At 43.1% G+C, this 70,847-nt stretch overlaps 3 protein-coding genes across 7 annotated transcripts in view; 2 read left to right on the top strand and 1 right to left on the bottom strand.

Annotated features, from left to right (window-relative positions):
- The window catches only part of TCF21 (transcription factor 21), a 3,087-nt gene extending 1,775 nt beyond the window's left edge, over positions 1-1,312 (top strand). Inside the window, exon 3 of the mRNA XM_005432830.3 lies at positions 772-1,312. Within this exon, the coding sequence (XP_005432887.2) occupies positions 772-861 (90 nt within the window). The 3' untranslated portion in view covers positions 862-1,312. The remainder of the gene's footprint in view (positions 1-771) is intronic.
- A 10,721-nt stretch (positions 1,313-12,033) lies between these two features.
- Positions 12,034-27,459, top strand: TBPL1 (TATA-box binding protein like 1). 3 transcript variants are annotated; one of them, XM_055713069.1, is made up of 7 exons: positions 12,034-12,225; positions 18,723-18,908; positions 19,535-19,617; positions 20,500-20,563; positions 23,046-23,149; positions 23,251-23,345; positions 23,830-27,459. In XM_055713069.1, exons 2-7 carry the CDS (start codon positions 18,774-18,776, stop codon positions 23,871-23,873), a joined length of 525 nt encoding a protein of 174 aa, XP_055569044.1. In that variant the 5' UTR covers positions 12,034-12,225; positions 18,723-18,773; the 3' UTR covers positions 23,874-27,459. The 3 variants fall into 3 exon arrangements, with proteins under 3 accessions (XP_055569044.1, XP_055569042.1, XP_055569043.1); XM_055713067.1 differs by having other exon boundaries at positions 12,037-12,225; positions 26,203-27,459; XM_055713068.1 differs by lacking the exon at positions 12,034-12,225 and adding an exon at positions 12,294-12,428 and having other exon boundaries at positions 26,203-27,459.
- A 4,544-nt stretch (positions 27,460-32,003) lies between these two features.
- SLC2A12 (solute carrier family 2 member 12) lies at positions 32,004-65,565 on the bottom strand. 3 transcript variants are annotated; one of them, XM_027810026.2, is made up of 6 exons: positions 65,235-65,361; positions 60,775-61,996; positions 56,219-57,541; positions 37,972-38,094; positions 35,620-35,752; positions 32,004-33,645 (listed from the first exon to the last, which is right to left on the bottom strand). In XM_027810026.2, exons 2-6 carry the CDS (start codon positions 60,878-60,880, stop codon positions 33,549-33,551), a joined length of 1,782 nt encoding a protein of 593 aa, XP_027665827.2. In that variant the 5' UTR covers positions 60,881-61,996; positions 65,235-65,361; the 3' UTR covers positions 32,004-33,548. The 3 variants fall into 3 exon arrangements, with proteins under 3 accessions (XP_027665827.2, XP_005432885.2, XP_027665834.2); XM_005432828.3 differs by lacking the exon at positions 60,775-61,996 and having other exon boundaries at positions 65,235-65,563; XM_027810033.2 differs by lacking the exons at positions 35,620-35,752; positions 60,775-61,996 and having other exon boundaries at positions 65,235-65,565.
- Between the last annotated feature and the right edge of the window lie 5,282 nt (positions 65,566-70,847).

Genomic DNA, 70,847 nt, shown 5'->3' with positions numbered 1-70,847 from the left:
CCAAGGGCTCTCGGAAGGGTGATCTGGGGGGCGTTTCACCAGGGTCCGGCCCTGCCTTTTGAGTGCTGGACGCTGGGGGAAAGAACGTTACCTGCTGTTTCAGCTGATAAGGGCCTGGGAGAGATTTTTAGGGCTAAACCCAAAATCCTCAGTGCACCAACACGGGATAAGAAACTATGAAATAAACCAAACCCAGCACCCAAGGCAGACGCAGCACGCACGGCCACCCCCGCACGGAGGCACACCAAAACGTGCCCCCCGAGCCGCGGGAGGCCAAGGAGGGCAGCCGGGCGGCTCCTGCCCCCGGGAGCCCGGCAGCGGCGGCGGGGCGTGAGGCGGCTCCCGAGGGGCAGAGCCCCCCACGCCGGTCACGACCAAAGGCGGGGTGCGGCGCGGCGGCGGCGGGGTGCCCGCGGCGGCCGTGCCGGGGAACGCGGCTGTGTCGGGGCCGGCGCGGCTCCCTCCTCCCTCTCTCCCTCTCTCCTCCCTCCCTCCCGCCCGCTGCGGACCAGACGGGCTCCACCGCCCCGAGGGCGCCCGGGGGATGCCCGCCGCGGCTGGGAGGCGAAGCGGCACCAGCCTCCGGCGAAGGCAGCGGCGAGTGCCCCGGCCCGAGCCGCGCAGAGCGCTCCAGGAGCAGGCTCAGGCGGTGGATGCCGGGCTCGATCCCCCGGGGCGCTCCCGAGCTGGACCCGCTGGCGCAATCGGCGTTACAGTGTGCATTTTTCCGTATGTAACCCCCTTCCCACCCGTGTCTTTTCCCGGCTACAGACTTGGCCTTTTATGGTAGCCGGCAAACCCGAGAGTGACCTGAAAGAAGTGGTGAACACAAACCGCTTGTGCGGCCCGACGGCATCCTGAGCCCCGGCGGCCGGGCCAGCAGCGTCCCGGCGCGGCCGGGGAGCGGGCGGCGCGGCGGGCAGGGACACGCCGCGGCCTCGCCACTGCCCCGGGCCCCGTGCAGGGCGGCGGGGAGAGCCGCTCTCCCGGCGCAGAGGAGACCAAATGTGCCCTAGCAAAGACTCCACCCCGAGAGATCCCGACTCTATTTAACTTTATTAAATGCGTGTACAGTCGAGTGTCCTGCCACAACAGCCTTGCTGGTTCAAGCGCTACTAGAGAAAAGACAGAGATCAAACAAAACCTACCATGCGTGTATCTTTTGTCTGAGACCTGTGAAATATGTAGATGCCTAGAAAAACTGACTTTGACAGTCATCTCTATGAAGTAATTCACCCGAAAGATATATAGATATATTTTCTTCAAGCAGGTTCTGCTCTGTTTCTGTGAATAAATCTTCCTTTCCACTGAACACAGAGCGGTGTAGTGTTCGTTTCCGACTCTCGGGCTCGGCGGGGAAAGACCGCGCCTCCGCCGGCCCCCGGCGCTGCGCGCAGCGGCCGCGCTCGCCCGGCGCCCCGCGGGGAGCCCGCCCCGCCGGCCCGGCTACGGGAGCGCCGCTGCCCCGGCGCCGCAGACCTGGAGCAAACGCCCGGCGGAGGAGGCGGCCGGGCCCGCAGCCCGGCTTCGCCGCGGGAGCCCGGCCCGGCCCCGCCGCTCGAGCAGTTATCTGTGGATGAAGCACAGTCGGACGGAGGATGCCCCTCTGGCCCCGGTCCTGCGTGCCGGGAACTTCTAATTTAAACAACCGCCTCCATCGATCAGCGCGCCCGTGGGAGATGAGGCTGAGATAAACAGGGGTGCGGGGCGCTCCCCCTGCACCGGTCGCGGCCGCCGGCAGCTGATGCGCCAGATCCCACCGCGCTGTTTAATGTTTCAGGGTTATGACCGCACTGTTTACAAGACGTCTTCGGTTATTTATACTGTTATTATTAGCAGAGGGGCTTTAAATTTCCGCTTCACTTGCTCTTTCAATACCGTCCCTCGGTTCCGTTTGATACCTGGGTACTTTCTGGCCGAAAGCAGGAGTGGGGCAGCGGGGGCTGCGGGGCCGCCCCGGGGCCGGGGGGGCATCGCTGCCGCCCCCCGGACCAAGCACCACCTGTCCCGGCCGGGTTGCGGGGGGCGGCGGTGGGGGCTGGGGGACGGTCACAGGCAGCGCGGGGGCTACGGACCCCCCGGCAGCTGCCTCCCGCCGGGCACCCCGTCGGGCAGACACTGAGCTGCCCCGGGCATCCCTGCGGGCTGGGTGTCGTTCGTTCCTGCTCATAGCCCGCTGCCCCCCGAGATAAATGGGCGAGGAGGCAACGCGGCCTCCGGGCGACCCAAATTCACCAGTCGGGTTCATGCGCGGGCTCTGTTTAATTAAAGCAGCTCGCTGTGCGCCCGGGGCTAAGCAAACATCTCGGCCGTCATTATGGAAAGGGACGGGGCCTGCTGCATCATCCTAACGGTGTCGAAGGGAAAAGCTGTTGTAACTGCACTTTCTCACAGCTTTATCTCCGTCCCGCACAATTAAAATCAGACCTCCTTGCCTGGCTGACCCACACACAACTGCGCTGTTGTGAGTGGGGCTGTGCCGGAGGAGACACGCAATTACACACAGGGGCTCGACTGACTTCACTGCCAAAGGATCACCTTGAAAAGCCACAGGTCTTGCTGAACAGATGAGCAGTTCTGGTAAGCACAGTTGAAAGGGCTGATCTCTTCGCCACAGGCATTGGGAAATTCAGTGGGAATTGCTGTTCTCTTTAAGGGAAACAGAATAGAGCCCTCCGACCTTAGGCTAACTGCAAAGGACTGATATATCAAATGCACAAATACCACTGAACAACTTACCTACCAAATGTAAATTAACCATTGGGTTTAACCGCTTAATCTTAAATTAACTTAAATCTATACTAACTAATGTGTGCTCAGGACTCATAGCAAGGTGCTGTTTTCCTTCTAGAAAGCATAAACTGATAGGCATCTGAGATATGCATAAAATTAAGAATTAAATTCTGAATATTCTCACACCTGCTTCTTTGCCACCTTGCTTTGCAATTCTTATTAACTGCATGTAGCACCCTTCCCTCCTTTTTGAGTTAGCCATGTTCAGTGTTCATCCGCAACCTGAAACACAGCATGGAGAAAGAAGGGAGAAATGCAATAGTCCTCTGTGAAATGTGAGGAACACAGCTGTAACCGTGTGCCAAAAGCTGCAATTTAAGTGGAATGGTAAGACACACTGTTACTTCTTGTGCTGCTATTCACTTTATCTAGTGGTATAGATTGCAAGGCTCTTAGGGACTAAACTATTCCTCAAGCATCCTCCACCCTTCTCAGTCTTTGCCTCTGAACAACAGCTCAGCAACAAACAAAAAGGCAAAAAGCAACAAGCAATAAACGAAAGCAATCAGCAGTACACAGGAAGGTAAATAACAGCTTTACTCTGTAAAACAATTAGCGGCTTTATCTCCATTTTGAAGACAACAAACATATTTTCCAGAGTTATTTATGTGGCTGGGAACCCTTGGTCCATTGACTTCTTGTGTAAGGGCATAGTCCTGACAGTATTGGCAGCTGGCTTCAATGGCCCAAGATTCTTTGATTGATTAACAGTCTAACTGTGTATCTCAGGAGAACAATGAATGAAATCATTCCTCCCTCCTTCTGAGTGCCATTTTACAGAAAAATATTTGCAAACAGAAAATATATGTTTGGTCTGACTGAAGCAATTGATGATTTTGAAAGGAACTTGCAATGTGCTAAGGGAAACTGGGTAACTGGTTTAAATATTGATTTCAATGATTTTAAAGAAAGTATTTTGTTTGCCTTCTTGTTTTTCTGTACAAAGTGATGCATTTTAATATTAGCCGAAATATACTTATACTTCTTCTCTGTGTGGAAAAAAAGCTGACTTGATTTATCTTTCTGTATCTACATGGATGTAGATGCAGCTGTGTGAGTGTCTGTATACATTTCCTCCTAATAATGTCTGAACTCATTGCCTGATTTCAAGTGAATTTGACAGAGGTCTTAAAGATAACTAAATTGCCTTTTTTTTTTTTTTCTGAAAACAGGCAGCTGAGTAGAGAAAAGAAAAAAAAATCTTTAAATTCTTCAACTAAAGGAAAGGTTTTAACATGAACCCAGCCCTTATCAGATACCAGAGCATACAGAGCAGGGTGCTAGCTGTAGATGAAGCCTCAAACACTGCTTCAATCACAGGATACAAGTTAATAGAAAACCTGCTTATAGGCCTATGTGTTGTAAGATAAATATAATTCTATCATAAATTTATATATTATAAATCAGATAAATATAACTATCTATAACTGTAAGATAAAAACCTCTAAAAATAGTTTAGTCCCAACTGATTTTAATTTTATTTTTTTTCTAAATGGAAGGAAACCCAGTTCCACCCAACTACTTCACAACCATTTTTCAGTTCAGCTAGAGATTAGAAAAATCCCTTATTTGCAGAGCTGCACTCAGTGCTCAGACTCCCAAGTTCGCTGCTCACATTGCACTGTTTAGCAGCAGTTTTCACAGTTTTTAAGGTCTTTAGAAGCAAGCATTTTTCCATCCCTTACAGAAAATACATTTTAGGCTTATCTTATCCTCTCTCTGGGATAGAAATTTGCCATCCTAAAACATCAGCGTAGCAAGAATGCCACTTTGCAGACACCTGCACAGTGCCTTGCTGTCCTGGGCGCTGACCAGGATAGCAAGGCCACGGTGATGGTCGTGCCCCCAGGCTGCAAGGTGCCCAAGGAGAACATATGCTAGACCCCTTATTCCTTGAAGTGCCTCCAAGGCTGAAACTCCCAGCTCACCTTGGAAATTAAAAGACTTAGAAAATCTGTGTCGTTTCTTCTGTAGGTAAGCTGGTTTGAACCCCTGATACAATGACGGGGTCACAAGCACAGGTTTGTTTGAAGCATTTGTACTGGTAACTCCACAGCTGTGTCTGCCCGGAAAAACGTGCTTCCCTGTAAATGAACTGCATATATTTTTCAAAAGGTAGTATTTGCTGAAACCCCATTGTCATTGCGATTCATTATTATTTGTAGTAAAAAAAATAAATGCAAAAGACATTAGCTAATTGCAGGTAATAAGCTGTCTAAAAGAGAATAAAACTCAAATGTATCTGGTGTACAAGTGGAGGGTATAATCTGATGAAAGTGCAGAGGATTTCTCATTTCTGTATGGATATCTGAATGTAGATAATCACTCATAGTCTCCCAAAAGGGACAGGTTTTCAAAAGAAATTTCAATGATATTGAAATGAAATTCAGTTTCAATGAAATTGAAATTTGTGGTGGCAAACAACAGAGCATTCTGTAACTTCCATGTATATATACACCTAGAAAACCTCCATACATAATTTCTCCCAACAGCCAGCAATTCAAATGGTCCATGTTCATTGCTGGCCCGTGTAGCACTGACAATTTCTGTATTGAGGCTGAAGGTGCTGCAAATGCAGCCCCACAGGATAAATACAGCTTTGTGCTTGTTATTCAGCTGCGCATTGCTTCATGCTTTTCAGCCCAGCATACTTTATGGATGGGAAGCGGCACAACCAGTATTAACGGCTTTTTTCTTTCTACTGCAAAGCTACAGGTGTGTCATGGCTTGGTGAATTTCTTCAACTCTGAGATGTCATAGGTCTGACCTAAAAGTTATGCTGTGGGAAGGACGGCAAAAAAGCATGTGTTACCTTTGCAAGGACGGCTGCCGGCAGACTCCAAACCCAGCAAAGTTCTGCAAGTAACTGATTTTTCTTCAGTTCACTTCAGGCACTGGTTTATCTGAGCTAGCTGTATAAAAACCACTTAAAGTAGGTTTTTATAAAAAACTACTTAAAAGTAGGCCTAGGCATAGAGTCATCACACTTCCCAAATGTGGCGTGGCCATACCCTAGGGTCACAACAGTCCTGAGATGACACATTTTCTTGCCTTAGAGTTTTGCCCTTAAACTGAAACTTGTAAACAGATGAAATGCGTTTTCAAGCCGTTGCACATGCGTGCAAACAGCTACACCATCCTCGTCCTCGCATGGGGAGTGGAAAGATCCAAACCTCCTTGCAAGGAAAAAAAGATCATAACAAAGGCAGGAGAATAAAAACAATGCAAATCCTTCCTTCACTTTAAATTCTAAAAGGCTGCTTTCCACAAGCAAGGAGAAAAACCCCAACCCTTACTTACATCTCAGGCTGCTGTGTAAACTATAAGACTGTTTCCAACTGTAAATATGGATTATCTACACACTCAAATTTTCTCTCGATTGTTTACATACACGCTGATTAAGAAATGGGGATCAGAAACACTAGGGGAAAAAAAGGAAGGGTACAACTACACAGGAGACAGGAGGAAAGGGGGGAAAAAGGCACAGAATAATTCCTCTTCCTCTGACTACTGCTCCGTCCTGATGAAAGGATGGGCTGGGGAAGGCACGAACTATCAGCAGCTCCATCACAGCCCAGTGGAGCCAGACCACCGGGGAGATGGAAACCGAGAGGTTGAGAGCTGCAGCTGCCTTCTCTGGGAGGAACATCTGCAAAATCCTGCACGGCAGCAGCAGGGGAGGAGGAGCAGGCACAGGCAGTGAGCATTCCCAGGGATGTGCTCACATAGATAACTGGCCCACTGGATGGCTTCCCAGGCTGCTGCAGCAGCACTTCCCTCCCCCATCAGGAATGAGGCAAAGACCATCGTGTGCAACAAGCAATCCAAGTGTCAGCACGGCCTCTTGCTTCAGCATCCTGTTTCTTGTGATGCTTTTTGATGGCTGAACTGACCAGAATGGGGGCAGTTCTTCCTCACTGATAACACAGTTTTGTTCTTATGTAGGAACTTTCATACTGCTGGCACCTCAGAGTCAATGCAGAAATTAAACAGAAGATGGCAGTTACCTCGGAACATTTGCTGTCACTTCATGACCAAATGGTTTTCTATAGGAGGTCGCTATCATTGGGAAGGCAAAGAGGCACAAAGCTGACAGCTGACCGGCTGAAGGTTCACACATAAGCTTGATATAGGCTCAGGGCACCAGCTCTTCTGGTGCACAAACTTATGAGCTGTTCTCCTAGGCACGCTGAAATCGCCAGGGATCTTTGCTCTTTGAATTCACTATAAAGATAGGAATAAGAAGAGTGTAGGGGAAGGATCCTCTCTTTCAGGCTATGTGTCTGCATCTACGCTTTCTAGTACAGACAAAACAGGCTATGGACCATTCTCTGGCTCCAACAGCCAGTGCTGTGGCCAGGGTCACATCCACACATACCTGCATTTTATTCCACTCTCACCAAAGGGCAAAGTCCCTGGCACACACTATTCTCAAACCGTGCTTGGATATTTTCTGGGAGGAAGTTAGTCAGACAGGCTGAAGGCACGCCAAGGACCCTATTAACAGCCAAGCACTACGAGAAATAAGCCTTGGCCCTGTTTTATTTATCTGTGTTACTGCAGCCTTAGAAGCATGAGCAGTAAAGGTACTTGATACCTTTGTCTCATCCCAGCCTCGAGCTCTTCTCACTTGTTTCCTAGATCAGCCTGCTATCTTCTTTTATGGGCCAAACATTCTTAGTGAGGACACTCTTTGCTATTTGTATCTTATAAGTAATATACGTTAGGACTAGAGGTCACTAGAAGCAAGGGGCCAAGTTCAAGGTGACATCATATCCTAAATTGTGACATTGAAAACCCCTGTTTGTTTGTTGCCCAACTCTACTAAGCTCTGCAGTACCTTTTCTACCTGAGCTGTGAGTTCCCTGATGCCAAAATTTGACGTATGCCCTCAGTATCATTTTCTTGCCATTGCCAAGCAGCAGCAGCATGTCAATCTCACGCAAAGATCTGGAACTGAGATATTCCCCTACTTAAAGTCCACAGGAAGGCTTCAGACAGTCAGTGGGTGCTGTCTGTGCATGCCTAACATCTTTCTGCTGGGCCAGGATGTGAGCTGGCAGGGCGAGCTGAGGTCAGCTTCCCCAGATTGTTTGGCTACAGCTACCCGTAGCACGGCAGGGAGACTGCTGAGGAGCCAATGTTACTATCTCCCCGTAAACTTTCTCCCCAGTTTCCCTCATACTTGGTCTTCTGATTTTACCAATTTCACCGTGATTTTCCATTACTGCCAACAAAGGTTGGTATGCATAGTCTGTAAATACCATTCAGTTGTAGAGGCTGAAACTACAGGTGCATATTAAATTATTGTAAAGAAATGTATCCTAAAGAAAAACTTTACCCTGATCATTTGACTTTTATTTTGGGGTACTTCACTACCATGTTCTTCATAGGCTTATATTTTATTAAAAAGTATACCTAGCTATATCTATTACATAAAATATACATATACACTAGGTAATATATATATACTACAGATAAATATGGCGTAAATATTTACATACTATATAGTATCTATATTTATTAATTATGTATATAAATACAAATATATAAAATAATATATTATAAAATTAAACAGATTTTTTACTATTGTGGAGCTGGTTTAAGTGCCACTTACAGAAGGGAGGTAACAGTTTAACAGTAATGGCATGGGTTACCATACTATACATCATCAGAAAAGTGTGAGAAGGCACAGCTGACTTTACAGTTTCACCTGATAAACCAAGCCCTGGAGCGAAGGATTTCTCCCTGGCTGATCTCCTGCCATAGGTTTACGGTTGTTCCCTGCTGCCTGCCAGCTTGGGAGATGTCTCATAATTAACCTGTTGTATCATGCGCATGTAGCTGATGACCAGTCCATACAATATCATTTCTATGGAATGTGCGAAAGACAGGTTGCTCCTTGGTACCTCCCCTTCAAATACTTCAATATAGTCTTCTGCACAGAGCCCACAGTACTCTAAGACACAGCTGCATAAAACGCTTCATCTAGCCTTCTCTGTGGGCTGCCTCAGAGGGCCATCCAGCTTTCTTCTCTGCCCCCTACACTACAGTTTACCTTGCACTGGATGTTATCCGATTGAAAATTAATCCTGTAAAAATAGAAAATCCAGATAACCAAGCATTTGCTTCAGTTTGATGTGTGATTTTTTTTACAGAAACTTGCAGTTACAGCTGATTAACAACATAATTAAATGGCATCTTCATTCACTCTCATTGCTGTAATTACAGGGGAAAAAAATATGGGCAGTGTCCTAAAGTTCAGTTATCCTTATTTTTACTGTGCTAGTGCTGGTGGTCCCAAGAAGCCCATGATTTCATGCTGCAGAATGTCCAAGCACAGGGAACAGCCTCCCTATAACTCCATCTCCTCTTTACGTCCCAAACTAGGGACTGAGAAACAAACACGTAGGAAAACGAAGTCACATGGTAAGGAAGTAACAGTGTCAGAAGTGGCCTCTGTGCCTTCCCTGTTTCATGTCAGTACAGCATCTGCTAAGTTAGAACAAGCAATAGCAAGAGGCAGATGAGGACACAGTTCGTGCAGGTGGGAAATCCTTAACATCTCAGTCATACTAGTGAAGGAAGCCACTTGAATTACACAGAGGGATGGAGACCAGGAGAGGGGGAACATAAAGACCGGATAATCAGTTATGTAACTATATAGGTGTGGAATAAAATTGCAGGCACAGCTGATAAACTTACATGTCAAATTTGGTATGTGCCCAATCCCCTTCTTTGCATTCCATGTTAATGTGATCATAACTACTTGCATGTATTTGCAGATTTTCCAAATAAATAATTAAAGATGAAATCTTCAAAACATGTTGTAGTCTAAACAGGAAAAGCTCACGCCAAAAAGCAGCCGAAACTTCAAAATGGTAAGGTTCATCTCTTTATCAGTAAAAAACAATTTTCTTAATGTCCAGTGATGACTGCACATTTCTGCGGAACACCTGCTAGAAAAACTTATATCCTGAAAAGAGCAAGCGTGTGAAGACAGAAAATGGATGTGTATTTGCTAGAAGGCATTTTGTGTCAGATTTACGTAGACCTTTATGAGTATACTAAAAAAACAGAAGCTCAGTCAGAATTCAAGCAAAATCAGGGTTTATAAAGCTTTTTTCATAATTTGCCTATGCAATCAGTTATTCAGAAAAAAAAAATAATCTGCATCTCTTGTGATACAACTATATAGAACCTTGAAAGAACTGTCAGGGAGAAGACATCGTAACAGTCTAGCCCACATTGGCACTGTTAATTGTAATGACTCAGAGCCTTTAAGCTGAAGCCCACAAAGAATTAAAACAGCCTTAAGACACTCCAGGAAAATGCTGCTGATCTGTGCAGAGTTCCAACTGTTGTAACAGTTGCTCTAAATTCAGAATCCCTGTTTCGAAAAGGTCACCTCACTTGACTATCTTCACCTGAGGGTGGTAAATCCTTTTCTGTCAGATACCACAGGCTGGCAGTGCTGCCGCAGGCTGGTGCAAAGCCAGCCTGCCAGCAGGGAAGCAAAGCCGGCCTTAACAAGCAATACTGTCATTCATGTACTTGCAGCTGATTTGAAGCAAGAATCTGAAATGAATATTCTTGACAAGTGAACCTAGTAATGGATTTCAAGGATTAGATTGAATCTAGCAGAGGAGAACATCCCAACTCTGAAGACTTCAAATTTTAAATTTCATACTGTTCCCTATATCTTGAACTAAAGCTATTCTTCTATCACTTCACACATGGGAAGCACATAATTACAACCCCAAATTTCAGAAAACTGTCAATACAGTGAATACTCTGCACTACATGCATATAAACATACATACATATTTATAGAGATATATACTTTTCATATAAAGACTGATGTGTCTTCATAAATCTAAAGTCAACCTCACAACTTTATTTCATTCTTCCATCTGGGTGGTGGGTCCTTAATTGGCCACACTGCAGCCACACCCATTTGTTTCTGGCTTCCCAAGGCAAGCACACCAAACAGCTCTTCCCAGAGAAAATGTTAAGTGTAGCTGAAAGGCAGTTCAGTATAGACTCTGCTCCCTACAAACACCATAGGTGGGACAGTGCCCAATTTGGAGGACTGGCCTGGACAGACAGAACCAGTGCCATCCCAACCACCCCCACTGTGTCCCCATGACCCCTTCCATCTCTCCTCAAAGCATGCCCCATGCGCCCACTTTGCAAAGATTAAATAAGCTGCATATTGGAAAAGTACAGAGCAGCAGTCTTACTTTAGTAATTTTAACATTAAAATGTCAAAAAAATGCTGAGGGACACACAGTCCTCAGGGGACTTGGGAATATTTGATTTGAGGCTTCTCAGTTGTCTTTGTTTCACTTGAGGTCAGTAATCCGCTCACACACCAAGATACCACAGTTTGCTGCTGTAGACTATCCCTTTGGTACCAAACAACATTGCTATAAATGCTTTAAATTTAAAACAGGCAGCGACCAGAACCCTGCCGCAGTGCAACATGCACATTATGCAGCAGCAGCAGCAGTAGTGGCAGCATGCTGTTGCTGAGTCTCAACTAATGATTGCTGGATCACATCAAGACCAGCACTGACCACACAGTTTGGTCAGAGAGCACACGTGGAGCTGCCAAGCCAGCGATCAATGTGTGCGTAGTGAACTACAGAGGTCTGAGGGCAAGTAACCTCACAGAAATACATGCTGTGAGCATTCACACCATCTGATCTGCAAACTGGATCAGATCTGCTGGTTTGTTGGCAAAGGTGCTCAGACGATGTGGTTGGGATCAAGCCTCTATCAGCTGGCCAAAAGCTGTGTACCACAGGCCCACTGGCAGCAGGCAGGCAGTGGCTCTCAGAGCGGCCCACAGCGAGGCCTCCCGCTGCACGGCCAGAAAAGTATCTCCAGAACAATTCCCTGCCCGCTGGGCGGCCTCGGCAGCTCCCTAGGGACCGCTGAAGCCACGCGGCTGCTCAGGGGCGTTTCACGACGGGAGCCGCGGCACAGCTGCGGGTAAAAGCCTCGCTGCGCCAGCCTGGCCCGCTGAGGCAGCGCCGGTACTACACCAGGCGGCAGGCGCGCCCCAGCACCGGGGAGCGAGGACCGGCGCGGTAACTGCCCGATTAGGCCACAGCGGGGCGGCCCGGAGCCGCCCGCCCGCCTTCCCCGCCCAGGGCGGTGCCGCTGCCCTCAGCCCGCCGCGCCTCGGGGGGCGGCAGACGAAAGCGGAAGTACGCCGCTAGCGCGGCCCCGTTCCTCCCCGCCCGTTGTCGCGACTTCCGGTGGCCGCTCTAGCCGGCGCCGCGTCTATGCCCGCGGCGCTGGGGAATGTTTATTGTCGCGGGGAGTCGGCCCAGGACCCGGAACGCCGCCGGGCGCCAGCGGCGGGGCGCCTAGCAACCGGCACCCCCTCGCCGCCCCGCCCGCCGCTGCCCGCCCGCCCGCACGGTAACGGCTGCCGCCCGCCGACGGGCCGCGCTCCTCCTCCTCCTCCCCCTCCTCCTCCACGCCAGCGCCTCGAGGGGCCGCGGGTCGGCGGGCCCGGCCCGGCCGCAGCCCCTGCCCTGGGGGACGCGGGTAGTGCCGGGGGTGGGGGGGGCCGTTGGGCCCCTGCGCGCCCCCCGCTCGCCCGCCGTCCCCTTCAGCCTGAGGTGAGGGGGGCGGCGTGGGGCCTCCCCCGCCTCGCCGCGGCCCCTCCGGCTCCTCCCGCCGCGGTGCCGTTCCCCCCTGGGGCGGGCGGTGCGCTCCAGGGGCCGCCGTGCCGGGAAGGGGGACCGAGCGTCCCCGGGGGGCAGTGGCCCGTTCCCCGGCAGCTGCCGAGCCTCCCCCGGGGGGCTGCCTCGCGGCCCAGTCCCGAAGCGGCGTGCTCGTCCCCGGGAGCTTTGTACAGCCCCGTCCCTGCCGCGGCGGCCGGCGCTGCTCCAGGTACCGAAGCGCAGGCACAGCCCAGCGCTGCCGAGCGGCCGGGGAGCGGCGTGGCTGGGCCGCCGCCTTCTTGCGCTTTGTTTCTGCTGTGCTGGCCGCAGAAGTTTTCGGCTGGGGTTAAAGGGGGAGAAAAAAGATACTTATTTGTTAACCTGAGTGGTGTGACACTGGTGCGTGTAGGGCTCTGGGTGAGATTCCCAGCAGCGGGAACAGGAGGAGCGGTGCTGTTTCCTCAGTCGAGATGCGCAGATGGTGAATGTTTGACTGGGAGGGGGACTAGAGCCTTGCCTGTTGTGTTAAAATACTTTGTAACAGCAAAACAGACTTATTTTTCTTACAATGTTTATGAAGTTGTAAGGGCCACCTAACCGGTCAGTTCTGACTTCTGTCATACTTAGAACAATTTTCCATATATCATAAAGACTTAAAGGTTTGTGCTTAATGCTTGGCATTCAGCTGTTACTGGATGGTATAAGGAAAAGATGGCACAAAATTGGATGCAAGTGAATCTTGCTTTAAATATGAATGGAGCTTTTCAATGAGAAAGAGTTGAGGAAAGTGGCCTGTTATGAATTATTTAAATACATTTCCTGGTCTTGTTCTATAAACTGTTTGGCTTTATTCCTGCAGCTGTATTTGTGTTGGAAGACCCCAGCTCCATGGGGGTGCAGTAGGTTTATGGAAGAGATTTGACAGCAGGATTGGGCATTTGTAGTCTACATGCTTATGGTATAGCTGGTCTCATCATTCTATATGTTGGTCTAATTGGACAAATCACTACCTTGACACTGCTTTTATTCTTATTTGGAAATTTTCTTTCTCCAAAATATATTTATTTCGCTCTGTAGGAAATAGTGATGACTGTGCAAATCTTGAAGGGTGAGAATATTAGCTACAACATGGGCTTTTTCTTTAGGGACAAACTAACTTGCCACTAGAGACAACAAAAAGTAAAACCATGCCCCGCTAGCTCAGTGTTTAACTAAGTTAGTTGTTCAGACCAGAGGATTTTTCTATACAGACAAGTAGTAGCTGTTTGCTCTCAGTTCTGGGTAGTCACCTGACACTGTGACTGTATCGTATCAGAGAATTCAAGCGTATTTCAGAGGTCTGTCACTTCCAGCATTTCATATAGACCTGTTTCCTGGGGGGCTGAACACAAATCTTAAAAAAAAAAAAGGCACCTTCAGTGGAAGGATGCAATTGAATCTCCTCACTTGTTCCTGATGGGTTTTATTTTGTGCGTTCTCTGTTCTCATATGGAGATTCCTGTTAACTTCTTCAGAAATGTATTTCAGGCATTAGTTTGACAAATTGTTTACTGGCACAGTAGTGACATACCCCTTCAGCTGGGCTGTTGGAACTGTTTGTGAGGTTGGTCAGTTGGTGAACTGTTTTGGAGCAAGGTTAAAAATAACCAGTAGAAGTTGCTTATACTTAGGCTGCTGGTGGAAAAGGTGTTTATTAAACAGTTCTGACATTAACGTAACCATTGTTAGATAACCCCCATCTACCTTCATAGCTCTTGAGTTTCTTGGATCAAAGGTAGCCAAAAGCTTAAAATAATACTTTGTTTATATACCCTGTCCCAAGTGCCTTTCTTCTCTCTTTGATGATGATGGCGTGGTTGGTTTGTTTTGGAACTTTTTGAAGATTGTAAGATTTCAGTGCAGGGTGTTTGTCTTCATAATTGTTTATATGGTATGTAAAATAGGGTTGTGGGCCTAACAGGGGATGTATGGGTAATTCTTTGTTTAAGAACTTAAGTGCTCATTCCTTCCTCCCAAGTATTTCTTATTCTGGGAATTTCTCTGTTTTCAGTGTAGAATATATTACTTTACAGTGTCAAATATCCTTGAGTTAGCTTTTGTTGTTGGTTTTTTTTTATGTGCATTATCATGCTTTGCCTATCCACTTCCCCCACCTCTTTTTTTTATTTCTTAGGGTAATATTCCAGATGTATCCCTGAAATCTATGTTGAAAAGAAAGAATAAACTTTTAAGTTTTCCTTTTTAAATAAAATACAAACTTTTGCAGAGATATATTTAAGGTTTCTTTCTGTGCCGGGGTAGATTGTGTTACACTGGTGCAAGAGAATTTGAAATCAAATTTGGCTAGTTTCTTGGTGCTGGAGAAAGCTGAATGAAGTACATAATTCAAAAGAAATGCTGCACGTATAGACAAGTAAATGATTTTATTTTCAATTTTAGCCTATTATTTAATTAGCATTAACTGGTAAAATATAATTTTAGAAATGAGATTTAAGCTGCCAGAATTCTAAGGTTCAGATGAGAGAACCTTTGGGCAAAATTAACCAACAAAACCTAAGCTGGGGTCAATAAAATCAACTTAGGCATTTGCAAATGCAGAACTGGGAAGAACCAGATGTTTGGTTTCTACTTAGTCCCTCTGTTCTGCAAGTGTAACTGCATAAATATGGAATAGTAATGGGCTTATATGTAAGGCTGTTGCTTGATCTCAAAACATATTTGTAAAAGCATGGGAGCATTATTTTCCCCATTTTGCAGATAGGAGACAGAAATGGAGAAATTCAGTTTTTTGTGAAATAATGTAATGGGGTCAGGGCTATGCAGCAGGGATACAGTGGTGTGTATCAATAGCACAGAAGACAAGACAAAACTGGGAAAGAGGAGAATCCAAGTGGTTTTTAGGACTTCTGTGTTCCAGCTAACCATGCAACTGGAAAGATGTATAAATAACGACATCTATCTTTCTTCTTTTATATATATATATAATTTTTTAGAGAGAACATTGTTACACTTTTTTTATAAACATGTTCTTCAGATTTTTTTTATATAGTGGATATATTACTATTTTTTAAAAATGTTTATCTTGCTTTTGTTCATATGGTTCCTATTTGGGTTTCTTCGAGACTTTCTAAAGAAAGGTAGCAGGACGTCTTTTCTCTAGATTTTCTTCTTTGTTGTCAGTACAGTGTGTGACATTCAAATGAACACTTAAGGCAGAGAGAGGTTGTAACAGGTTATGTTTACTGCTTGGACAGAAGCATCCAAGTCTAGAAACAGTTTGGTTTAGCTGCTATTTCTAAACCATGCATTGTAAGAGGTTAACATTGTATTTATACACTGAATGGGAATGGATGTATTCAGAATTGTTGACACTTATGATTCAGGTTTTCAAAGAACACAGGTGGTATTTAACAGCAGCAAATAAAGAGTTTTCTCAATATGAATGAGAAACTTGGTGATTAATATTTGAAATGTTCGATATTTGAGTGAAAAGTTTAACATGTTTCTGTTAGATCAAGTAACATTAAAGCAGAAAAAAGGCAGTTTTCAGTATTTTTATGCTGAAGTCAGATACTACTTCTATAACAAATTATGTCCCCTTTTAACTGAATGTCACAAAATAGTCTAGAATATTAGCTACAGTTCAAACGAAATTTCAGATTAAAAAGCACCTCCCTAAATATCTGGGAATTTTCTTTCAGAAACTTTCAGAACTTTCTTGAACTTTCAGAACATGGCTAATGAAAATGGGGACTACTGTAATATTGTATAGTTTTTCTCCCATTAAAATCTACGTGAGTAGATTGTACCTCTAACCAGAATACACCATAATTGCTGAAAACATCCTTACTGACAGCTCCACAGCATATTAATGTTCTTTTTTCCTCTAGATCCCCCTTTAATGATAGATCTCTTCCTTTTAAATTGTATTTTTCTTCTTTCAACCACTTTTTCCTTTGTTCTGAATGAACACATGACTTTTCTCCTTAGATTTGCTTAAGACAAGCCATCAGGGTTTTATGGGGATGTTATTGTACAGTGTTATGGTTTGCTTAGAGGTTAGCAACCTTTCAAGGCCGTTATGCACGACACTGGTATTCTTTCAGAATGTAGAGATTGAGGTTCCCAGTAAACACTTGCTGATAATTGGGCGACGCTTCTGATTGGAGGTATCTTGTTTTCTTACATGGCAATAGTTCCTGGGTTCCAGTAAGTGAACTTGGCGAGAGCCAGGAGTTGGAGCCAGGGTGGAAAACAAATGCCTGTCTGAAGATGCCACAGCTTCCACCTCCTTGCTCTGAGCTGGCCCTGCCTGTATGCATGCCATTCAAAATCTGCATATGTGCTATCTTTGGATATGGTGCCATAAATTACTAACCCAATCTGTAGTAGTCCGTCAAAACCAGATGGGATAAGTCATTTCTAACTTTGAGGATTCATATAATTTTTGGTGTTTAAAAAAAAAAAAAAAAGGATCCGGGAATGCTGATTAGTTACTGTTTGTTCTCATCATTCCCTGCTTCCCTTCCCCCTCCTCCCATCCCACACACACATCCTTTGGTTTTTCTGGTTTTCTCTTGCTGTTTCTTCATCTCTTTTCTGTGTTATCACCCATCTTGCCTTTTCTCACATTGGACAAGCCAACAACTACAGAATAAGTCTTTCAGCCATGAACAATCCGCACAGTAGAAACAGCAACCATCACAGCAGTTGACCCAGTACATCATGCACATCTGCTTTGTAGTTTATTACTTCTCTATTGTCAGTAAGTTGTAGTCAAATATGCACCTTGAGTGAGCTCTGGATTAGAGGCTATGGCATGATGTTTCATCACAGTTAGATGAAAATACTGGTAATGTTAATTTTGTATTTTGAAGATTTCTGATACAGAATGTAAGGCCAAAACATATAAAGTGATATAAATGTGTTACCGTGTGTTAGATATGTATATGGTAGTTCTCGATGCATGGTCTTCTGCTTCTTCCATGGCAGTGACCATGTAAAGCATTTCATATATTTGACTATTTCTCTTTGCTTTTGCTCTTTGCTTTCTGTTGTGTTCATTTTGGATGAAATACTGCTAAAATTTTAGATGAATGGATAGAGGCAATATTATCTCAATCTCAGGCTGTATTCTACTTAAGCTACTTCTGGAGTTAAATGTAAGATTTTTACATTCTTCTACAAAGAAAAATTCCGTAGTGACCTACAGTATTTTGATGTAAATCCTTTTCACTATATACCAGTGTTCTTGCTCTTTTCCCCTCTCCCCAAATGCTTCACCTGAGACTTGAAATGTCTGCTGTCTTGGCTTTGGTATGCTCCCAGAAGAGATGTCAGGGAGTTTCAGGCTGGGTTGAGCGGTAGCCCAACTCCCCCCGTCTTATAATCCTCCTCCCCCTCTTGAAGTGTGTGTTAGGAATGTCACCTTCACAGTGCACAGGCAGATTGGATGCTTCCTGGCTGCCTTAGTTTGCTGCGCGGGCATGGGGTGGGCATCCTGTGCCTTCAGTTACTCATGCTTTTCCTCAGCAACACTCAATTTTATTCTGAATGTAGAATTTGTTCGTTCTCTGCAGTTCCTGTGGGCAGTGCAGAAGGGGGTGAGAGGCCACTGCGACTCAGCCCAGGCTGTTGCTGCCACCAGGACATTCTGTATAGTTTCTGTTATGGTATTATACTGGGAGAGATAGGCCAAGAGTGCTGGATGAAGATGGGAAAGCTGTAGTAGCAGGCTGTCTACAGGCTGCAGTTTGTGTAACCTGTGTTAGTTCGGAGTTATTCAGCAGGCTCGTCCATTCCAACAGAAATGTGAAGCTGTTCAGAATTATCAACTTCAGCAGTCAGAGAAGTGCTTTTTCCTGAGGTGTCTAATGACATCCTCAAATGAGCTGAGGAAAGATTATCCACTGGGGCTATGGAAGAAGTTTCAGTAATCTTTACTGTGTCCTAATATAGTCGGTAGAGAGTTGTAACATATTTAACTGGCATATATATTACACATATATACATATGTGCATGTGTGTATATACACTATTTCTGTTAAGTCTGGCAGCATGTCTTCAAACAAGTAACGTATTTTCTAGCATACAGGATGCAGACACTCCCCCTCCCCACACAAAGTTAACTTAAATGAGTCAGAGTGTAGTCACTTCTGCTTCTTGTCTCATTTAAGGGCCGGATGTATACAGTGGTATTAATAGGCAATTTTCTGCTGGTATGTTTAATTTTGTTATTTTTGTTTCTCAGGATGTGATCTTCATGGTGAGCTGGTGGGAAATTGAGTTGTAAATCACCCCAATGGATGCAGACAGTGATGTTGCATTGGACATTTTAATCACAAATGTAGTGTGTGTTTTTAGAACAAGATGTCATTTAAACTTGAGGAAGATCGCATTAGAAGGAGCAAATGTGATATACAAGCGTGATGTTGGGGTAAGAGATCCAACATACCTCAAATACCTGTTTTTACAAATGTTTCTTAAGCTAGGCATCAATATCTCTGTAGGGTGGATAAAGAAAAGCATAGTTTTATTTCTGTATTTCTGTCTTGACAGGCATTTAGTCTGTCATACACTAAATGCACATTAAGGGGAGTGGGTAAATACTGTCTCAGAAGACTGTAGCTAGTGAGGTGAATATTGGGAATAAGGTATGTGTTGAGACCTCTTACACCTCAGAGTCCATTTTGCCTCTCAAAATTTGATGGTTTTGTCAAGAAAATATATCCTGATAAGGAGTCAGTAATGTGGGAGTCACTGTAATAAAAAATTAGCGCAATGCTCATGGCTTGCAGCTTTTTATTCAGAAGAAAATACCTTCATTTAATCAATTTTGTGAACACTGAATCACTAGCTGCGATATTCCATGCTTATTTTGATCTTCTTGGGAGCTAGGGTTTTTTTAATTACTGAAAGAGATGAAGGAACAATTCAAGGCTATCAAAAAGAAAGAATTAGTGTAACAGTCAGCTTGTCTATAGCAGTTGATTTTTTTTTTTCCCCCAGTATGAAACTAACTACCACTAATTCCCAATATTACACTTCTATTTCTCTTTTTAGAAAGTATTAATGAAGCTTAGGAAACCTAGGATTACGGCCACAATTTGGTCCTCAGGAAAAGTTATTTGCACAGGAGCCACAAGGTGAGTTCATGAAGATTCTTTCTCTAGCTCTAAGTTCTTGTGTATTTTAAAATACAATGTTGTAAATTAAGATGGCAAGAGGCAGTATTTGCCACTATTAAGATTCACTCACACTGTATCACACACAGATCTTTGCCAAGCTGTGTATCTGGGAGGAAGTTTTCTCTGTGAAGTGGCTATTTCAGTCTGAGTTGAAATCTTAAGCAACATTAGCTCAGCCTTATGGGAGAGAAACAGAGAAGACTACTTTATGAAGAAAATCCTAGAGATTTCGTTTGAGAGCTCTTCAAGATTTCTGTGCTTTTAGCCAGAACTTGAAACTTGGGAAGGAATGACCTTTTTTGAGGGATATCTCTTGTTCTTTCACAAAAACCCACCTGAATTTGATCAAGTTGTGCGATGTTGAGGGAGTGGAAAGAAGCAAAAGCAGACTATCAGCTCGGGTACATCTGAGACTCACTAAACTCAACAGCTAAATTCCTTTAAGATATGTTTGTATTGTGGAGTAAGGATAAGGTACAACAGTAATTTTGCATACTTTCTGTATGGGAGATGATTGTTCAGTATGTTAAATCCAGGCTACCCGTGATCGTATTTGTATTGTAAGGGTATTTAGTATAATCTAATACATCTCCCACTTCAGGTGGAGCCAAGTGCCAAGATATGCTTTAAATGGGGCATAAAGGACTCCCATTTGAATATCTAGATAGTTAAAATGTAGCATGTACAGTAGGATAAAATGAAGACTGTTCATGTGATCACGGTTCATGTACTACATGATACAACTGTTCATTTTGTAGTCTAAGGTAGCTATTGTGGTATGTGTGCACTCAGATATATGCTTCATTTCTTTTAATGCTAGATTCTTTTCTTTCTCTATAGTGAAGAAGAAGCTAAATTTGGTGCCAGACGATTAGCTCGTAGTCTACAGAAACTAGGTTTTCAGGTAATTCTAATGAAAAAGAGCTTGTATGACTCAAGCAATGCTGGTAGACCACTTTTCAGAAAGAAACAAAAATGAGGGAATGTAACAATTTAGCAGTGAACATGTTTTCACTTTGTTGTGACCTGACAGACTTCCCACTCCTGTTGTGACCCAATGATAGACTTCCTGCCCACTACTCAGAGTGGGGAATCTGGTTCACCAGTTATGGGCCTGAGTGGTACAAACAAACACTAGGACTCACAGTGTGATTAATATGATTACTTTAATAAACACCATAAACCAGTGCTCACAAGCAAACCACTACCACTCAATATAATGGAGGCAGTGATCATATGTTGATCACCCTTGATAGTATTATAATAAGCAACACACAGAAAGGTAGGAAAAATAGACTACAGAGTTGATTAAAACATCATAGTAAGCTACAAGTGGAAGAAAGTAAATAAGACATATGACCTGCTCAGGGAAGGCACAGTGTGATGATGGTAGGGAATCTCAGGCCAGCTGAGGGGGAGTTCCATCAAGCGCGCTCTGAGTCAAGATTTTATACCCTTGCAGTCATGTAGGCTTTTTGTATGGATAATTTTGATAAGCAAGCCTTTTTTATCAACTTAGACACAACATGAGGTACTACAACACTGGATGTGTGCTCCCCCTGAGCTGGTAGACTGTTTTTATCTCTGGGGTTTGTTCCCTTTGAGGCGGAGGGTGCAAGCAAGGCAGTGTTATCACATATGCACACTAGAGATCAAGAGCCTCAGAAAGGAGAAACTACCCAGCTTACATCCGATCGCGCTGCTCTGTTATAGCTTCAATGGCAATTTCCCTTCTTCAGTACACTTCTTGTTTTTTCCAAACATCAGCCTGAACCTCACATACTGGGATGCCCTTTTTGTGTCAGCATACATTTTCCAGATGCTGGTTAAAGACAAGCAGTTTTATTTTGTGGATTTCAGTTCCATTTGGTGCCCTAGAGTAATGCTTCTTCACTGGCTAATGAACAACAAAATTTGTTTAATAGATTAACCACTCACAGATGGAATAGATAGAATTGGATAGAATTTACAATATCTTGAAAGATTTATTTGGAGGGAGTGCTGAAGAATATAAGCCTGTCATTTGAACATAATTTTCCCTCATTTCTGATGGAATAACAGATATGAGCTCATCTTGTTAAGGGCAGATTTGAGGTTCTTTAATTGGAAGAGGGGAGAAAAAGCACTTCTGTGCTGTCAGGTTGCACAGCAGGAAATAAGCCAAATAAAATACTTGTGACGTGACACCCTTCTGTTTTCTGGGTTTGGGTTAACGTTACCAGTCAAAAACACCACTTGCATTTCATAGCAGTGAAACAACAAAGTGAATGGCTTAAAATGACACATTTTAATAATCTAAAACTTCCTGGTAGTCAGTTGCGCTGTTTACCCACAGACAATTAGACACAGTGGCTGTCCTTTGGCAGAGAGAGGCTCCCTTTGATTGTAGTACATAAAGGCAGTGGTGACAGACGATGTCAGTAATGCTGCATCAGACCCAAGCAGAAGTTAGACACGCTTACTGTTACAAATGCATACATTAGACCCAGCCTCTTAAAGTTGGAATGGAACATTAAATTAGTGAGGTGAACAGTGCTTCCAGGGGGAATGCACCAAGTTTTATAAGCAATTTTAAGTGCAGTGTATTTTCAAGATTAAATCGATAGTTGACTTTTTATAAGGATAAGTTGTTTCTACTGGCAAGTCCTTCTAAAAAGTATTGATTGAGGAACGGGCATTTTAAGCTTAGGCAACCTTGGTAAATGAACAAAAGTTTCTTCAGTGATGCTGGCAACACTGACTTCTCAGCAGTGCATTTGTTTGTTTAGGAATTGTCTGTTGACTATTTTATTGTCATCTAGAATGGCTGTGGTAAAAAATAACTGAAAGCCAGTAGTTTGAGCTGGGTTTTGGAAAGTAACAGAGTAGACGAACAGCTTGCCATACTGGCCAATGGAGATTTGAAACAAAGCCATTTTCACTTTTATTCATATGCTTCGCTTTAATAAAAATGGTGTATAATGACAAGGCATTAAAGAAGCTTTCAGGTTGTGTAAGATTTTTGTAACAATTAATTTTAAGCTTTTTCTCTGTTTATTTTGGTGTTCAATGAGCTGCTTAATTTAGTTGATTTTCAGTTTGGAGGTGTTTAGTACAGCAATGTGAGTCGTTTCTGTGTCTCATTCTTAAACTGTATTATAACCATATAATACAACAGTGAAGTACCTAGTTCAATGGTTACCGTACCATAGAAGGATAAAGCAAGAGATTGAGTCCATTAAGCATTGTTTAGATTCCTATAAGAAATGCATCAGTCAGAAGGGGTTTTTTTTGAAATCTCATCAAAATATTCTGATTAGTATTCTTCTAAATTTATTTTTGCTACCCATATATCTGCCTTGCTGGAAACTGAATTTCTAATATCTCTTTTCCTCTCTTTTGAAAAGGTTATTTTCACAGATTTTAAAGTTGTGAATGTTTTAGCAGTGTGTAACATGCCCTTTGAGATCAGATTGCCAGAATTTACGAAGAATAACAGACCTCATGCGAGGTACGGTGGGATTTTTAAAGAATTGTTGTCTTTGTATGCTTCTTAAGCTTTTCTTTTCCAGTTTTAGATCTATCTTTTTTACCTTTTATTTTGTTTTCTAGTTATGAACCAGAACTTCATCCTGCCGTGTGTTACAGAATAAAAACTCTCAGAGCTACCTTACAGATTTTTTCCACAGGCAGTATCACAGTTACAGGTATTTTGATGTCAAAAATAAATACTTAACTTGTTGGGAATATTTAACTTCAGGGCTAGTAGGTTTAGGAAAGGAAGACATTTAAAACAGTCAGAAGATACATTGAAGGCATTTTGTTTCCCAGTGCTAGCATCTAGTTTGTTTTTTAGTGGAAGAGCCAGAAGAGTTGTAGAGGAAGTGTTACTATTGGTAGGCTCAAAAATTACTTTGATTGAATGTATGTAGTCTATTTTTTTTATAAAACCAGAATTGAGATAGGACTAGAGAATGCAGGTATTATTTGCCTAAATATTTTAATTTTCTTCCTTTTTTTCATCTTCATAGTGTTGTGAACTACACTGCACGTAGCATTAACATCCCTTTCATAAATACTTGCTTCCAAACTGGAGATTTATGGAAATGTATAGGATAGGATAGCATTTTGTCATAACTGAAGTTGACCAATACTTGCAGTTCTTGAGACTTGTGTTCTCTTCTGTTAAAGCTCAACTGAGAGAGAACCACCACCTGAATCACAGGCATCAGTGATTTTTCCGATCTAATCAGAGATGTCATTGTCCTGGGTCTTGGAGACGCCATGCTATGTTTTTTCCTCTTTTGCTAATTTTTATTTTCCATTTTTTGTTATGTTTGCTTGTGAGGTGTCCACCACAGGTTTCCAAATGCGAGAAGCCAGGTTTTTGAGAGCATACTTGTTAAAATGACACAGAACTAAAACCATCACTTTATATCACATAAGCGGGAATTGTCTTGCAGTTGTTAGAGCTCAGCTACTGATTCTGAAGTTGGGTAGGGATTTTAACTTCCAGATCTTCCTTAATTAACAAATACCTAGGTTTTATGGGGAACATTTTTCACAAAATATCAGAAGTGTTTTTTAAAGAAGACAAACTCCATGTTTGGTAATCTGAAAATATAGGGCTAAAAAGGATTTCAAGATAACAGTAAATGTTCTGAACAGAGCAACTGGTCTAGCCAAAACTGGAAACTAAATTTAAAATACGTAAGAAGCTTGAGCATCACTGCAGTAATAAAAGGCTTTCAGTGTGTCTTGCCATCCTCCTAACAAGATTTAGCCTTCCTGTAAGATTATTATTACTCTGTAAAGGGGACAAAATCACTTTCATATTTACAGAATTGCTCATTCTAATATTAAGGCAAATATGGTAAACATCAAAGTTTTACTTCCTTCTGATCTACTTGTTAGAGTGAGTTTGAAATATCTCAGTTGGGTTTTAAGGCTTCTGTTTTGCCTAGGCCTGCCTTCTAGGGGAAAAAATGTGCACGGTCTTACCCTTCTTGTTCTAAAAATGTTTTAAATTACTTTTCAGCCTTGCTGTACTCCCTCTCAAGTGCATTCAGATGAGCTTCCTTTTGACCATTCATGTTTCTGTAGTCATAGTATTTGTCATGCCACTAACTCTTGAGATACATAATTAGAAATGCTATTAAAAAAAACAGGAACGTGGGTTTTTTAATGGAACAAGTATAAAAATATTTAAGAGTTACATTAAAAAAAGAAAAGAAAAAGAAATTATATGTAATAAGTAGTATTAATTTTTCCTCTAAAATGAGTGATGAGAGGGTTGTTTTGGGATTTCATTTTGGTTTGGTGGGGTTTTTTTTCCTTCTCTTACCCTCCCTGCAATGACGATCCAGTTTTTACATGTCTTAAAACCTAGAGAGTAGCTTTTTTTTTTTTTACAAGAACTGTTTGCCTACTCCTGCAGCCACTTTCTGATGGCTTCCTCTATAAATTGCATTTCTATAATAGCAAACAAATTTAAGGAAGGTGCAGTATCTGCCCAGAAGGCAGGTAACCATTCACCAGGCTTGTTTTAGGTGAGTGCTTAACTTGAGAAGTTTGAAAATACAGAAAGAATCCTATTCCATTCCATTTTCTTTCTGACTGAGCATGTAAATTTAGACAATATTTCCATAATTACTTAGATAAGTAAGTTCTGACTTGTTATTCATGATTTTGGGGAACCATTTTGAACAGTTCTCAATACTTGGAAGAAACTTTTGAAGTCTAAAACGAGGTTAAAAAACCCTGAGTTCACAATCATCAAAGCACATGAGAAATTGCTGATTTCATTCATCAGCATCACCAGACTTCTGTCCAGAATGGATTTCTTCTGGCTGTTACTGCTTGCTTATTTGCAGTTGTAATTGTTCATTGCATTATGATCTAGTACTGTTGGAAAGCATCACTAGCTCATTTTTCTTCTTTCCCCAAATGCTCATAGATCATGATAGTTAATCTTCATATGCTTCATCCTGAGACAGTAACCATTTCCTGGCTTGCAGGTTTTGACCTGAGATCAGTGGTGGGGCTGTTTGCAAAATCCAGGAAGTAATAGACCATAATTTTCAAATATAAACTTGCTTGAAACATGCGTGGGTTAAATCCAGTATTATGTAGTGGTAGTTTTTGTTGGTAGTTTTTTAAAACAAGAGATAAAAGTGGCTAGGCTTGGAGTAATACAAATTCCTAGAAGACTAGCATAAGTAAAATAATTTCTTTTGCCTTTGCTGCCTTCTCTGGGCTGCTTAAGCCAGTAAATCAAAAAAGCTATTACAAAATTAAATGACAGTATTATTTGTAGTCCAGCCATTGACCATTGTAGAACATCTTGCAGATTTCATGTGAGACTCTCTTCTAAGTGAAAGCGGTCAGAGGAACACCACATTAAATTGGGAGAAATGAGGGAGAAATTATTGTTGACTACAGTATAAGGTTGTGGTAATTAAAAATATCAAGGCTATTTTACAGATATTATGATTGTTTTAATTTCTGATTCCCTGACTTTTCTCTCCCTACTGCTTTGTTGTTTTTTTTTTAAATATGTCTCAGGGCCAAACGTAAAGGCTGTTGCCAGTGCTGTGGAACAGATTTACCCATTCGTGTTTGAAAGCAGGAAATAAATTTTATAAATCACCACTTGATGGTTAGGTTCCCTAACCAAGCACCTTTAAAGACTGCTGCACATTGGACTAAAAGCAAAAAGGAAAACTGGACCAACCATAGCAGGGGAATACAGACTCTTTTACTTGCTCGTGGCCACAGTATAAACTCCAGTTCTTTTGGATTTTACTCTTAACAGTGCTGTATTGTAAAAACGGAAGTTTACAAGATATGAAATTGCTGCTTTTAAAAAGACATTCTATTTATTTTTGCAGTAATTTCTGTGTATTCATAAGCAAAGCTGTCACGATGTGCACTACCTTTAAAACATAATTTTTTTTTTTTTTTTTAGTTTGAGCTTGTGTTTTATTTGTGAATAGTCTTTTACATTTTTGTATGCTGAATATTGGGCACCAAAGAAGCTGTAAAAGTTACCTTTTTCACCTGATGAATGTGCACAAATAAAAGTTTGGAAAATATTTCTCTTCATACCTGTTCTGTTATATTCCTTTCCCTTTTTCTATTACAGTTAAAATTGTATAGTTGCAAATTAATTTGAAACAATGTAAGAATAGTCTTTTGCTGATACCTTCTGTTTCTATTTGTAGTATGTGTAAAACATTGTGCGTGGGTTAGATTGAAATCTATAGTAGTTACGTATGTTTATCCGAGGATGAAATTTGGTTTGTTCCCTTAATTACATGCCAGACTTCAAGTATTTTCTTGCTGTTACATGAAGAAAAGACATTTCTAAATATAAAGTTCTACAGCAAGTGTTTTCCTGTAGATGATGGGGAAATCTTATCAACTAAAGAAGCTACTGTAGAAATACCAACTGCCTTGTCCAGCGACTGGATGCAAAAGGAGAAAAATTACTATGTGAGCTTCGATTTTCAGGAAAGTTGTGTTGTGCTTCAACTCAAGAAGATGGTATGGTCACGCTAATCCAGCCCCAGGCTATTGCTGAATGATTAACACAGACCTTTTCTACACTCTTCTTACTGTATAACATTTTCATGACAGGAGCTGCCAACAAGCAATGAAGCTTGATTCTGGCATGTATTGTTATTGGTGTTAATCTTGGACTTGGAAGCCAGTAGATGTTTCTCTCAATAAGTGCACATTTGAAGCAGAAGAGAGGTGAATGCTTAAAAGTAACTGCAAATGCTACTTTTTAAAAAGACACAATAAATATGTATAAATGTATGTATGTCTTTTTTCCCTATCTCACTGAAGAGAAATGTAACACTGCTGTTGTGTGCTGCAGGTAATATACAGTCTTGGTGCTACAAATAGAAAACCATGAGCTGTTATTGTACCAGAAGTCACAGCTGTGAAAGAAAGGTGGAAGAACATCCTGAAGAAGTAAATACCTAGCATAATGTATTTAATCTGGCTGAGGGGATGGTATAGAAATGGGGGCCGTCTGTAGTGACTTCATGCAGAAATTATGGAAGGGAAGGAATAGCATGGGAAATGCTCAACCAAACCCCTCAGAACAAAAAGAAAGAAGCAATAATTTGCTTTAAGTGATATATTCGTAAAAGCCCTTTTAAGCTCAGTGTAGGCAGGAAAGAGAGGACTTGTAACTGTGAAATTACTAAGCTGAGTCCAGCAGTCATGGAGTTCATGATAAAGAGCAGAGAAGGAGATGCTTGCTATATGCAAGCTTTCCAGTTTGCATAGAAGATAATATGGACTCCAGCACTTCTGACACTAATGAGGATTTTGTGAAAACTTATAGGGAACAATGACCAAACCACCATTAGGGAACACTAGTGTATTACTACAATTTAAAAAAGAAAAAGCAGAAGGTATTGTAACAATGAACAACATTATAATGGGTTTTCCAGGACCGAAGTGTAGTCCTTAGCTGACAGATGAGGATTTGGCCATTATAACTATAGTAGCTGTCTTAAATTAGGCTTGCCTCTTTTTCTTTTGATCAAATTGCAAAGCACTTGACTGCTACCAGTGAAATTCTGGTACTTTTATGAAGCATATGTGTCTCCTAAATTTATCTATGGAGAAAGAGGAAAGTTTTGCTTTTTTGTTAACACTGTCATGCAGTATGAAATCTGCCTGTTAGAACAAAAATGGAAGGTAATAATAGGCTGCAATGTGCTAAAATGGGAACTGTTCCTTTTGAAGTGCGGCTTAGACCCATGCTAGTGGTTTGAGGCCTTTGTAACAATCCATAAGGGAGCCAAAAAGCACGCTACTAAACTTGTGGGGTAGTACTGAGAATAATAGCAAGTAAAAGATCCCTTGAAATGTGTGCTTACCTATGCTTCTAGCTCCAACGGAGCCTCAAACTGTTTATGACAAATATGCTTTAAAACCTGTGATGATGAAGGGCACTGGGCAGTGCGCTTACACTCGGGGATATCGTGCTATTTCCAATCGCTGCTTTAAATCAGCAGGTCCTCACCTCAGTCTGCAGTAAGTCTTGCTGCTGCTTATTTCTCCATGTGTACATACACACACCCCTTCCCCTTCTTCACAAGTTGGTCTTTATTTCCTTTGCCATATCGTGCTGCCTCCCCCTAGGCTCTCGCTATTGACTCCTGCAGTCGTACTGTGGGCCCTAGGGCAGACAGCATGGCCCAGCATGCTAGCTCTGGCCTCCAGTGTAAGCAGTGGTGCTTTGGATTAAACTTACCTGTCAGTCAATCAGCTCTTCCTTAATGGCCATGTTTTATAGAGCACTGTTCATCTGTCCCTGGATTCTCCAGGTGGATCCCATTCAAAACTCCACATGGTGCTCAGCTGTGGCACTAGCAGCACCATAAAAAGTTTATTTCACATTCCTTAGAAGGGTTGGTTCTATTTATACAACCTGCTAAGGGCTCCTTTTTGCAGCAGAATGATAACTCTGACTCATGCTAGCTTGTGAGTTGTCATAGCCACTACATCTTTTTCTGCAGTTTCTAGCTTCATTTTATCATTCTTTCACTTGCAGTTAGCGTTACCAGAGAAATTTGCACTTGGGCTTTCAGAATCGTATCCTGCTTTTTTCAGACCCTTCCCCCAAATTTGCAAAGCTCTGAATTCCAGCCCAGTCCCTCCCAGTTTAGTATTGCCTGCACATTTAGTCAACATATTCGGTTCTGTAATCCAGTCCATTAATGAAGATACTGAAAAATTTCAGATCTGGGACACTTTTTTTTTTTTTGGTAGAATGCTTCAGAGAGTCAAGGATGTGATTTGTAGGATATGTCACTTTTATATCTTGTATTTTCATAGTTGGATGACGTTGTGACTGCCAGTTCTGTGTCATCAGATGTGCAGGCTTTGTTATAAAAGACCAGTGCAATTTGGGCCACATATATAGGGCTATGTAGGGCTAAGTCTGTAGGGCTACAATTAGGACTATAGCTATAATGATTTAAAAAGCCCTTGTCTACAGCAACCTTTTGGAGGTATCTGAAGCTATTAGGGTCTCAGCAGTTACACCAGAGGTGGGACTATGCCTTCTTCAGAAAGATGGTATTTTTACTTACTTGTTCCTGCACTAAGTAGGTTGCATGGGAAAGTTTAGAAGAGCTTGCTGTGAACCAAAAACCTGTAAGGCGGGGAGACAATTTCCATGGTATTTTCTGAGTTAAATTTTTTTTTGTAAGAACAGTCATAAAATTTATTACAGCAGAGGTTTGTTTGGGAAGCTGCAATGCTGAGAAAAATTTCGCAGAAGCTCCTTTCACTAAATGTGATGTAATAGAAATTGTAAACTGGTATGGGCTTGGATTGCATGTGCAAAGGTCTGCTATCCAGAGGCAACTTATCAGAAACAGTACCAACCAGAGCAAATGGGGATGCTATTGGAAATGCGGGTAACCCACTACCTGGTAAAGTCACAGATCAGGAAATGGATGAATTTCCTGCAACAGTCTTACTAAAAATACATTTGACTTAGTCTCAGGCACTCCTTAGTATAAGAATGATGTTGATAAACTAACAGCATATTTGGAAGGCTGCCCAGAGTCACGTTCGTATTTCTTGTTATGAAGCTGATTTACTAGAAAACATGATACTGATAACCATCCTCCAGCATAAACATGATGCAGATGGAGAGATTTCAGTAGACATGAATGCTAAAACAATGAGGAAGGTACTAACATGCAGAAACCCAGAAAATGGTGGGTTCAGACTCTGTTTTTTTGACAAGATAATTTTACAAGTATTCAGAACTGATAGTGTAATTTGTAGGTTTTATAAAAAGAAAATATCACTGGTGAACTAAGAAAAAAGCTTTATAGTACTAGCAGGTCCAGCCTGCAGCCCATTGGTGGCACTTGAGAAGTTCTTCTGGATCCTTTGCTTTCCTTCAGCAAATGCTTGCCAGGCTTGACACATACCCATTAGGCAACACATGGCACTGACCATGTGTCCCATATTTTATTATTCTTGCCATTTGAGTAATAGAATGTGTTGTTTTCTCTAACAAGAAGGCACTGATATTTTTCAAAACCATTCTTTGCAAAAAAAAAAAAAAAAGAAAAAGAAAAAGAAATTCAGGCTGTGTATCACTACATGAGGCAATCCCTAAAGTGCAAATATCAGGATGCTGAACAGAGCATTCCAAATAAAAAAAAAATAAAACCCAGTATATGTAAAAAAAAAAATCCTGTATTCCTCACACAAGCATGAAAATGTAAGGTAATTCAGCCTTCTATGCATGAAATATCTATGCTGAAAAATTTCATGTGCCCCTTTTCCCCCAGCTGCTGGGGTCAATCTCTGACTTCACCTCTCCTTGCATTTTGTGTGCCCACCTCATCCATGGCTTCTCTCCCACTGTTCCAAATCCCGCTCCAGCTCTCCCCATTTCACACTGCTATGTTAGCTTTTACATGGCTGAGCTCTAATGCAGTTTGCATCTTCTTTCTGACTTTGCAAAAGTTACAGGAATACTCTTACCTTTGCCAGTTCTTGCTGCTGCAGTGCAGAGTAAACTCACTGCTCAGGTCAGGGAAACAAGGAGGCTTTGCTATGGGCTGTCTCCCATGCAGGGGCAAAGGATCCTCTTCTAGCCTCCTGTGGTCGATACTGGAACTGTAGACCTCAAACAAAATCTAAGCAGATATCCCAAAGTTTTCCATGTTTGTGGAAGCACCCGAGATCCAGGGTGGAATTTTAGCTTGGGATGGGAACCTGCCAATTCCCCATAGGGAATAAGAGCAAAAGGCTGTCAAGTTTACTGCTTCTGATGGGGCCTTCAGTCTGAGTCACCCACATCTCGGGTGCACAGCCCCACTGTCCGTGTGTCCTGGGTGTGCTTGGTTGCTTATTATGTCAAAAGGGCTCGCATGGACCCTTATGAGAAGATTTTACTTAATCTTTGGTACATTGTGTACACCAAAACCCACATCTTGCTGAGCCTTATGCATACCATCTTATGCATCCCTGAAAGCAGCCCAGTCTCACTGGCACCCATGAGGTTATTTTGAGGACTGCTGGCTCTAGGATCAGGACAGAACAAATAAGGCAGCCGTAAGCTGAGCAGCTAGCCAGTGGCCTAGCAATTCTGAGTTCCGCTTGGTTTAGATGACATGGGATCTGCACGGTCATGGTTAAAAATCCTGCATTATGATAACTATTTAACCTGACCTTTATAACAAAAGTCCATCAGGGTTTTGGTATTGATTCCCTTAAGTCTCACAATGCAGGAAAGCTGTGGTGTGGATTTGGCCAGTAGGTTCCCACCCTGAGGTAGCTGAATTTCCAGTAACTTCTGGCAAATCATGCCCTTGGCTTCAATAGTTTATTTTCAGGTTTTGAACACGTGCTCACTGTCTGAATAGATGTGCTCCTACAAATTTACGATGTCAGTATCTATTTAGAAGTGTGACCATGTGAGAATCTGATCAGAACTGGTCCGCTCTTCTCAGAAGTAAAACTTTAGCTAGATCGGTGAGTCACTGTTCCTTCAGTGCAGGACACTGTCAGGTGGTTTTAGTGATATGAGGCAGCAAATAAAGTGGGATCATGTGCTTAGTTTGAAGCAGTTATCTGCAGTCCAGCTGACAGTGTCAGTCTTGCTTCCTCAATTAAATGCTGGAAGAGCTGCTGTTGTGTGGCTGCTGAGACAGCCAGCATGTTTTTAAAGCATGTTTTTTTTTTCTTTAAACAAAGAGCCATTTATTTGTCTGCTAATAAATATTTATCTACTGATCATTCTAACAAAATCTATTAACCTTCTAAGAAAAAATTACTTGTGTTCTCTTATGGGAGCCATATAAATAACCTGTTGTAGAGGCTTGTTGAGTATCAGGATACACTTGCTAAGCAATAAACAAGAATTTGACGTAGTTTATTATTTGCAGTGATTATGGTTTCCTAACTCCCTTTGTGCTGCCCTGTACCACACAATTTTTGCTTTCTGAATCCAAAAGTCAAAGTCTAGTGTGCCCCATGTTGAGAAATAAAATTATTTTGGCATCAACTCTAGTACTTGCAGCTTCCAACTTTTCTGGGACAAAGAAATCCTATCTCCTCTTCTGTTAGGTCACATTAAATCAAGCATAATTGATTATGGAAATTCCACCCCTACCCCCAAACAATTTGACTAGGTTTTCTGGGGCGTAGTGCCTTTTCCTATGTCACTGAATCCTGGCCCTCCTGGGAAACTGTGTGTAAAGCTCCTCTTACAAGCTGAACATGCTCTGTGTTCTAAATAATTAAGTTTTGATAAACAAGATCCTTTTCCAAGTATTATTAAGCTGAAACCTAAATTAATTAGTAAACAGTTCATACCCAGCTGTTCTGCACTACCATTATCCTTTACACTCTAGAGTTGTCCATTTTTTCTCTCCATAGCGTTGTCTTCCCTAAGGTACTGCCCTAGTTGTTAACCCTTTTCAGTCCCTTCTTTGCTAGACTAAACCGACCTGTCTTTGGTGGGCTCCTCCTGTGAGACCCTTCTTTCTCCTTGGCATCTCAGTTGTTCCTTGGACCTCTGCCAGACTGAACTCTTGTGGAATATGGATAACTAGAATTGTGCACAATATTCCAGTTTCCATTCACCTCCTGTCTGTAAGAGGTGGGTAACCTCTGGGGCGATGAGGGATGGTGGTTTGAAACAGAGAGAGCCTAGCCTTCCAGTCAGTTATAAACTACAACAATCTTTAATGTTGGCTGTAAACTGCCACTGAAAGACATTCTACTAAGAAATGAAAAAGAGAATATCTCGTGTATAATAAAGATACCATGTGTCCCATCAGAGTGTGAGCATCACTGAACTTTTTTTCCTTTTTATCAGTCTTTTGGTGAAGGCTGCTCTGATTGCCCCGGGCCTAGTAGAGCTGCTCTTTCTCTCTCTTGGCAAGTTCCACCGGCACCAGCTTCTCTCTGCGCTGGCTCATCCAGCACAAGGGGGTCTTCGCGTATTTCCTGGAGAAGCAAAAAGCCCCGCAGCGGTTTGCCATGGCAGACAGTGCGTGCGCCTGCCGCTACGGGCCCGGGGCCCCGGCGGGACAACTGTGCCCGGCCTGAGGGCGGGGGCGGCCCCGCCGCGCCCTCCTCCAGCCGCGCCCGCCGCCCGCTCCTCCCCGGGCTGCCCGCCCTGCTCCTCCGGCTGCTCCGGGCCGGCTCCCCCGCTCCGCCTCGGCTGTGGCTGCCCGCCCTGCTCCTCCGGCTGCCCCGGGCCGGCTCCCCCGCTCCGCCTCGGCTGTGGCTGCCCGCCCTGCTCCTCCGGCTGCTCCGGGCCGGCTCCCCCGCTCCGCCTCGGCTGTGGCTGCCCGCCCTGCTCCTCCGGCTGCTCCGGGCCGGCTCCCCCGCTCCGCCTCGGCTTGGCTCCCCGCCGCCACCTCCGGCAGCCCCGGGCCGGCCCCCCCGCTCCGGCCCGGCCTGGTGCCGGTCTGTGGAGAGGCGGGAGCAGAGGGCGCGGGGGGCAGTGCGGGCCGGGCCAGAGGCGCGTTTCTCGGCCAGTGAAGCAGGGACAGGCCGGGGCTCCGGCAGCTCAGTTAGCTCCGGGCTTTCTGCACTGGGGTAATCGCTCATCATTAGCCCCTAAACAACCTCTTCCGAGCCTGGCCGAGTTGCAGCATATCCTTTAGAAAAAAAAACAACTCCCTGGTAATCTAAAAAGCCCAAATACAGCATGACCCACTTCACAGGGCTGTTCACACGTTAATAACTTCCACTGTCAAAAAGTTATGTGTCTCATTTTCAGCTTGAATATTTCTACCTGTACCTTCAAGCCTCCCTCTCTGGGTGTCACCGGCCTTGCCGAGGGGCAGCGGGCTGCCAGCAGCCCTGTCACACCTGGCCGTGGGGACGCTGGCCTGTACCAGCCTGCTACCAGCTGTGACAAGGCCTGCCTCTCACCCCAGGCCCTCAGCCTCACAAAAATGTCCGCTAAATTGTTTCCTCTGACATTTCTTTATCCTTTTAATCATTATGCTGGTAACTTCTGAGGTTAATCCAAAAGAGCAAGTAGCTGCTGTAGAGCAGCTCTTTGAACAGATCAGGAGGGTGCTGCATTTTAAAAACCAGGGCTGCTTAGCTTTTTCTGTATTTTTTTTATAGCTAAAAACAACTGAAAAGAATGGGAGCAGCGGCAAATTGATAATAAAAATTGCAAGTTGATTTATGGTCAACAACACCTGCATTTGGAGATTGTAAATAAACAGCATGTGTACCAGCAGGCCCTTTAATTCTGTTCTCTGAATTGATGAGCTGCTTTCATTTGAATGTATGTAATTCCAAGGGCCACTCTACTTCTGAGGGATAAGAAAAAACAGAATCAAAAGACACAAAAAATATCAGTATGAGTCATACTAAAGGAGGAGGCACATAGCATTCACATCACCAACATTCTCCCTGTTGTTGCTCTTCTACCCTTTCTATGTGGTGAGCTGGGGTCACAAAACTCATGCTGGAAGAACCTTTTTTGGGTATTAGCTCATAGAGTTTACAGAGCTACAGGACTCAGTAAATGCACAAAAAAATGCTCATCTAGAAGAGGTATCAAAACCCACATGGAGCCTTGAAGTATCTGAGATAGGGCCTTGCTCCTTCCCTTTTTCTGCATGCAAGCCAAGACGCGCAGCCCTAAATTTAAGAACACAGTTGCCCTCCTCTCTGGGAACACCAGTCAGCAAAAGTGCTGGGGAGCCAGGCCCAGCTGCAGGTGTTCCTCACAGGTGCACCTCACAGGTGCTAGAAACCAACATCCCTTTAGGGCCAGTCCTTCAGCACCACTAAAATGTTTCCTTGGCCACTGAGATCAACATGTGTGAGCTCTAAACTTGCATCTGTTTTTCCAGAAAAAAACCCACAAAGTTTCCTGTTTTTTAGCATGTGGCATTGAAAGGCTTTGTCCTGCTGGTACCTAGGGGATGCAAGCACACACTCAGTACTTACTGTTTAGCTAGTTCCATAGATATCTGTTCCAAAGAGCATCCTTTTGTCTCTGGTATAAATACAATAACAAAAGCCAGGGATGCTAGGCTCATTATTGTGTAAATGAAGCACACCCAGGACAAGCCAATGAGCTCTACAAAGGAAGAAAACATGTCTTTTTTAATTTTAAAATATTACAATTTTTTTTTCTGATGCTGTTTTTTTAATAGGATACAGCCTCTAATGCACAGGAGAAGTTAGAAAGAAGCTAGGCTGTTATTCTTAGCTCACTTATTTGTGCCTGTCCATAATTTGAAAAATAAGAGTGGTTTAGCTTTTTCTCATACTACTTATGAAAGAAAATTGATGACCCCATATTGACCCATTTAGCATGAGCCTGTTGATTTATTTTGCTTGGGTCACTCTGGATGAAAATCATGAGTAGCCATTGTTACTGGTTTGTGCAAAGGCACTGGGGGTCATGAGTACCTCAAATCTCTGCCCCTGTCTGGTTTTGTTGCACATTCTTTCATGGAGCAAACCCAAGCATTTTTCACACTGTTGCAGTTGTCTCCAGCTAATCCTCCCCACCTGTTATCTCCTAGCATTTCCACTGCAAGTCATGGGTCCTGCACCAGAAAGGGATCTAAGTTTGAACTCCTAATGGGGCCAGTCAATAACTGGTGGTTTGCTGAGCTTACAGTCCAGGGGCCAGCAGGTCCTCAGCCTGAGGGATGCACTCTGCGATCCCTGGGAAGCAGACCACATACAAACCCAACAGGCTGCTGCAGCCCCCTTAGCCCCTTTCACTGCTAAAACAAAACCCGACAGTTGAGACATCTGTTTGTTGTGTTGTAAGCTAAAAATTGCAGCTGAAGCTGCTAATCCAGACATTATCTTCTGCATCAGATACCTACGTGCAGGTACTGCTGGCCACCGTGACCTCCACATGTATTCATCTGAAGACAGAATTTCCAATCCCACCCTTCTGCTGCAGGCTAGGAATGCCTATTTGCTTGTAGTTACAGTTCCATAAATCCAGATCAGATCCAGCTAAACCAATGGAGTTACTGCAGCTTTACATTCATTGAAACTGAGACAAGCATTATGGCCAACAAGTAATGCTGCATGATAGGAGGGGACCTTCAGGTGGAACAGTTGATTCTGAGGACCTGAGGTCTGCACTATCTGGTTTTGGGGACATATCCTTAGGAATAGCTCTGATCTGATCCAAGGACTGAGCAAGTGTTGGCAGCTGGAGTGCATTCACTGTACGTTTTCTGGGTTGGTTTTGTCCAAAAGCTTACGTAGTTCAGAAGTGCAGTTCTGTAATGCAAACCTAAGTGTGGTGTACGGGGGAAACTGGGTGATTTGCTTCTGAAGAGGCTTCTTCATCTACTTGAACTGCTAGTGTGGACACAATGAGTTTGACCTGGCATATGTTTTCCTAGTTTTAATCAAATAGTACTTGGGTGGTTTTTTTCTCTCTTTCTCTTTTTCTTCTTCTTCTTTTTTTTTTTTTTAAGAAAAGAAAACGCCATGTGAAACCCATTTTAGTCACAGATCACACTCATTTTCAAATCCGTCTCAAAATGCATCATGCATCTAACAGGATGAAAACCACCTCAGCTTTTTGTGGACTGGTTGCCTGCCTCCAGTGGAGAGTAATATAAAAAGAGACCTGGAATTTCTGTTCCCTTACATATTTTGATTTTCAGCACGTTTTCCCCAGAGTAAGACTGCAAACTAAAATTTTAAAAACTTCATATGAAATAAAATTAGAAAAAAATCAATTTGCCAATCAATGAATTTTGACATCAGCATTTAACCTTTTCCCTTATTTATCATCACATTACAAGTTACTATATGGTAGTCTGCTTTCTCGCATTAAAACATGAAAAATTTTCATCCTACAAAGACACCTTTTTCTAAAGGAAATTTTTCAAAGCCAGACATTCCTGTGAAAAGGAATGATTTCAATGGTATTGTTTTTAAAAATGTTTGGTCAGAAAAGCTGTGGTCTGATATAGAGCAGAACTTCCACTGACCTTAGAAGATGCAGTACTAAATCCTAAATACTATGAATTTTCAACTTACTAAGGCAATGGTGTTTGTAAGAGCTGGGGTTCCCAGCCTATGGAGTTGATGTGCAAGGTGCTTTGATAGCCAGCACCGTGAGGCTGTAATTACTAGCAGAAATTTAGAAAGATGTGGTGGGAACAATGGGGTTACGCTAACAAACAGCACCTAAATGGAGATCAGAACTTGGCACCTGGGCCATCGCAGCTGTAATTTTGGTGATGTTGCTTGTATAGGAAAGATTCATTTTGCCCACTATGACAATATCAACTTGGAAGGACACAGAAATCTTACCAGTTACAGTCAAAAATGTCAAGGAGATGAGGAGATTTATACCCCAGTTCATGCTAGAAGTCAAAGCCATGGCTCGTCCTCTGATCCCACCAGGGAAAATTTCACTCAGGACCAGCCAGGACACTGAAATAGAAGAGAAAAAAAAAAGAAAAAGATTATGTCTTTGAAAGAGTGGCTTTCCTTCCTGTAAATTTAGGTCAACCATGAATTCAAGTGAGGCCACCAGGAAGAATAAGGTGATTTTCAGGGATTTCAGCTTTGTGTGGGCCCAAGCCCCAGAGGACCATCCATGCTCTGCAAGCAGCGTGCAAGCAGTCAGAATCACCCTGGGGCATCATCCCTGCTCAGTGCCAGAGCGAGTGGCGGGGGGCACCAGGGCAGCACCAGTGCTCATGGAGCTGGGGAAGTGAGCTCTGGCTGCGCATCTGTGTGTGAGAGGGACCTCTGACTAAAGAGCTCTCAAGTGACATAATGCTAATGGAAGTGGAGCAACAAACCAAAGCAATCTTCAGCCTCAAAGCGGCACTGTGTGTTTATGCCACCTTATAAATCAACTTGCCGCACTGAAGCAGGTTTGCTATTCCAGCTCTCCACTCCTTATAAATGAGATTGCTGAGGTATAAATGAAGAGAAAGGGCCTGATTTTTGACTCCTTCATACCACACCGCACTACAGTGATCTAAATGCTAGTCTGCTAGCCCACAAAACCCAATTCAGATGTGAAGAGCTGGCTGTGTAACCGCCTTGATAGCAAGAGAAAAAAAAAAAGAAAGGGGAAAAAAAAAAAAAAGGGCACCACATTTCTGTACCATTCCTGGTTATTAGAAAACCAAAAAGAAAAAAAAAAAAAAAGAAAAAAAGAAAACCTCCACCCTCCTTTTGTTCATAAGCAAGATGCATTAGCAAGAGGCTGCTGTGTGGAGAGGTTATGGTTTGGCATTCAACCAGCACAAGAGCAAAGAGGTACACACGGATCAACTGTGTCTTCAGATCCTCGGAGACTGCCATTATAAATTGGTTCTCTGTGATGGTGTTTCTTCAAAATGATAGATGAGCGTTTCCTCAGGACACTTGCACTGGGCAGTCTGAAAGTTACATTTTAAAAATGGTCTCCTGTACATGTGAGTGTGTGTCATGCTGCACTATTGCTTTGGATGCTTGTAGGATTCGTGTGTGACAGTATTGGTAAAGCAGAAAAATAAAATAAAATAAAAAAGTTCTGTGGAAGGAGACTAGAAAGGACCAACAGAAAGGGAAAAAAGAATCCCTGAGCCTTGAGTCGACAGAGCATATTTGACCAACCTCTAGATTTATTTGTAACACAGATTTGAATTCCATATTTTCTGGAGCTGGCTCAGCTTTTTTTCTTTTTTCTTTTTTCTTTTTTTTTTCTTTCTTTTTTTAAGGAATAATATAAAGAGCTTCACTCCCACAGTGGGAGTGACCTGACAGAGTGGTGATTTTATTCTGGAGAATCAAGACCATACTGCATAATGGCCTAACACTGTTACACATACTCAAGTGGCACACAGTCATAACACAGCTGCCGCGTCTAACAGCAGCCGTAGAGAGGCTTTTTGTCTTTTTTTTCTGACTTGGATCACAGCAAAGTTTAATGTACTCACCACTGACAAGACAAATGTTGCTCTAAAGAAATGGCATGTCATGTGGGGTGTCTCCACTTGAGGGGGGAACAAAGAAAACTGGCTTCTCAAGCAGATGTTTTTCCCTGCTGGGCCAGCTAGCCCTGTGCCTGAGCAAAACCAGGCCCTGGCAATGCATGGGCATCTTATGATTGTATTTTGCTCCTCCTCAGCATCAAGGCTGTTGAAACCAGTATCACTAGTCACAGCTGATACAACATGTCACAACAGGGAGCGCTAGCTGAAATGCAAAGCAGCAAGAGGCCAAGGAGCCCTTTGGATCAGTGTGTGCACAGCCCTTGGAGTTCATCTCCATAGGATGGCCTGGTGCCGGCAGCCCAGCTTGGCTGGAAAAATGATTGTACACTGTGACCGGCAAAGGGGATATTCATAGTCACATTAGGCAGGATTTAAATAAAGTTTGAAAGAATTCAAATATGCTTTCAGCCGGGCATAAACCAACCTCCAGGAATAAACTTTTTCTTTGGGTACTTTGAGCTGTATTTGCTTCTTCTAGAATCTTCTTGTAGTCAAGCAACTTGTAGTGGCTACTCAGAGAGGCACTGAGCAACGAGCATCAAGCCTTACCAAGCTGGAGGAGCCCTGAGCTAGATAAGCTTTGGCAGCGTTACAGGCACTGGGCTGAAATGCCCATACAGGGCATTCTGCCAAAGACAGACTGGCCCTTTCAGGCTACAATTTGTCTGGAGGTTTGAAGCATACTGTTTTCCTGTTGAGAAACCAAAATACTTGAGGATCTGCATCAGCTGCAATACTGTTTAGCTGCTCTTATTTCAACCAGTTATTTAGTTCAGACAGATCCCACCAATGCAGCAGATCTGCTCTTCATATCTGCTAATGGTAGCTGCTTCCTCTGGCATGGCCCTGACCTCTGCTTAGCTGGAGAGGAGTGGATAGGCTTATTCCCCAAGAAGAAAGTGCAGTTGTAGAAATCTGACACTTATTACAATCTGTTTATCCCTCACCCCAAGCTGAGGCAGTGATAACGATCAATTCTTTGCTTTTAGCACCTCTCTGGGATTGGTTTTACTATTTGTACCTTGGCCAAAAAGCAGCAGCTGTTGTAGGTACAGCATGGATGTGGCTTTCTCTTGGGGAGCCTGGAAGTAGGTTTGGGCTCCCACTCATAATGACTGCTGCTACCTTGTGCGTCGTGTGCATGCAGTGCTGCAGAAATTTAACCCGCCTGTCCTCAAAGTCACTGCAAAGTCATCCACACGTCTATGTGTTCTGCCTTCACCAGCCTAAGCAGTAGCACTTTACAGGGCAAATCAGCTTATCCATGAAAAGAGAGACCAAATACCGGCCCCCACTGCCTGCCCCCCCCACCCCCCCCCCACCCCCCCCAGCTCCATCTGCTGTGCAATCTTAGCATTATTTCAAAAGGATGCTGTGATAGTAACCACGTTGCACACACTCAATAGCTTTCACTGTCTGCTTTGGCTACCCTTGGCTGCTGTTTGTGGAACAGATGGGTAAAGAGCTGGGGCTCTCCATGTCAAGTGTGGGTCAGAGATGGGGCTAAGGGCTCAGCCTGAATCTCTCTGTTAGATTCAACAACTGCAGGATTTGTTCATGCAGTGGCTGCAGGTAATGACTCACCTTTGCTGACCTGCAGTGTGTTGTATGTTGACAGCAGTTAAGAAAAATTTTACAGTTGAATGGTCTTTTGTTACGGTTCAATCTAGAGAAAAGAACACCCACTGCAAATGCAGAAGAAAATATTGCATTGGTTCAAAAACTTAAATGTTTCATTAAATATCACAGAAACTTGATTCCTTGCCCAAGTAGGAAGAGTGGAGGATTCAGGTGTACAAACAATCCCTTGACCAGGATGGTGACATTCATCTCTAAACAAAGTCACAGGCTGTAAAGGCAGAAAACAGAATAATAATGGAAGAGTTCAGCTGCTGCCATTAAAGCTGAATAAATTGCATAATGGAGTACAGTGCTGGGGCTAAATTTTAGATACCATAGATGATGGCTTCTTTTAGCACTTTGCCTGATATTTAATGAGAGGGAAAAAAAGAAAATCTTGCTTCAGTGCTAGCATGAGTAGTTCAAGATACAACTGTCACAAAGATACTTCTATTTGTTATTTCAAATTCAGTATTCTTGTAGAAATGAAAGAGCCGAGAGCCTATCACATTTTGCTTCAAAAGGAGAACAATACTAGAATAAACCTGCTTTCTATAAAGTAATTAAAAGGAAAATTAGAACAAATGCTTCAGCAGTGTTATGGAGAATGCTTACATTACCTGATTAGAGGCTTAAAATACACATACAACCGGATAAAATAAAAAATGAATAGCTCAGCACAGATAAACAACTGAATGAAGAAAGCTGTTAGAAAGAGAAATGTACCTTCCATAAAGGTGTACACTGTGTCCAAACAAAGAAAATACAATATAATTGCTGAAAAGTTACTTGCAGTCCCATCATCAGGCAGCCAAGTATTTTGCGAGTCTGCTAGCTGAGAGGGTGAGAGACCAGAGACGGAAGAGGTGACACATGCCAGCACTGAAGAAAACGTTCCATGGGGGTGCAGGAAGGGGACACCTTGGCAGGCTTCTGTACTACGCTGCTGGCTGGAGCTAGGATAATCTCAGTTGGAATAAGGAAAGGAAGGTATTTATAGTGTCTTGAGGAAGAGCTGTCAAGTTTTTGCTGAGGAAAGCCATGTCTATTTGAAAGAGTTAAGGAACATGGGGATCAAAATGAATGAGCCACTGTGCTTTTCAGTTTCCAAGAGTTCTGGTGAAATGTCATGGGATACAAGAGAAGATATCCATGTAGATCAGTAACTGTTTATAAAAAGAAACAAAGGACAAGGCCAGTTTTAACAGTGGAAGGAGATTACTAGATCTGCTCAATATATTTCCATATCTCTCAGGAAAGGGAGGTGAATGCACGAGCAAAACTAATTGATGGTACAAATTATTCAGAGTAATAAGAATGAAGAAGGATCATAAACACAACAGGATCTCAAAATATTGAGTACTTTGAAAAAAATGAACCATAAAATTTCTTACCACACATGCAAAGCAACATGTAGGGAGAAAACAAGCCACCAGTACCCACCTCAGCATGCCAGCACTGCTCAGGGCAGGAGTGCTAGAGCCTCCGTGGGCAGTTTGGGGACAGCATCAGCTCCTGCGAGGCAGAGGTCATGGGTGCAAACAGGCTTGGCAATTATTAGGAAGGGAACACTGTAATGTGCCAGTGAGAATGCTGTGCCTCTGTATTTGCCAACTTGCATGCAAATTTGGTCAACTCAGAACTACATGAGTCATGGAGAAAGGTGTGCAATGGGCGCTGCAAAGAGCAATTAAACAAACAGGGATTCTTCAGCGTAGACAACATAGAGCAGAGGGAAACAGTTGAAGTGGAGACAAACAGAGGAGAGGTTTTCAGTACATTTTTAGACACAAACTAAGAGAATCCAAGTGAAGTTATTAGCAACAACAGTTAGGCAAAGTGGGAAGATGTGCTTTTTCAGACAATGCATTTCAACTATGGAACTCACTTTCACAAGATACTTCAAATGTGAAAAACATTAGTGGGTTAAAATGATTAAAGGTTGGATGTTAAAACATTATTTCTCTGTATGTGTGGAAAAAGATCCATCAAGAACTATTGTTCACAATAGTAAAAATAAATCCCTGACATTTTTCGTGAAGTTTTCTAAACTACAGATAGGCAGAAGAACACACTGTGCCTGCTGCATGGGCCTTTTCTTATGTATTTCCCCCCAGCATCTGCTCCTGGCTGTTGTTGGAGGCAGGGTAACAGATTGATTGAGTGATCCTTTTGTTTGAGCCAACATGGCCAACTTAATGAGCTTGATATTTGGGCCATATGCAAAGAAATGTCTCAGACCCTCCTGTGATTTCTTCCTTACTTCCTTACTTTACAGCTATGCAGTAAATAAAAAATAATTTAAAAAAAACCCAAACAAACAGATTTACATCAGAGAAGCAGAAAAATCTGACAATATCTGAGAAATACTGGGAGCCTGAGGGTACTCAACATTCAAGTGAGGTACATGAATGACAATTGTCCTTGTTTTGACCTTATTCCTGCCAGGCAGCAGAAGCAAATTGGAAGCTGCTCAGCAGCTCTTATTAATGAAATATTAGATTCCCTTGGTATTCATTTGCTGCTTAGCATTTTTTTCTTTCCTGTACCTGTATTGTGTGAGATCAAGTTCTTTATGGTGAGATTTAGAAAGCAGCTGTTACAATACTTGAAAGAATTCAAGTTTCTGAGGTATAAACTCTGGAAAGAGATTAAGTGGACTTACAGCTTAGTAGGGAAGTAGGCAGAAGTATGTAAGACTTTGAAAGGAAGGACTGGGTTATTAGCAACACAAGGTCCAAGGGAAGATAAGGAAGGGATTATCCCACCAGTAATGCAGGCAGACCATCTAAGAACATGTAAAAAATGATCAACACTGGGGACGGATTCAAGTAAGCCACTGAGAAGCTGCCATGAGAGGAGGGAAGTCAAAGGACATGGCTAATACCTGGCTTTGCCAAGATCAGAATTTTTTCCAGACTTATGAAACCCCACAGATTTTTGATTTACCTGGTTTCTGGCTCTGCTGAGTATTAACACAAATAGCCAGATAGCAAACTACTTCTCACAAAAGGCCAGCTTCAGCGCTGGTTTGCCTTGTTTTCAAAGGTAACGCTGCAGGGGAGGGCACAAGCCTTCGTGGTGTGCATGGTGTGTACCTGTGAGGGCACACAGCTCTGGGGCAGAGCTGGGATTTGAGGTAGGGGGACCCACTGCTGTAACCTGCACTGTCCCAGCACCCACGCAATGCAACTCCTGCGAAGGCTTTTGCAGCAGCCCCAATGAAGGAGATTTGAGGGGCTGGAAAAAGTGAGGGATGCTTAAACTGGAAAGGAGAGAGGGTGAGAGGGGGTTTATCCTTTTCCAAAGCAGGTAAAAGAGGTATGATGCATGAAATGTGGCCTGAAACTCTGCCCATGGTTTTGTGCAAGAAGCCAAAGCAGATGATCATGACTGGCATTAAAAATCGGTGACTCTGCTTAATGACAGCTATTTGTCTCTCTGGCTCTGCCCCATAACATGAGACTGAAGTGGCTGCTCAAAATTAATAACTAGCAAATATGGAGCTGATGAGCAGCTATATTGCTCTGGAGAGCGTGTATGCTGCCAGCCTGCTAAGGGTCAAGTCTGACTTTGTGTGGACACATTAAAAGGAGTGAAATTGCTCTGTTGCTGAGAGGGGAGTCATGAGAAGCCTCAGCTAATCTCATGCCTCTGGCTGCATCCTGATCTCTGGGGGGCAAAGCAATACGTACCTCATTCTATGGCTTCCGAGGTGCTTCTCTCTGAGCAGCTTTATGACTACTGGTTGCAAGATACCTGATACCATTGATGATCCAAAAGGAGCAAATCTTAAATTCTTTTTCTTTTCTTCTGGTGCTCTACATTTCTGTTTCTAATGGTTAATCCCTTAGGCTGACTCCTTGAAGTAACATATGTTGGGACCAGTGGGATTTAATCCTTTTATCTCTTAAACTGTATCAGACTATATAAAAATTTTTGTCCAGTGTTTGTACTGTTTGCATCACTATCTAACAGACAGGCTGAACACTCACGTGCTTTTTTAAGGAACCTTGCAGTGGAACACGGAAATCACCCTTCACTCATGCCTGCTCCAATTTACATTAGAGCAGCAGAAGGGTTTGGGGGGAAAAGACCGTGAGACCTGTGCATTATGTCCTTCCCCTGTTTTCTGGGCCACTTGAGAAGGAAGGCAGTGAGATGTACTTCACCTATGATTTTCCCCAGCCATCCTTCCTCCCCTAACCTTCTCACCATTGTGAGCCTGCATTTTAACTCTTTTTTTTTTTTTTTTTTTTTTTTTTAACTATTGGAATTTTCATCTCCATGAACTTGAAAAAAATTTAATGTCTGGTATGCGTTTTCCTGTTTCATGCAAGCTATTCAATATATTCTTAAAGCTATTTTCAGTAATCTTCAATTACCATCCATTTTCAACTTGAAAGAATAGTCACAAACCAGAAGAGCTTTCTTATAGACAGTGATTCCCCTCTGAAGGATTACTGGGCAAGAAGTGATAGATGTATAAAGATCTAGGAATGGTAGAATTGTCTTAGTTAATGTGATTTGTGGCCCATCTTACCCAATAACACTGCTCAGCAGCAAATATATTAGTAGGATATGTCATAGCTTTACTGTAGGCAGGTATGTAATAGTCTGTACCTCTTTTCAGGTCCCTTAATAGAAGCTGATTTGAGCTGATGTATGAGATGACAATTCTGTTTGCAACTGGATTTCACAGCCACTGTCTCTCTCGTCCTTTGTTATGTAGACACTCAAACTGTCCCATCAAGGTAGAACAACAAGCAGAGTATGCAGAAAGGAAAAAAAGAGAGAAAAAGAAAAAGGAAAACAAGCTTTCAAGGGAGAAGGTGCTTACTATAATAAACCACATACTGCCATCCAAAAAAAGGCCTTTTAATCAAAACCTGAAATGTGTATTCCTGTTTGAAGGTGTTTATTTGTTCAGAATATTGAATCTGGGATAATCCTCTGAGGCATTTGCAGAGGAATGACTGCAGAAGCCAGAGGCTCTAATTCATGGAGAAGTTGTGCCTGTATTAGTTCAGATTATCACATATTTCATTTCTAAAAAGTATGGAGAGGAGAAATTATCCAGCTGGGTGGGGCAAATAAACCTGTTTTTCTAGTAACTCTAGTAAATTTCCAAGGGCTAATGTTCGTCCTTGAGGGGGTGCACAACAGAGGAGTGCAGGACACTGCAGTTGGGGGCAATTTAAGTCTTTGTTCTTTCAAAATAGAGACTTGTGCCTATGCTTTACAAAACTGCCAGTGGAAGGGATAAGCACCCTTTTACAATAGTGACTTATTTAGTGAGAGGCCTGCAGTGATCTGTTTCGTTAAGTCCCTCACTGGTCACTGCTGCTCATGTTTTGCTTTGGTTGCTGCTGGAGGGAGGCAGCCAGGAGGAAGGTGTGAAGGCTCTGGGTCTGTTTGCCACAAAACATCTTTTAGTTCTCCTTTCATAAGAGTTTTCTGTGCTTAGGGTTGCTTTTCAAAGGCCATAGAAGCTTGTTGCCTTCCTGTGCCCCCTTTCCTTTGAGAAAACCTACCTGGCTTTCCTCCCAGAGCTCAATGTGACATAGAAACTCAGATGCCATGGGGAGAAACAGTCTCCTGACTTCATACACTGACTTACCATCCAGCCACACTCTCTGCAGTTTGGCTGTAGTTTACACCTTTCTCAGCAGCGGCGATAAGTGATGTGATTGCACATTTTTACCTTTTTGGCATAATTATTTTCTCATACTTTATAATGCATGTTTTAGTGTGATGATCTTTATGAGTGAAATAAAATACTGTCTTTGCACTTAAAGCTCTACTGACAGTCTAGTTTTTGTACAAAGCTGGGCAAAGATCAGTTTGCCTGTAAAAAATTCCTCCCAGCCCTCTCTGCCAAAGGAAACGGGATTTTGTAGTACTTGACATAAGCCCCATAAACTTTTTCACAGATTTCAGTATCACAATGATCTTCTCTCCTAGAACATGGTCAAGGAAATGAATGTAAAATCTTTCATTGTCTTTAATATGATTATCAAAGGCCATTGTTATTTACTGAATGCTTAAATAGAACACTCGACCTACAAAGTAAGAAGGGCAAATTTGGCTAATGATAGGCAGCCTTGATTATTGTATGAAAGCTGGCTGGAGATGGTATGCTAGACTCACTTGACAATGCACCACTTTACAGAAGATAATGTCCCTGTGGAACAATAGAACATTGTTAGGCCCAATTACTAGTTAGAATCACAGCAAAACTCGTTCTCTAGATTTTTTTATAAAGTGGGTCTGGAGGTAAAATGTTCCATTTTGGCCAGTGGCTACTAACTAAGCTGAGTAGAACTTCAAAAAAATGCCTAATTTTAAACACAGGAGATCATTTCTCTTAAGCAGTGCCTTTGTGTCAGTAGATCCATTAACATAAAACTATCAGTATACATATATTTATATAATGCAGGATATTGACTCAAATAGCTGTTTAAATGGAGCACAGTATGGCAAGACACAGACACCTTTTCTGGGCAGTCCTTGGAGGGCCAAATTTTGTGCTCAGCAACAGCAGATTGAACCACCATCACAGCAGAGACACAGAAATATCAGCTGGGGCATGGTGTTGTCACTCCCTCTTTTCACAGTACCTCTTTTAGAAAGCAAAGCCCTTGGCCTGATCTGCCAAGACTTCCCCTCATTCGCATACTTAAAACTACGAACAGGAACACAGATGTCAGTGAAAATGATGTCCCAGATTGTGCACCTCAGTATAGTTTAAGTTCAGCCTCGGGGCTGAACAAGGCTATTCTGCTCTTTGCAAAACAGAGTCCTAAAATAATTAAGGAGAAGCTCCCACTGACATTGCCATGTGTCATTACTGCAAAAGCATTTTTTTTCTTATTATGACCTTTTTAACACCTATAAAAGCCTCCCAAACTTGTAGGTTCTATCAAGTTAGACAAGATTAACATATTTGGCTGGTATTTTAGAGAACACCTCCTGCAATTTTAAATACTGTAATTCAGTGTCCAGCTATCCAAAAATACCTTAAATTGGTTTGCACTTCACTACTACCAATCAGCCTGTGAAAAGGCAAACCAATACCTTTGTTAGCTGACATGTTAACAAGGGGCTTCAGATAAACCTTGTCTGGGACAAGGAAATAGGGAGAAGCAGGCAATTCACAATCCTTGCTTTATTTTTCAATTTGACATGCCTTGTCTTTCTACTGCAGCGTGGTGGTACAGACACAGTGTGAAATAAAGGCCACATGAGGTACCATTTGAATAGCACAGGAATAATGAACTAAGATACTAGGAGTGTCATATTCAAACCACATGGATGCATGCATTAAAAGATGATTCAGTACAAATGAACAGTGCTAGGAATCTTGTCATAAAATAAAGGATCCAAGATCATTTTTTAATTAACTGAAACAGGACTTTCTGTACTGATCCTCAGTGAAACATGCACATTTCCAAGGTTTATTATCCTGGTTCAGATCCAACAAAGCATTTAAGCACTTGCTAGTTTTTGAGCACTTGATTTAATCCCCACCACTACCTCCTTTTCCAGAGTAAACCACAAAACAATGTAAAACTGATGCTGCTCATTTCTGTGAAATTTAAGGCCAGGCCACAGCTGCTCTGCAAAACGTAGAAATTAAAAAATAAAACATTGCAAACAAATGCTGTGCAAGGCAATGCTGAGCATGAATGCCTGCTAACATCAAATTCAAGTGCACTATAAATTAATACAATAACCATGTTATGTAAAAGCCTGAAATATTGCTCCAACATCAAAGTAATTGAAGTGAACTCTAGACAGCCCTATCTTTTACCAGTGTTTTCCAAGCTAGCACAAGGCCATAGAGCTGACAGTATTTCAAAACACAGGAACAAACAAGTAAATCCATGGAGGGTCAGAAATTCCAAACTAATAGTTTTCTTTCCCACAAGGTTTACCGATTTCTGGTAGAGCATTTGGTGGCCAAGTTTAAGTCCAAGAGCATTTTGGGGCAGAGCAAAAGCAGTCCTATGCAATCTGGATCATAAGGGTGACAAGAGACATGACCTCTGTGATTTGAGTCCCTGGGCTGTTCAGTGTCGTATGTGAAAGCAGCTGTTTTGCAGTTTGTTACAGATGCATTTAGTGACTGAGGTGAAAGACACATAAATGGTTCTGCATTTAACTGTGCTAATGAATCATGCTTTAACTCAGGTAGCAAGTTCATCTAAGAATCACAGGAGCAAAGTCAAGAAGACTAAATTTGTCTCCATTGTAATTCTCTGGGCTTTAGGGGAGTGTTACAGCTTTTAATTTTGGCTTGCTTAATCCAATAAAATACATAAAGAAAGACCACCACAGACCAGATAAGATTACCTAAGGACAGTGATGGATAGAAAGAGGGACTTACTTCCTTCCTTACCTCCATGGATTTCAATTTCCATGTGAACCCTGGAGCTTTCTTCCACCCCCCTTGATCCTTCTTGCCTGATCCTTCTTCCATCTTCCCCAGTGTCCCCAACATGGGTTTAAACCTGCATTTAAATGACTTCAAGAACTCACAATAAGATGTAAACAAAGTGAGGGAGTTTTTGCATGGGGATAGAATAGAATAGAAACTAGAAACAGACATCTCTTCCTCCCAAAGTAGTCTTTCATCAGTAAAAATATGCTCCTAAGATTTGTCCTCACTAGAAGTTTGCCTTCATTGACTTTCCTGTGTGGGTTTTGCTCCTCAGAGGGCTGATGGCCCACACAGCTCTTGCAGCAGAGAGATGGTGCACTGCAGCAGGGCTTTCTCGACAGCCTAGTCACTGCTCCTTCTTGGGAGGACCCAGGCTGGGGTGCACGAATCTGCAATTCCAGGTTCCTTATATGGAACAAATTTAATCAGTGTGAAACTAAGTAACCCAAGGGGGTTTGGTGGCCTGCCGCCCTTCCCTGTGCTAGGATCATATGGGTGCTTAAACCTGGGGCTCAAGCATCCAGGTTAAAGCTGAATGGAAAGCAGAGACAAAAAAGTCTTTACCAACAGGTAACTCAGAAGGGAAGTAGTTTCATTTATGGGAAGACATAACCTGGCTGTAAGACCAGGTTTCCCGATGAAGAAAGTAACTGTAGTGACCACAAGGTTATTAACCTGTGTGGAGACAGGTGGGGATTTCTCCGTCCCTCTCTTGTGCCTGCCCCAACAGCTTTGAATCTGCCTGCTAACATCAGTCAGGCAGTTGTACGTGCCTCTGCACCCACACACTGAGAGCAGGGAGACATGAGGGGTCCCCAGATGCAGATGGCAATGGAGGGCATAATATCCCAGTCTGAGAAGGCTTCCTATGGGGGCTTAATTCCACTATTTAACAGGTTTTAATCAATATCAACTGGAAGTCTTACAAGAACCCACTCAGGGGAGCTGTGCTTCGATGGGACTGTAACAGCTATGTGGAAAAGTGGGGTTTGCCATGAGTTCTAAATAACTCCTGCAAGACCCCGTTATGCACTTATTTATCAATCACAAATATATTAAAAATATTTTTTAGATTTTATGTCTGTGTGGGTGGGTATGTGTGGTATTTTTGTGCCAAGCCCTGAAACTCAGAAGACATTTCTCCAGCTGCAGATGCTGATCTGCTTTGGGTGTGTTGTGGCCACAGCTGTGGGTGTACCACGTGGGCTCTGAGCACTTGGGGCTGGGGAATCCCTGTGGCTCCAAGAAGTCCCCTGGAAGAGGAGCATGTGATAGCTTTCAAGAGAAGAGCTCTGAGAGTTTGGTCCTTGGTTTTGGAGAGCCACACAATGCTGGCAGCTTCTCTAGGACATGAAGAACATCTTCAGTCCCAGATAGGCAGAGACATAAATACCTTTGGACTTTATGCATCTAAATGGTTTTGAGGATGATTCATGTCATGAAACATTCCCTTGGTGCCACTTGTAGGTGCGTTTGTTGATATACATCCCTGAAATCAGCAGACCTGATATGATTTGCACCAGCAGATTATCCAAAGCTCACTGGCCAACTGCCTAAACACTTTTGCAGTTATACAGAAACGTGTTTAAAGGAGGAGAAAGAGATCTTTTGTACAAGGCACCAGTACCATACATGCAGTCCAAATGCACACATTCAACAATAAAAGTTGTTCTCAATATTCTCTCAATAATAAATATTCTCTCAATAAAAGTGCTCCCCACTCCACAGCAAAATATCCCTGTGATGTGCATGGATTCCCTTGAACAGCACTACCACGATATAAGGAGGTACTACCCAAGCCTTGCTTTGCTCACTTGCTTTTTGTTTCCTAGAACAAATTCAGACTGGGAAAACATATGCTGTGTTGGGTGCAGACTGAGTTTGCATTACTTGTTTCTCAGACTAGGACTTGTTGGAGCGCCTCTGATTTTGTTGGACAAAAGAGGATTGGCTGCAGACCACGCTGCATCCCTGTATTACTGTGTATGGTGCTACTGTCTCCTTCGGCTACTTATTGGTGAGATCACTCAGTGAGAGAGACCCCCCTCACTTACGGGATATATAGGAAAATATGGAGGGAAGTTGTCCCTATTTAGTCTTTGATCCTAAATGGTGCAAAAGGAGATGGTCAGGGCAGAGAAGCAGATCTTTGGTAACGGGTGCCGCCTGACACCTGAATCTGAATTTTGTTCGTCAGGTCCGCCAATAAAGCAGCAGGGCTCTGGGCACCCACTCCGTTTCAGAAGGGCTAGAGCTGCCCTGCAGTTGCCCTATCAAGAGAACTCTCTTGCACATGCTCCATCCAACACCAAGAGCCCCACATTCACAGCCTTATTTTGAAAAATGTCTGACACTCCACAAGTCTGGCTTTCCTGGTCCCTGCATCTCAACATACCGTAATACACAACAGTGATGAGTGAAGGAGGTGACACCTCTTTATAAGAAAGGACCACTATTTTTTGCCCCTCAGGTTGTTTGAACAGAGCATCTGGCAAATGAGATGCTCTGCAACTATTTTGGTTAACTCTGTGTCATTTAGTAGGTAGGTGGTCATGCGTGGTCACGGCCCTGACTACAATGTCTCTGTGTGTCCTTCATATTAAATCGATTTCCAGGGACACATTGAGCTTTTACCTTGGATGACAAATTGGTGATCTACCTCCACACTGCACTCATCTCATTAGCCTGCACTCACTGCTCCCTGTGCAAGGCATAGCAGCATTTCTGCAAGGCTCCTATTTTTCCTGTCCCCCCTTCGACATACAGCAGGTTTGACTGTCTCTCTGTACAAACATGCACTGAAAACAATGAAGAGCCCCTCTTGCACTCCTCATCCTTCACCTGGCAGCCAGAGAGAGGTCTCTTTTGGGCTCTTGGGCTCACCAGGGCTCATTTCCCTGGTGACAATGGTTGATCCTCATCTGACCTTTCTGATATACAGACAAAGGTAAGTCAAGACAAAGGTGACTGTCGGGTAAGTCCCCTTAGCTAATAACTGCCTTGAAATGCCTCTGCAAACACACCTGGAGAGACAGCATGTGCTGTTCTGCAATGTAATGCAACACTGATTTGTTGCACCTACAAAACGTCCTCATAATTGTGTGAAATTGAGTGTGAACAAGCAGTTGAATCACAGTTCATCAAACATAATTAATCCAAAACAGAGCAGCAGAAATACTCTTTTTATCTTGCATAAGGGTTGATGATATAAATATAAAGCACCTCAGAATCAGAAAAATTACTAAGCAGATGCTTGCTAGTCTGTGAATTCTTTTATAATGCAAAAATGGCTTTTATCTCTCGCTGTCTATTTTTGAGTACTCATCACTGTGCTGCCTGGGTGCTTTGATAAATTGCAATAAATATATTTAGCATATGTTTAGTTCATTAAAAAATCCATCTACTTCATGTAATTTGGAGACAAAAGAGAATTCATGGGAAAATACAAAATTTATAAACGTCTGCTATGCAAATGTGGACTTTAGCTAGAACTTTAACCAGAACCCTAAAAAAGGCAGGGGGAAAAAAAAGGACAAAGTAATTAAAAAAAGATGATAGAGCTGAGGTTGCATGATCTGCCCAATGAAAAGTGTGCTATTTTCCTAATGGTGCTACACAGACTCTCCTTTATCCCCACAGAACATAATGCAGCAGGGACTCAAAATAAAGTGGGTGAATTTGCTCCAGAAATGGCTTTGTGGAGTGGAGGGAAAAGAGCAAGATCCCTTGTTCTTTGTCCAAAAGAGGCTCATTTGATGTGTAAGTTACAAACAGACACATCGCCAGCACAGCCTTCACCTCAGCCAGCAGGACAGGAAGACAACACGCCAAGTGTGAGATGTTCACATTGAAAATATAGTGGTGTGGGGATTACAGTGCTTGTTGCTAGGTGCCTGGGCATTGCCTGGCCACAACAGCCAGCGAGTGCAGCCTCGATGCCTCCCTCCTGTTGCAGAGTATCAATGGCTAACAGTCTGGTCCAGACCACAGACCAGATTTAGAGATGAGTATCTTTTTTTTAAGAGTAGGGATAATAAACATGTTAAAACTGTTTACTTTATATAAGCAGAGGGGCTTGTCTTTTTCTTTACACTAAGAAAGGCATACTGAGGATAAGAAAGGTAGACTTTTAAAATATATTCAAGGATTTGAACTCCAAGCAGCAGATACTGAAGGCTGAACATGTGACACAACTCATAACCGTGCCTCCCAACCCAGATTATTTAATTACAATAGGTCCTTTGCAGATTCCAGCAATCTCTTGAATCTCTGACCTTTGCATTTTCTATACATTGTCCATTTTAACTGAATAGTGTACTTTTAAAGGCACAAAAATGTCTTGAAAGTACTTATCTGCAATTTTAAATACCTGTATCTCTCCTAGACCTGACCATCACTTGCTACCCAAACGCATCTGTCAGTTTAAATTGCCTGACTGTGGCTTTATCATACATGATTTCAGCATGCTGGAGCTGAGACATGTCTGTTCTGTCGCATATGCTGTTTGAGGGTATTTGTGCTCTTAGTCAAGAATGAGGTCAGAAAACAAGCATGGGCCTCAAAGACTTCTCAGACTAGTCAGTTTCTGTAGCCCTCAAGGAAGTAGACGTCGTTATCATTAACTTCACATTAGGCCAACTCAAATGACCAGGACCCATTTACAGTGAGGTCAACGGGAAAGCAGCTTTCAACAGGAGGCCAAGCCTGAACGCATGCCCCTGCCTTGAGGGTCATTAGATGTGTGTTTGAAACACTCCAGTAAATGCTGAAGTAACATTTTCTCTTCAGGGCTGCACCCCTTGTTTTGAACCTGTGTCATCAAAAGCAGAATCCAGCCCCAAGATGGTCTGCAAGGGAGGGAATAATGCTGCAATAACACAGTGAAGTTCGCTGCCCTGGCGATGAATGCTTATCTTACGCTGCTCTTCCAGTGAGTAATGTTTAAAATAAATAAAAACTGCAGGGGAGTTGCTGTTAGTGCAATTCTTGGGTTGTATTCTTCTGGCAAGCTTTTAATCATAATAGTGCAGCAGGAGTACAGTGTGTTTGCAAGGCAAGTTTGAGCCAGGGCACAAAAGCACACCAAGTCTGTTAATAAATAATGGACTCTGTGCATGTGGGTTTTGCAGTGTGGCTTAAAAAACCAACCCCTTCAAAATACAATAATATGCAAGTGCTATTGAAGCAAAGCAAAACAAAACAGAGAGGTTTAATTGCTAGTCTCTGGGAATGGCAGACGTTCTCCTCTGGAGACAGTGGGAACCATGCAAGTGTGGTGGCAGCTGCAGCAGTACCTTGGTTGTACAGTGATGTGCCCTAGTGTTTTTCCACTTGTGCTGTTCAACAGGTAGAGGCAATGACACTATAGTTTACTCATGAGTTATACCTTTAATATCTTTCCTATTGTCCTGGTTTCAGCTGGGACAGAGTTAATTTTCTTCTTAGTAGCTGCTGCAGTGCTGTGTTTTGGATTTGGTGTGAGAATAAGGTTGATCACACACTGATGTTTTTGGTCGTTGCTGGGTAATGTTTGTACTACGTCAAGGACTTTCCAGTTTCTCAGACCCTGCCAGCAAGAGGGCTGGAGGGGCACAAGTAATTGGGAGTTAACACAGCCAGGACAGCTGACCCAAAATAGCTAAAGGGTTATTCCATACCATAGAACATCATGCTCAGTATATAAACTGGGGGAAGAAGGAAGGGGGGGATGTTTGGAGTGATGGTGTTTGTCTTCCCAAGTAAGCGTTGTGTGATGGAGCCCTGCTTTCCTGGAGATGGCTGAACCCAGGCCTGCTGATGGGAAGTGGTGAATTAATTCCTTGTTTTGTTTGGCTTGCATGCACAGCTTTTGCTTTACCTGTTAAACTGTCTTTATCTCAACCTACAAGCTGTCTCACTTTTACCCTTCCGATTCTCTCCCTGACCCCACCAGGAGGGAGTGAGCAAGTGTCTGGGTGGGGCTTAGTTGCCAGGTGGGGTTAAACCATGATGCCTGTATCTGAAGACTATTATATAGTCAGGGGTCCAGGCCCTCAGCAGGACTCAGGCATTCTGGCATTTCATGGATTTGATGGTGTCATACCATACAGAGGTCTAGAGCTCATCATTATCTTGGGTTTATGAGTTAGCAGCAGCAAATGCCTACATTGTAACCTTCCCAATGTAAGGACACAATAGACTAGGAAGAGAAAAGATAACCAGGGCTCCCATAATTTTGCTTTACAAAGCTCACAGCAGTTCTTAACTTCACTGAAGAGGAGCAGTTAATTTCATTGAACTGAAAGGAGATCAGGCCCTTGATCTTAATGAGCAAGACATATTCCTAAAAAGTACACCCCAGGTCACAACCGGGACAGCCTGTGACAATACCAGTGCATATTAGCAGAAAACACTGCTTTGCTCAGCTTGGAAACTGCCTGTTGCCAAGCTGGGCATGTCATCCCAACACTTAATCCACTTGTAAGTAAATCATTACAAAGAGTTAGAAAAATGAAACACTTACTTGGTCCAAGACCTATGGAAAATGCAGCAACATAAACAAGGAGGCTGGCCAGTGAGAGCCATTTCAGGACAGCAGGAACCTCCCCACTTTTCAGGTGAGACCCTGTTGTGCTTTTGCCTCCTGCCAGGGCAGTCCTGTTCAGTTCTCCTGTCCTAGCAACATCTGGGCTTCTCTGCGCATCAAATGACAATCTTTCTGGTGAAGCCATGCTAGCAAAGAGGTCCTTGAGACTCCCGTTGGTGACACCGCTGAGGTTTTCTGGTCTCTGGAGAAAGAAATCCTCTGGAGATTGGCTTCTACAGACATTAGTAAAATTCACATGTATGTTATGGTTCACTAAGCCCATAGTGACCAACGACAGTGCCATAACAGAAGAGCCAATACATAGAAAAGTTTTACTTCCAACTTGATCCACAAAAACCGTGGCTGGGACTGTGCTGACCACTTTAACCACTCCAACTCCAGTAGAAGCCAAACTGGCAGCTTCATTGCTCTGGAACCCAACCGACTTCAAAACAGTCGATGCATAAAACAAAATGTTGGGTTGCCCAGTTGTTTGCACAAAAAAGACTAGAGTGAGTCCTACCAACATTCGGGCCCTCATGTTGTTTTTTGAACGAAACAGGTCCAAGAAACTATATTGATGTTCATCTTTCAGGGAAGACTTGATCACAGTAAGTTCTTTAGTAGCATCTGATGTTTCCCGTAGCCTCTCCAGTACTTTGCTTGCAGCTTCATCGTTATTTTTCATGACAAGAAACCGAGGGCTTGGAGGAAGGAAATACATGGCAATAGCCTGCAAAGCACCTAATGGAATCACAAGGCCAAACATGTACTTCCAGCCATGAGATACACTGGCAAACGCATAATTTGAAATATAGGCAAAGAGAATGCCTATCACAATCATGAGTTCATTCAATGACACGAGGAGACCTCTTCTGTGCTGCGGGGCGATCTCAGCAATATACACGCATGTTGCAATTGATGATAATGAGATGGAAATACCTATGGCAATCCGTCCCACAATAAGTATCCCGTATGATTCATAGGGCAGTAAAATCAGACTTCCCAACACAAGTAAAGAAGATGCAATAATAATAGCAAGTCTCCTTCCAAATTGGTCTATCAGGAATCCACCCGTAAGGGATGCAAATAAGGCCCCAAAAAGCAGGGAACTTACAACAATTTCCTGCTCTTTGCAAGAGAGTGCTAATATGCTGCTCATCTGAAGGAGAGCTCCAGAGATAAGGCCCAACTCGTAACCCATCAGAAGTCCACTTACGGCAGCAACAGCAGAAGATAGAAAAGTAAATGTTCCACAACCTGAAATAAGAGAAAAAACCACAAAAACTAGAAAGTGTGACTTCTGCAACATTCTGATAACTAATAATAACTTTATTTGATATGCCAGTCAAAAAAATCTTTTTGTAACTTTTAGGCAAAGGAGTTAGGTGTGTACAAACCCAGTGGTGACATAAAAAGCTATTTTTGAAAAGAACAAAAAAATACATTTTTTAATTCATATAAATGCCTTTGAGTTCCTTGTCTTACTGATCAGAAGTCAATAAGGTTTTGATCAGGCTTTAAATAATTAAACCTTCTACTTCAGAATGTCATTGCAAAAGGCAACACTGACAATAACAACCTTTTGGTAAGAAAGCAGTTTTTGCCTTGAGATGTTCTCAGTTTTATTCCTGTATTGAACTGAGGAAGTCATGTCCACCCAGCTAGTGTACCATGGGCCAGGAAGGCAGTAATTTCCTAGCCAAACTGCTTCAACCCTGACTTGAATAAGTAACAAGTTTTCCCTCTCCATTTCCTAATTCCGGTGCTTCACCTGATGGAAAATTACCCACTGAGCATGAGGCTGATCCAGATAGCTGGGATATTCTAGGAACACCAATCTTTGAGGTAAAAATTAATGAACTTTCTGGGCTTTGCCCATGACTAATCTCAGATACTTCAGAATATCAGGATCAAATATTTTGCATAGTTTATGATGGCAACAATGTCAGGAATAAAAAACAGATGGTGAAAACATAAACCAAATGGAGATTATATGCCTCTGAATGTCCACTTTAAAACAAACTCGTTTTATCCAACTGTGATTCATTGTTTATTGTTGCAAGATAGATTTGACTGTTCATATTCTACTAACTGTGAAGCCTTTTGCACCCTAAACTTTGAGGAATATATCAGTTTGTTATTGTTGGTCTTGTTCTTTCTCTCGGCATGATTTTCCTCTCATCATGATGTTGGCTGCCACACAAATAGGAAAAGAGTAAATTGACTTCTGATTTTCCGGTTAGTTGGAGAGATTAGGATGTGTCTGAGGAGAGGTAGCTTTTGCAGCATAAAAGAGTCTGTATTTCAGTTAATTCTCTTGGAAAAAGTACTTTCCAGCTTGGCTGGAAAGTTGTATATGGTCTGATTGAAAATGATACATAGACTTTGTTTATTTTTCACTTATTTTTCTAAGGCATTAAGGTTCTTTGATCACGCTGACTGCCTGGAGTTCCTTGCCAATAACTTTTGAGCACACTGGTAAGGATCAATCCGGTTTGACAGAGGATATTACATTTATGAAGCAAATTGTGAAAAGAGAGGAGGAGGGAAGCCCTAGCAGAATGTCTGCACTACTAAAATAAACAATGCCAGTGCCCAAGCCTGGACCCTGGCACATGGCCATGTATTCCAATAAATTGCTGGTATGGTCCCTGGCATGGTTGTGCCCCAAGCCACCTCTTGCTCTCCTAACAATTCCTGGAGGCAGTTTGGCTCAAGGCGTGAGCCCACCATCCCACCCTGCAACCTACTCCGCAGGAGTCTGGGTTATTCTGGAAGGCAGCAGAGTTTAACTGTGTGAGTATAAGCTCTGATTCCAGGGTCAGGGGAGATGTGTAAGCCCATTAAGTCTATTAAGATAAGTATTGCCTATTAGCTCTCCTACCTGGCTCTGGGTTTGCTCCCTTTGAGCCAAGCAGAAGCCAAGCAGCAGCAGCCCCAAGTTGCTGAGTGCACCCAGCACGCCTCAGCCCACTCTGCCTCTGGGCTTGGGTGGCTGGCAAGCCAGAGGTAGACAAGAGATGGGCAAAACCCATGGTTTTGGTATGATGAGCTGTAAGGTCATGGAAGAAATGGGAGTACTGCAAGAAGTCTTTCAGAAGGTGGGGGTGGATGGTAGATTTGTTGTGATGAAGGTGGGGACAGCTTGGAGAAAATGTCAGAAGCAAATTTGCAAAATGTTCCAGTGATGAAACAATATTTTTTTAATATTTTTCTTGTCATCCATGTCTGTATTATGTCTAAAGCTTTTTCTTCCTTTATGTCTGCAGGATCCGAGATCATTGCACTTATTTTAAACAGAGGTTAGTGCATGGATTAGGGCAAGGTCCTGCTGTACTTCCTTCACATGCTAAATAGCACTTCAGTGGAAGTACTACTGTCTCCAGTTAAGCTGCTTTGTGCTACATATGCTCCATCCTCCAACACATGCATGCAGTATACACTCTATCATTGCAAAACCTAATTTCTCCCTCCCCTTTATACTTGTGACTTGCCTGCTTGGTGTATATTACTAGATCTGGGAGATATACCCCTCCAACGAATCCTGGCTGGAAATCAGGGCTGGTAACAACACGGTGTTGTGCTGAATGAATGATCTTTGGTATCGGAACCACACTGATAATTTGATCACGGTGCTCTGCCCAAACTTCTGCTCAGTGCTGATATCTGTGCTTTCTTGGATACCTCTGTATTTTATGTCATTAAGCCATGCAGATTGAATCTAAGATTTTTCTTTACATATTATGAAGGCAAAACAGACCATTGTGGTCATCCAGTCTGACACTCATAAACAGCACAACATAACCCTTCAGACATGTTTAAATGATAATTTATTTGAACTAGGCTATTGAAAATATTCAGCTTTTATTTTAAAATTGCTAGTGATTGAAAGCCAATGACTTTAAGTCACAAGCTGTCCCAATGGTTCATTGCTTTCACTGTAAATTATCATAAATTATTTGCAGACTTAATTTCTGCAACTTCAGCTTCCAGCCACCAGATCCCATTCTCCATTTGCCTGCACTTAGCTGTGTTCACTAAGTACAAAATTGTATCTGTCACTGAGTCATCCCACAGACCTCTCCTTGATAAGCTACACAGCCTGTGAGTGAGGCTTTACAAGTTTACCAGTCCCTTAAGTATTCAGAGCCTGTTCTCTGAACTCTATCCAGATTATCAACTTCTTCAATAAATCCTGAGCCAGACCCAGTGTTCCTGCAGTGGCTGTACAGTGCCAGATAGGAATTTGACATAATTGTCCTGCTCTTGGTGGATATTCCCCCCTCTACTCATCTAAGGATTGTCACAGCCATGTACAGGAGCTCATCTTCTGCTGGTTATCCTCCAGGACAACCAGCTTCTTTTCTGACTGGGTTCTTGCCAAGGCATTGCCTTTCCTTTAAATATGGCCTGCCTTCTTGCGTCCTAGCTAGGGATGCAAATCACTTTACGTTGTCTGTATTAAAACGCACAGGATGGGTTCAACTTACCTAACTGTGAGAGGTCTACAGCATCTCTAGATTTCTTCTGTAACCACTTGTGAAAAATAGACACTTCTAGATAACTGAAATAGGTCAGATGCCTATTTCTTTCCATCGCCTATAAAAGGAATCTGTGCGGCTTGCTCAGATGCAGATGTCTAAAGTTAGCAGAGAGGCACCCCAGACAGCACGTTAATTTGCAGTCAGCAGGCCAAGCCATCTGAATTGAATTCAGCCAGCGATATATCTCATTTATTAATCACCTGTCACCTTTATCACCTTAAAATAATCCATTATTATCTTCCTCCAGGCAGTTGAGAGAAAATGTTAAATAACAAAGGGACAAAACCTGAGTTTAAGGCTCTCCAGCAGAAACACAACAGTGTAGGCAGTGTCTCTTATTGATACTTTGAGGTCTGTGTCCTGCTCCTGCATGGCTTTTAACTCTTTAAATGTGTGACTGTCAGTTTTGTATGGTTCCAGTTTCTGGTTCAAAATGGCAGTGCCAACTCAAATATCTTGATGGAGTCCACCGTCAGCACTGTTCTTTACAATCCAGACTCTGCTCTCCTCAGCCTGTGCTCCTCAGATCAGAGCCACCGAGGTGATTATTTATTTTTAATCTGAGAGGCGTACAAGCTGGGTGTGGTGGAGCTTGGACACCTGGGAAGTTGCGAGGGAAGTACTCGAGCCTATATATGTCTTTCTTCTCCTAGTACAGCAGCTTGACCGATGTCTTAATGTTTCTTTTTTTTTTTTTTTTTTACTGGGTCAACTGGTGTCCTTGTTCATGTGTCCAGTGACAAACACCCACAGTCATGTAGAAATAGCAGAGGGCTGTAATTAAAGCAGACCCCTGAATGCAAGGCAGGTTCTGATGTGATGCAGAGGGAGACACGTTGCCTTTCTGCATTAGCAGGAGCAAACTCAGCAGTTAACTTGGTGTCTCTAGTTCCGCACAGGCCCTATTCTGCTGAGAAACATCCTTATATTACTATGAGCTTTTGTTTAACTGCTGTAACTAAGACTTGCCTGCTGAGAACTGCCTGCTGAGTTAAACCCTGAAATCTCTGCTCGGTTCTCCTTTGTGGTCTTCCTCCACACAAAATGCCTTCTGACTTCAGCATATGTTTTGCTTTAACATTTCCAGATAAAGCCTGTTGCAGTAGTTGTACTCACGATCCTTTTAAGTGTCACTTTTAATGTTGTTGCTGGCAGTTCTTAGGCATTCCTTTTCAAAAAAAAAAAAAAAAAAAAAAAAAAAAAAGCTTCTTTAAAATATATATTCCTTTTATTTTTATGAGATGCCTGCAAAATACATGGCAGTGTGCAGCCCAGGGGAATAAAATATTTTAATGATGACTTCCAGAGAAATTTCTCCTTCTGCCTGCAGCAAACTCCACGGCTAAGGAGTGTGTGGCTGTTATGTGACAAGTGATTGGAAAGTCTATTCTCTAGTTTCCCCATGTAAACAAAATGCTTTCTCACAACTGTTACTCAGGTCAAAAGCAGCACTACTTGGCAAACAAACTTATCTTTAAGAACATTTTCTGGAAATGTTTATGCTTCGTTACTGAAAAGGAGACCAGGCACAGTGGTAGTATAGCACAGTGTACTGCTGCTGAGACTGGATGGGGCCAAGTAGTAAGGGAGTGGCCCTTTACTATTTTCAAGCACATATTTGGGAAAAATGGTTCTTCCAAAGGCAAAATATTTGGTCTGTGCATGTATTTTATGGGCATTACAGAGAAATGATCTGTGCCAGGAAAGATCTGCAAGCAGGCTGAGCTGAGAAAAACACCATGTTTCCCCCACTTCATGTGCAGGAGAGCTACAGGGAAGGCGCCTGGGAGCCCTTTCCAGCTCATCTTGGCAGCACCACACTCCACATTAGTTCAGACACTGAGATTTCTGTGATGTAGTTTTTCTTTCCTTTCTCCTATGAGAACATGCCGTGTGCATACAGGAAACTAGTGGGATGGGTGATTACTTTATGTGACCTGTGCAAATACATGTCTTGATAGGAGGGGACTCGACAGTCTCTTCCAGCATTGACTTTGGTTTAATCTGGGCTGAGAAATGTCTCATTTTGGGAGGGAAGAAAAGTATTTTCCTGGAAGGTCAAATAGATATGTTCTTTAAATCCTTGGGGATTCTTTGTTCTATTTAGACATTTGGCAAGTGGAATCAAGCTCTGGTTCCGATTGGTTAATAAGCACAGCTTAGAAAATCACAATGAATTGAGTGCATTGCATAGGCATGAACCCACAGCATGGAATCTCCTTTTTTTCAATTGAACAAGGTATCTATCCATGATAAATTTTAAAACTCCAGCATCTGTATCTGAAAATTTTAAGATATCTTTAACAACATATTTCTTCTCTAAGTGCTGTCTGACATACAAGAAGTTGGCCTTTACAGGGAAACAGCATTTACAGTTCCCCAAATGGTCTTTAGAGGAGCATTTTGCTAAACTGTATAGCATGTGGATCACATGGGTTTGTACAATAGATATTTAATGGCATATTTTGGGAATTGCTGCATAATTAAGTCAAGGGTTTGCTTCTCATAAAAGGTGATTATTTCATTTTCATGCCATCATGATCTCTGCTGCACTGTCACAGTTACTTTCTTTGTCTCATCCAGTTGTCTGGTATAAAGAGGTATGTGTTACCCTGTTGATCTATTCTAACGCCTAATGTTTCTTTAGATCCAGTAGCTGCTCAATAGGTGCATTTCTCCTATTAGCTAGGATACATCTGATCTAACTGTCCATCTAGAGGTCTGGCATGGGATCCAAAACAGTTACTCAACAAGACCCTACGGGATGAAACAAATGGTGTCTTTGGGCAAAGTTATGTTGCAAGCAGAGCTGGAAAATATTAAATTTACCCAAAAATAGTGTCAGGGCCATGTGGGATCATGACCATTTGACAAATGTGACTCCTCCCACCCAAGTGTGAAAAGCAAAACCAAAACAAGTATTTTTTAAATTGAACTAAAACAGAAGGCAGAAGGAAGCTAATATATTGTGCATTTTCACACATCTGAATGCCTGCAATGGTGGGAAGCATTGTATACTTTGTACAGCATAAGCCTGACAAATGTGTTCTGTGAGTAATATTCAGATTTCGTGAAAAAAAGCCCCTTGGTGCTGATGGAAAGATGGGGAGTGTAGATCCTGGACAGACCCACCCTGAACATCTCTCCATCTCTCTTAGCGCTCTGCCATGTGTTTTCATTATGTCAGGAGGCAGCCTGCCCTTTCAATACACTAAATGGCATTTGGGTTTTGTTTTGTTATTTGCCAGTAAGAATCAACAAGTTCTTTTAATTCCTAGATAGGTAGTTATAAATTCCTCAGGTTACTGCTTTAATTTCTGAGGGTGAGGCCAAGTGTGTAATATGCAAGTACTCTTCTAACCGTAGCCCTTGTGCTGCAGTAACTTTTATTGTCTGTTTACTGTAGCTGCTGTGCTTCCCTTTGATAATGCTATCCTGTAACCATCTGCACTGCTCCCCCCATACCCTAAGGTAATGTTAAATATGTCTGTACAACAACTGGCTTTTTGTTCTCGATTAACCTCTGCTTCCAGGTATCAGTAAATGTTGCTGCAGTAATCACTATTACACCCCTACAAAGCATTTGCACCTGTGGTAACTGAACATTCGTGGGTTAGTCAGTTCACTGATTTTTAAATGAACAAAACCTGCTTGGGACATAGTAATTTCTGGCTTACAGCCATGCTTTCCTGTTTGGGTACAGCTGTCTTGTGGGTGAGAAATGTCATGATTGTGGGTCGTTTTCCCCTTGATGTTATCATCAGTGAAAGAGGCTCAAGATGCAAAATCGTGCTATAACCTAGAAAAACTGGCTGGGTAGGACAGCAAAGGCGAAGAGCTACAAAGTTCAGCTTCAGTACTCAAAAATCTTTTGCAAAAGAAATTATGCAGTTGATTTTTCAGGGAATCAGCACAAAAACCTGGTTTCCTCCTGCAATGCTAGGGGAAAAACGGCAAAGGAGATTCCCTGTTCCCCTACCCTGTACTTTGGCCCTGCGTGAGTAGGTGCAATGCTTGCCTGGCCTCCCTCCACTTCAGTGAAAAAGGCTGAATTGCTCCCAAGCATGCAAGGACCGGAGCACTGTTGTTATCTTAGATGGCAGTGGATTTTCCGATTTTTCAGGTGACCGATCTTCCTAAAGGACAAGGATATACACAACAGACAGCACATGCATGAACAGTAGGACTGAGGCCTTTTGGGAAAAGTATCACATAAACCTTCATTCAAAATTCAAGCTGGCATTTCCCTTCCTTACTCGCATTTTCCCCTCTCACACTTTTAGGAATCAAGACGGTGTGCCCTGAGAGCCCCTTGGCTTCGCAGGGCTGTTTTCCCCCAGCCCTGAGCATTAGCTACGCGGCCACTGCTGCTGGCTGCAGCTGGCATTCAGCTCCTGCCGCGTTACCTGCTGCAGCTGGGAGCTGGCGGAGGTGGTGGCGGCTGCTGCGGCGGCTGTCCTGGCTGCTCTTCTCATCCTCCCCTGCTCTCATCGTCCGGCTCTGCTGGCCGAGGTCCTCTGTGCTCTGGCCAGGTACCATTGCCACCCCCTTTGCACCTTGGGGCAGGAGCACTTCACAGGGCAGCGGTCCTTCCCTGGCCAGCGAGGAAAGCACAGGTTATTTTCCTCATGGCAACAAGTTGCTGAAGCTGGCTGAAACCAAATGCAGACCACAAAGTGGTTTGTGAACAACTTTGTTGCTATTTCAGAAGGCTTTGCCCTTTGCAGTGACACAGGCTGTTGCTATTCTTGGGAGCCTATTGCAGGCGAGGGGAGGGCCGTCTGTCGGAAGTATTGCTTTTGCTTTTTAACAAATAGTTGGAGACATCAGACGTCCACGCACAGCTCCTTGCACATTCCTTACCCATTAGCTTAAAGGGTCTCTCTCTCTTTCCCCCTTTAACTTTCCTCTTTAACTCCTCTCTCTGGTGTTCACAAGCACAGGTTTTTAACGGAGAAGGCACATAGAAGGGGAGGATTTGAAGTGTTTGCTGTGTCAGCTGAAGTTAGGGCACTGACACACACACGGCATTGCTTCATTCTTGTAAATTGTGAGCAAGTTGTGGTGAGAAACAGCAGAGAGGAAAAAAAGCCATGGCAGCCCATCACAGTCTGTGACACTAGTGTCAGGAATTTTCACGGCATAGATGAACATATTTTACCAGCAAATTAAAGGCAAGCCACCCTCTCTCCCATGACAATTATTTGTGGGAAAACTGAGACTGTCTGAGCTATATTGAGTCAAAAGCTTAACTTTGAGAGCTGCTAGGAGTCACTGCATCCCTACTAGCTTTCGTGGAAGCAGTGGCTATAGGCTGGACTGCAGTGGTGGGGAAAGCTACCATGGGTGAAGGCAACCTGCCTACTGGGGCTGCCTGCCACATCCTGGTCCTGGTCCTGGTCCTGGTGCAGGAGCCTCTGAGCACTCTCAGCAGACCCACGGGCCTCAGTGAGGCAAGTTGTCCAAGCTATCCCCAGTGGGAATTGCTGTTGTATAATCTGGCAATGTTGCAGGCTTCTTGTTTGTGCTCTTTTTCATTACTTGCTGTTTTATCTTGGTTGTTTTTGTTTTAATACACTAATGCCTGCAGATAGTATGGGAGCAAAGGCAGAGGTGGAAAGTTGGTAGCTTCTGCAGTATTCCCAGGAAGAATTCCTAAACATTTTTCCTTAAGTAGACTGGGCATGATACACCCTTTATTGGTGTTTGCTTAACAAGAAACATTTGACAAACGACACTGTAACTGCCCTGGCTGACGGCTGCCTTCACTGTCAGCTTCAGATGCTGGAGCACCAGGGATGCCGTGGGGGCACAAGTTCCAGTGGGGAGTTTGGTTTTGGCAGTGCCTTTGGCGTGGAGTTAAATGAGTCAGGCTAGCTCTACTCGCATGTGTAACATACTTTCTATGTGAAATGTCCACCTGTCAGGCGGTACAGGATGCTCTAAAGGCTGTTAACAAATTCTTGTGGCATCCAGACAGGTGTTGTTTCCTCATCGGGTATGTGCAAAAAATTATGTCAACTTATAAAGAAATTATTCAGATGTTTTGTGAAAAAATGAGTGGCTGCTTAGGCTGGGGAAGGAAAAGAAATTTTTTCAAAGATTAAACTCAGCTGCTACAAGATTCCTCTGATACAATGTAGTGTGTAACTGATCTCCTCTAACAGCCCACACCTCAGATAACCCACAGCTCTGCCCAAGTGCCTGCTCTCTGGAAATGCAGCTAACTCCATAGCTACACTCTTGTTCCCACTTCCCAAATGCCCTTCTATGTAATGGTCCTGCAGAAGTCAGTGAACTACTGAGACGCCCACAGCAGCTTGCTGGGGAGCAAAGCCAAAGCCGTGCTCCCAGACACGTGGCCCTGGGGGATGCTCCGGGGTTCACTCCTCCTGCCAAGAGCTGCTGCCTGGGAGATGCTGACCCCGAGGCAGTGACCCACTGCCTGCTAAGGAGCTGAGAGAAAAAGAGAGTTCAGTTCAGGCTTTAGCTGAATGTCAGGTTCATCTTCACAGAGAGTGGATGAGAGGTCCTCCAGGCACTCGGCGAGGTCTGGCAGAAGGAGGGTATGTTTGTAAGGGGGAATGCCTGGTAGGAAGTGAGGCATCCTGAACAGCCTGCACTGACGATGGACTTCCCCCATCCCATGCTCTCTTTGCACTGAGGTTATTCAGTTATTCTCAACTGTTAGGTTTGTACATGTAGAGTTGCATAAGGTTCCATGTGGAAAATCTGTCTCATCCTTAGGTAATCAGATATGCAAGAATTGAAAACTTGATTTTACTATTAGCTTTTGCCACCCAGCTGACAGGAGGCCGCTTTGCTGAAATAGGGACCACTGTGTAAAATTATTGAGACAAGCTTGAAGTGCAGCATTGGTGGGACTGGAAGTATCCGTCACTCCTCCTTGCATTTGTGAAAAACGTTTACAGCTTTTATTTGTCCCCTCATTCCCCCAGTTCCACCCAAAACTGATTTTGTAAATCTTTTCAAAGACAGCCTGGGTAGGCGCCTCCTCTCTTGTCATACTTGCAGAGTGTCCTTCTTCAGCTGTGACCTGATTCGGACTCATCAGCTACAGGGTATAATTTTGATGGAAGTAAGTGATGCAATGCAACTGCAGCCCTTTCTGTTCAAAAACCCCCTAAACTAAATGTAGTCCTCCAACTAAATATACTGATTATGTATACTATATGTATATATGTATACAATAAATATATGATTATGTATAGCTGCTGGCATCTATATGCTTTGGGAGAACTTAAAAGCTTGTCAGGAATGGCACCTTCCCTTGAACAAGCAGTATGCTACGCCCAGGAGTGAGTAATAAAAAGAAAAGGCTGCTTTTCGTCAAGTTCCCAAATCCTGTGATTTTAAGTGATGAATTTTAAGTGAATGCAACAGTGTATTTAATTCCTTTTCTTTTAATAGGAAAAAAAGATATTTCAGACAAAGAGTAGGATTTCTTTTAACTGTGTTTAAACCTGGCATTCAGTGCTACCTACGTTCCCTTCAGAAGCCAGAGCCTAGACTGATTTTTAAATGTTCACCTACTTGTTTACTTAGAAATCCAGCAGACTAACCTTATAAAAATAAAGGCCAAATAACTCATTTTTCTCCCTAGTTCTGCCTTTATTTCACAGTATCTCCGCCAGCTGAAACAGAACAGTGGTTTAACTTTGCCCCCTGTGGTAACCTCAGGAGGTACCTGGCTTTCATGGATGGTAAAGCAACCAGTACACAGCATAAACCATAATGGCCAGACAAAAAATGAAGGAAGACATCGTCATTCGGGAACTTGTGTTTGGGCTGCCCAGAGGGCAGTGCACCCTTGTCGTGCTGTGCTGCAGGTGCTGCAGAGGTACCAGGGGGCTTCCTGGGCTTTGACCTGCTCCCTGAGTTACATCCTATGCCAAACACACCATATCAGCGCAATAAGGTCTTAGGGAAAAACATTCCCAGTAAGTGGAAATGTGCCATATTTTATCCTGAGATCTGCTGCTTGGCCTGGCATTGGTTTGAGGGGTGTTTTGCAGCGTCGTCAGTGGCCAGGTGATAGTGAAAAGCCACAGCTCAGCAGGTGCGAGAATCTGTTTCCACAATTGTGGCTGAAAAACTGAGGCATTGGTGTTATTGGTATTAACTGGCATTAACTGGCATCCCAGAACAGGAAGGAACTGGAAAAAAGCTGGTTCCAGCCAGTGAAAGCAAACAGAGAGAGGGAAAGCAAACAGCCTGTGCTGTTTCTGCTGCCAAGGCAATCGTAAAGGGATCTTGTGAAACGCAGCAACTGTGAAAACCTTTACCTGTGGCTGGTGGCCACAGGGTCCTGGTCCCACAGCCCTGTACCCTCTCTGTTTTCCAGCAGAAATAAACAGGCAAGCAAACAAGCAAAACTCCAGTACAACAGACATGAGCAGAATAAGGAGAAAGAAAAGGGAGTGTACTTCACTGCTTTTCAGTTCTCTGTTCTTTTCCTCTTGCTGCCCTGCCGATGTATGCTGTTGAAAGCCTCCTGGCTCATGCTGGGCCTGAGAGCGAGAAGTGTCAACGAGAGCAGGGGCACGGGGGCTGCTGGAGTTTGCAGGGTGGGAAAGGCTTGCACCCGCTCTGCCCCTCTCACTGCTGCCTGGGAAGGGAGTCAGTCGTGCTGAACCCCGGGCGGCAGGGGGAGGCGGGGGGTGGGTGGGGGGTGGGGGTGGGAAATGGTCCAGAAGGCAAAAAGTCCCAAATGCCGCGATAGGTAAATGGCTTCGTGACGTTCCAAAGAGTATAAGCCCAAGCTCCACAACTGTGCCATGTGAGGCTGGGCAGGTCATGCACTTCAGGAGAAAGAAGAGTGGAAAAGATAAAAAAGCCAAAAGCAGGAGAGGGTCGGGAGACAGGGCAGGGCTATGAGTGTAACACCGTCGTGGGATTCTCATGTCAGTTTTGTCCACATGCAGTTGGCAAGAAATAATATTTTCTGATATTTTCTCAATTCCTTGCTTTCAAAATTGACCAAAGAGTTTACAATTAAAGGCATGATTAGGCTAGAAAAAGAAGGTAAGATATTAAATGAAATTGCTGAATAATCTGCCTGGAAAATGTGTGAGGCTGAGGTGGGCATTTCTTCTAAAATCTCTGGTCTGGTCATGATTTGTGTTTGTCTTTGTTTCCAGTGATCTAATAACTCACATTTGAGCCTGTGGAGAGACAGGAAAGTTGGCATTAAGCCAATAGGAATTAATTAAGAGCTGAAGGGCTTTCTCAATAAGTTTTCTTAGGCCATTTTTATCAGAGTTGGAGTAAAGAAGGTCTTATCTCCCTGTAGATTTTATGACTCTCAAAAGAAGATAGTGGAAATCTTGCAATTAATTTTTTAAAATATGGAAATAAAGATTTTCAGCAAAACTATGGAGAGGATTTTCTTGACGTGTCAGCTGAAGTTATGTTTCTGGCATCTATGATCCCCAAGGTTTGCTCTCAGAACTAGTAGTTCACCATTTGCAGAAGAGGCTCATAAAATAGCCAGCCTGGGACAACATGAGGGAGGCTGGGAGGACAAGAGAAGGAAAGAGACATGGAGAGAAAAGAAAAAAATGGAGCAGGTGGTGGTTTAACCTTGGCTGGACACCAGGTGCCCACTACGGCCACTCTGTCATTCCCCTCCTCAGCTGGACAAGGGAGAGAAAATACAATGAAAAGCTTGTGGGCCAAGATAAGGGCAGGGAGATCACTCAGCAGTTACCGTCATGGACAAAACACGCTCGACTTGGGGAAATTAATTTAATTTATTACTGTTCAAGTCAGGGTGGGATGATGAGAAATAAAACCCAAATACTAAAAAACACCTTTCCTCTCACTCCTCCTTTCTTCCTGGGCTTAACTTTACTCTTTATTTCTCTCCCTCCTCCGCCCAAGATGTGCAGGGGGACGGGGAACGGGGATTGTGGTCAGTTCATCATACGTTGTCTGTGCTGCTCCTTCCTCCTCAGGGGGAGGACTCACTCCTCACCTTCTTCACCTGCTCCAGCATG

The sequence above is a fragment of the Falco cherrug genome, chromosome 6 (assembly GCF_023634085.1).
Source record: "Falco cherrug isolate bFalChe1 chromosome 6, bFalChe1.pri, whole genome shotgun sequence".
Lineage (NCBI taxonomy): Eukaryota > Metazoa > Chordata > Aves > Falconiformes > Falconidae > Falco > Falco cherrug.
Note: the sequence above shows the minus strand (reverse complement) of the source record. Positions and strands in the feature narration are given on the sequence as shown.

Bases quoted from the DNA above. Each gene is read 5' to 3' on its own strand.
- SLC2A12 (XM_005432828.3), bottom strand. From the start codon at position 65,367: ATGGTACCTGGCCAGAGCACAGAGGACCTCGGCCAGCAGAGCCGGACG. The intron at 57,542-65,234 runs GTAACGCGGCAG...CTCTTATTTCAG, and splicing joins CCAGCTCCCAGCTGCAGCAG to GTTGTGGAACATTTACTTTT. The intron at 33,646-35,619 runs GTAAGTACTGAG...TTGCTTCTCCAG, and splicing joins TCTATGGAACTAGCTAAACA to GAAATACGCGAAGACCCCCT.
- TBPL1 (XM_055713067.1), top strand. From the start codon at position 18,774: ATGGATGCAGACAGTGATGTTGCATTGGACATTTTAATCACAAATGTA. The intron at 19,618-20,499 runs GTGAGTTCATGA...CTTTCTCTATAG, and splicing joins ATTTGCACAGGAGCCACAAG to TGAAGAAGAAGCTAAATTTG. The intron at 23,150-23,250 runs GTACGGTGGGAT...TTTGTTTTCTAG, and splicing joins AATAACAGACCTCATGCGAG to TTATGAACCAGAACTTCATC.